This window comes from Phyllostomus discolor, chromosome 2 (genome assembly GCF_004126475.2).
Source record: "Phyllostomus discolor isolate MPI-MPIP mPhyDis1 chromosome 2, mPhyDis1.pri.v3, whole genome shotgun sequence".
Classification (NCBI taxonomy): domain Eukaryota; kingdom Metazoa; phylum Chordata; class Mammalia; order Chiroptera; family Phyllostomidae; genus Phyllostomus; species Phyllostomus discolor.
In genome coordinates, this window is record NC_040904.2 from 88813925 (window position 1) to 88886013 (window position 72089).

Here is a 72089-nt window from a genome sequence, read left to right on the forward strand (position 1 = left end):
TGAGTCTGTGCATCGCCTCATTTTTTATTTTCCTTCAAAGTCTCCTTTTATAATGTACTGGATTCAAGCTTGCCATTCTTCTATAATTAGAGAAAATGAGTGGACAGCATAAGCAAATATGCATACTGGCATACAACACGCAGCAGATACATGAACAGAAATACATGCAAAGCATATGTGTAGATAAAGAGAAAACCTTTATCTGACAATGTTAAAAATACAATGCTACCATTGATATACATAAGAGTTTTTCAGAACATTGTTCAGGACACCTGTATTAAAATAACGAGGGGGTGCCTGGGAAAATACAGGTTCCTGGGCTCCACTCCAAATATTCTGATTTAGAGGATCTCAGGGATATGCATGTTGAATTAGTACCACATAAGATACTTTTGCTCACGAACATTTAAAACTTCTCATTATTGAAACTCCAAGGTGGGGATCTAGAGCTGGAGCTTGCTGCCAAATGGACCTGGATTGATCAGAGGCACCCATGTGGGCTGAGGTGAGGGTTGGCAAGAAGGGAGGCAGGCATCCATTCTCCTAGTGGAACAATGTCAACAAGGTGCCCGACATACAGAGTTTCAGAAAGTGCTAATTCCCTTTCTTCTGTCATGCCTCAAAGAAAACACAACTGACAGCCGAGCACACCTGGGGCTTCTCACTGTTTCCTTCCCAGTTTAGTATAGTTCATTTTATTTCCATGTGAACTCACGAGTGAGGATATTGCTAGATTCTTTCCAGAAAGATTGGAGATCACCTCCTAGTCTAATTTATAATTTGATTTTATTGTTTATTTTTAAAATTAGGTTTACATATTGATAAAAACTCAAAGAGCAGGGTATAGAGTATTGTGGGATTTTTCTCACGTTACACAAAAATTAAAAGCCTACTACTAGTTTCAGATCAAAAGTCTAGAAACCTCCATCACCACATTTCCTGTTTGTAACTGAACAAAGTACACACAAAAGGTTTTAAGAAACAGAAAAGAGAAAAAACTGAGGTAGAGACAAAGACAAGTTTTACTGCCATTCTTCTTCTAACAAAGCAAAATTACTTAGAAACAAAAGTTTGTGGGAGCATTTTTAAAACAGGCATTTGCCTTATGGCTACATAAGGAATTCTTGAGAAAAGAAGTATGCTGGGTAAGTAGAATTTTGAATTTTTTTATTTTGTTCCTATGGCTAAAATTTCACTTAATAACTTTTCGAGTCTCCAGCAAAGACACTTAAGATTTGGAAAGTAGATTAGTTTATACATTATTTTTTAAATGTGAGATGACCTCTAGTATAATTAGAACACATTTTGAAAACTATTAATCAGTATAAATGACTATTTTAAAAGAAAAAAATTGGGAAGTGTTTTACAGTATAAAACTAGTTGAAGCTATTCAGTGTTTTTTCTTTAATCACTATGACATGTAAAGAAATTGTTATTTTTAAAGAAACTTTCATTGACCATACACATTCCTCTTTAGTTTTGTTCAGTTACAAAGCAGGCTAGCACTAACCACATTCTAATTCCTTAGAGTCCGGGAACTATATCATCTCCCGAGGCCAGTGGGGGTTTCATTGCCTATGCAGTGGACTGTGACAGCTGACTCCACATTGATTGGCTGTGTCTCTCCCATGTTGATGGTTCACTCTTCTTTCATTCTTTTATGTACTTTTTATTTCTTTAATGAGTATTTTTTTGTGTGTGGTAAGAGAAAATGCATATTTATTAAGGGTGAGAACTGAGAGATATGTATGAAAAAGGAAAAATTACAGGAGTTCCCATCTCATAATAAAATTCTAGATACATTGTGGGTAAAATTCTATGTACATTGTGTTTCCTCCCAATTTTTGTTTCAATGCATTCTACATTGGTTTGTTTTTCAAAGCTGAAATAATAATGTACACAAAATCATAATCCAACTTTTTATTAACCAACATTAAAACAATTTCATTTTTTATAATAACTCCTGCCTAATTATTTTACATGAATGTACAAAATAATATCTATTGGGTTAAATATAGTTTACTTAGTTACTTGTTTATTGTTGAGCATTTATGTTGTATCTAGTTTTCCTTTTTTATATTTTAAATGACATAAAGATGAGCATCTCTACAGCTCATCTTCTAAGGATTATTTTCTAGGAAAGATTTCTAGAATTGGAATTACTGAGTAAGAGGCTGTGAACATTTTAAGTCTCATTATTACCAAATTGCTCTTCCAAGAGTGATAATAATTCACTCTCTTCCTAGCAGTGTTTCTCCTTAACAGGCTGATCTAATTTTTTAAAAAGAAATCTTTTCTAATAAAAGCGCAATAGGCTAACACATTGTTTACTAGGCATTACTTTGATTATAATGAGGTTGAACATTTTTGCATGGGTTTTTAAACTGTTTATCATTCTATCACTTGTAAATTGTCTGATTACATCTTTTGCTTAATTGTTCTGCTTAGAGGACTTTTCATGTTTATGAGTCTGAGCTATTTATTAAGATATATCTTATGATTTCTGTGAATTTGCATCCAGTATTTTGTTTGCTAGATTTTAAAATCAATTGATTGGGTTAATCACATGGGAGCATAAGCTGACATACACAGTTTTCATGCTGCTCCTCCTTTTCCAGGGTTTCACAGATTAGCAAAGAACAAAAAGAATTGTTCCAGTGTTGCTAGTGTCCTGCAGGATATGAACACAGCAACACTAGGAACAACTGCCATGAGCCAATGGTGATGGGGAACTCAGGAAGGCCAAAGCCAGTGAATATGACATTCAACTCTTTCCAGTATTAATTAATTATAATTTTATAAGGGAAATGGCAAAATCTCTATAGCATTTTGTAATTTAGGTTTTCCCTTCAGGTGTAATAAGAGAACTCCTCCATTGTCAATTAAGACTTTCTACAATTCTACATAAGAGGCAAAAATATAAAGTATTCATCATGAAGCATCATAGATCTTAAAACAAAACAAAAACTTTAATTTGAAATAAGATGACAATCAGATGATAATATTTTTTACATTGAGATAGGTGAAGTAAAAAAGAAAGTGTTTGAACACAACAAAAAAGTGAAATTCCTAGTTAAAACAAAGTATGAAAAGAAAAAACCTAATCTTTCCTTTTCTCCTACCTATGTGCCTTCCAGTCACTGCATCAATAAATGTGCTGGTATCATAATTCCTACTGTGTTTCTGCAGTCACACAAAATCAATATTAGCTGAGCCAAGTGGAGAAAACAACTCCTTTGGGCTACCATTAATTTCATTTAAACAATGACTCCCAGTGTAGTTACATTGCTGTTTTTCTAAAACAGAATTTTCATTGTCTTTATTCAGTTTGCTTTTCCCTTGGGCCTTAATCACCTTTCTGAGAAAAATGAAAGCCTTTCTTTTAGAAAACAGGTAGATAGGACTGATTTATAAATCATCTTTTAAATTCAGATGTTCTTTAAAATAAAGGTAGGTTACAGATCATGTTTGATTATTTAATTTAGATAGTTTGGCAGTGGTTTTAAGGAAAGTTAACTCAGGAAAAATTGTCACTTAAAGGTCACAGCTGAGAAATAAATGTCCATGCATTGCTAGGTAATAATAAATATTGTAGATCACTTTTCCGGGCACTTTAAATTTCATTTAATTTTGTCAGCATTTCTGAATTAAAAAGAAGAGAGAAAAAATTAACAGACCTTCTGAAGACATTAGAAAAACACAGTAGTGAAAGAAATTTGTTAGATGAAAGTTTCCACACACCCATGCCATCATCCGAGGGCCTCACCAAGGTGTTTAACCAATAGGAAACAATAGGTATGGACATAAAATGGACAGCTAAATACGGGTGAAGAGAGATTCATCTAAAGCAGGGATTTTCCCATTACTTTCATTCCAATAGGATTTCTAAAGTTTACCAACTACAGTTAAAGTTTAATTATGAAAGTGACTACAGGAATCACAACATATTGTCTTAAGATCTACCCTGCACTTCACTCACATCCGTATGTTTTCCCCAGTTAAATTTGGTAAGTGTTGGTTAAGGGCATTTGTAATGTGCTTAAAGGAGGGACATTGACATCATGGACAGGGGGATCTGAATCCCCGTTTTAGAAGTGGTTCAGGAGTGAGGTTCAGTGATTGGCAGAATGTCCCACAGTGAGCCTGTGACTACACACACTCCCTTTCTCCAAGCCATTTGAAACAGACACTGCAATGGGCTGTACAGCTATTGTCCCTCTGTCCTTTGTAGCATCTCTTGGACATACACCACTCACTTCTCAAACAGCTCTTTGTTTATAATAGACATTTAAGGTGACAGGTTTTTACTTTCCCATTGAAAACATTATCTTATGTACTTAAAAGCATGGGACTGGATTTGAGAACCCCTCCCAGTGCTCCCACCACTCTAATGCCTTCTAGTGATGAGTGATGGGCCATGGGGGTGGACAGTGGTCATGGACTGTGTGGGCAGTGACAACGTGCCACATTCAGAGAATCATGAATGTGCCTAATTAGGCACCAATCCATCAGCACAGTAAGAAAACTCGTGAGCAGAACTTATGGGGATTGTTATATCTGAACTTTTTCTTTGAATTTTCTGGAGTGCCTAAAATAAATACACATACACATTCATGGAATGCAAGGAAGAGACATTCACGTCTCTGACAGAGTTCATGAGGCAAGAAGAGAAGCCATCACGGAAGGCCGTATCCTGTATACTATAAATGCATATACACTTGTCTCGGTTACAGAAACCCTGAAGGAGAAACAATTAAGGCATTATATTTATTACTTTTCTATTGTTACTTGTTTAAGTAAAGGCTCCTGTAAGAATAAACCTGCAAGCAGAAAGACATTACATTTGCTCAGCTGAGTTTCCTTCCAGAGCACATCTAATTGTGAATTTTAAATACAGTGCCTACCAAGGACTATTGGTTTTAAGGGAGTCAGAGTTCTTATAATTAAACCTATCTCCATTAGCCTCTGGCAGTTGAAAGCTAATACAAACTTAAATCATGGCTTTCCTGGTTGTCATTGCCTCACTAATGACTTCTTGAGGCCTTTAGCTTTTTAACAGTGTAAATAGCTAAATTCACATTATGTGGGAGTTCTTTTTAAATTGATAAAAGCTATACAAATGAAAGTAATTACAGTTAATGAATAAAGATACTAAAGATTGCATTTGTTAGGCAGGAATTTTTTAGTACTTTGCACATTCAGTATTATAACAGGCACTGTCTCTACTGAATAGATACCCACATGGATCTAGAAATATTCATACTGCACATGGGAAATAACTGGGTACGGGAAGGATGAAGTGTGTGTGTGTGCGCGCGTGTGTGTGAACATTTACACAGATCTCCTGTTCAAGTTGAAAATCTTCACCATGTAGCTACTCAGTATCTTCTCATCTCTGTGTGTTTTGCTTTGTTTTCCAAAATGTGGGTATTTATTGTTGGCAATCAAAGATTATGAAAGATATCAAGAACGTCACAAAATACAAAGCTTCTAAATCAAAATCCTCCTATGTAAAACTCAAATCCCATTACAAAGGGAAAAAAATCTTGGGGAAAAAAAGAGTTCAATAGGAATATAGACTCCTAACATCAGAGGAAAACTGGAGACCATGCTAAACCAACTTTACACATTAGAAGTTAGCCTGTGGTTTAAGTTGGTTATGTGAAACAGATTTACTGTTATAGTGAATGATAAAAACCAGCCTGAGAGGAATGTACATTGAGGTCCATGTTTTTGCCTTAGTGTTTCTGACATTTCAAGAAAAGTGTAAGGTTTTTCCTTAAAGCTGTCACATGAAATGTAGGCTCATGAGACTGATTTAGCTGTTTGTTTATAGGTGAGAGGGAAGTTCTCTTCTTGCAGCAGTTGATGAACTAATACAACTTTTTCAGTGTTTCCTTTAATTAAAAAGGTAAAAGAGAAACTTACAATCAAAATATAATTTTGTGCAAATGATAGATAATATATAGCTAAAAAATCATTGTATTTTAAAAATAAGATTAGGGCTTTCTGCTTAGTGCCTTGAAGCATATTTTTTAATACTGTGCTATATTTTATTTACCCAAACCACAACTATTTATTGAGTATATATTAAATACTAGATGTGAAAAATAGAGAAAAAAACACTAAGTAGGAAGAAGTATGATTTTATTAGTTCTCTCAGGAATGATAAATTCTAGAGATTTATTATTACTATTATCTATGTATTTATTTAATCTCTTACCTCTCCTCCAGAAAGAGAGGTATTAGAAATACAGAGAACAGTATAAAGATAACCAAATAAATCATCACAAAGAGAAACTAAGGAGCAAGGGATACAATTAGTTTACAAAAATGAGTATCATATAATTCCTGAGAATTATGGTAGATTGTGTCAAATGATATAGAAATACAGACACGTGACCAACGACAATATGCACATAGACTATAAGTGTAAAAATGTTCCAGGTGTTCAGGAGATCCCAGCTTCTTATACCTAAAATTACCCAACGATGTATCAAACAATATCTTCTAGTTCATAGCATCCCCATAATTAATGAATTCAATGGCAAGTTTCACATACTTGTGTCCTGGCTGGTGTGGCTCAATGGACTGAGTGCTGGCCTAAGAAAAAAAGAGTTGCCAGTTGGATTCCCAGTCAGGGCACATGCCTAGGCTGTGGGCCAGGTCCCAGTAGGGGGCATGTGAGAGGCAACCACACATTGCTGTTTCTCTCCCTCTCTTTCTCCCTCCTTTCTACTCTCTCTAAAAATAAATAGATAAAATCTTAAAAAAAAAAGAAGGCATGTTTCCATATAGTTGGTTCTTTTCCTTAAAACAAGATTTATTTTGCCCTGATAACAAAGGCAGAAAATACAGAAAATGAAAGAAAAAAAAAGAGAAGCAGAGAGTTTTACTTTTTATTTTCTGACTGCAACCCAAAGTTTGGATCTCTGCTACCACTTTAAGAATGATGATCAGCTGAGGTGGAAGAAAGTTTGATATTCTCTTACAACACCTTAGGAATATAACTGGGATGTGTCCCGGTACAGAAAGTCACTGAAGCCCATTCTACCTCTATCCAGAGGTAGATACAGGAAGAAGTTATAGGCAGGGTCAAAATTTCCTTCCAAAATCAGTTTTCCATCTTTTCAGTATTTGTGTGAGTGAATGGTCAAGGTCACAAAGCATATGCCAAAGAGAGTTGATATCATAATTTCAAGACTGGACTATTTCTTAAGCAAGGTTACAAATCACCCAATTTTGCCAAAGGTAAACTATTAAGACATTTATTAAATGTTTAATTTTAAGCAATGCGACTTTCTGGTTAATTCCATAGTAATAAATTAGTTGTGAAATGTGTCCTTAGGTAAGTAATACTACACTGTGCTGTACTATACTATACCATGATTTATAATTACTAGGCTGAAAGGAGATGGACATCTGCCAAAAGCAGCCATTCTTTCCTTAATAATAGCTAGAAAGAACAACTATTTCATGACTGGGTTTATAAAGGTAAAAGCATGTTACCAGCATATAAGAAAAGTCCATTTTTCTGTTCTCATAGTTGAAGGACATACACTTAACAAGTAAAAATAAACATAGTAGGTCCTTAAGGTAAATGTTGAAAAGAAGAGAATGAAAGCACATCCCATTTGAGGCTTCTTAAAGTTATGACATGGTCCACGAGGAGATTCTTTCTGCTCGCCCTGGCACAGGTTATCAGTATCCCATTTTATGCAAACATGTATTTCCTAGGGTTGTGATTGGGCTCATACAGCTTATCTCAACTACTGGTATTTCCTAATTTTCTTTTCCAGAAATTGTGCTCACTCTACTACAACTCCCCAGTGATTTTTAAAAAAGAAAATAAAATCTCTTATTTATAGTGGTAACTACTCCCATAAATGTAGTCAGATGGCGAGCTGTTGGCACCAACATACTTCATACAAAACAAACTAATTCTCAGTAGGTTTTTTTGTCAACACAGATTCATGGAAGAGAGCATTAGGATTTGTTGATGAGAACTTTCACCAGAGCCACAGAGGCCTGATGCATTCCTCTTCTCTCACAGGTTCTATTCCCCAGCTTCTGGGAGGAAGGTCCTTTCTCAATAGCATTGTAGACAAATGTAATAGAATCTTCATCGTGTCTTTCTTTGGTTGTGGATGTTTCTAGACCTCACACTTGGTCAGAACCTTTCTGTTGGCCCATCATTATATTACTCTTCTTTACTCCACTTTTCATTTATTTAGGCAGTTGATACATGTTTAGTAAGCACCTACTTTGGGCTGAACAGGTTGCTAAAATGATGGTAGGAGTCTTACTAGTAGTAAGATAATAATAAAAAGGAAAACAATAGCTAATATCATTGAACATTAAATATCAGTGAGAAACAGTACGCTCCAAATCTCATTACATATTTTAATTCACTTAATTTCCATAAAAATAGGTACAATGAAGAAATGAGTCATGAAGTTGAAGATAAATATGACAATCTTTCTGTCTCTTGGGAACTTAAGAGACTACTGGGGACAGATTTTTGTATATAAATGATTAGGTCAATACTTGTTGAAATATAGAGGGATATATAGGGTGTCACTGGGTAGGGGACAGGCAGCACTGAGTGAATGCTTCAGAGAGAAGGTAGACTTGAAGGATGGTTAGGAATAGATGAGGTAAGAGGTACTTCAGACAAAGGAACAAATGCACAGAGACATAAAGAAACAAAATGGTAAATATGATGTCTATTGAAAATTGCAATGCTTCAGAGTGACTGGAACATGGTGTATTACCGGGTGGGTATAGCAGGCAAGTCCTAAAAGACTTGCAATGTAAAGAAACCTAAAATAACATCTTGTAGAAATAGATCATGGTAAGGAAAGAAAGTGTGATGTCCTGTATATTTAGGGCAGAAATAGGAATAGGCACCTTCTTTTAAAAGACCTACATCATAGACTTCAGAAAGAAGACAAGGAGACAACTTTCTCCAAAAATCACAGAGGAGTGGAATGTATGAGGACAGTGTGTGGAAGGAGAGAGCAAGGTCCTGAGTGGTAGCTGATGTAGTGTGGATTAAAGAAGAGTGATAAATGTAATGCCAGGGCCAATTGAACTAATGTGAAAGAGGGCAGACTGACCTGAAAACAGTTAGCTTGGTACAGTGTTTTAAAACTGTGAACATCAAGATATCAAATTCCTTTAAAATGTGTATATCCTTTGACCCAGCAATTCATCTTCAAGAATTTTTACCTAAAAACCCTAAGATGAATATACAGCTTTAGCTAAAGATATTCATCACAACATTGTTTATATAACTAAAAATTAGAAGCAACTTAAATATCTTACAATAAGGGATTGTTTAAATAAATTATGGAAAACCCATGCAGTGGAATGCAGGACTGCTAAAGGAAATGGAAACATATTTTGGGGGAGGAAAAGAAGCACACTGTGGAAAGTAAATAACAGTATAGTCTGTATAATTGAGTCCTATATCTCCATCTGCAATAATTTCTACACAGAGAATGATAAGTTTGGAAATAAATTAAACAAACTACACAGTGATTGTCTCTGGATAATAAGGTTTGGGTTGATTCTTATTTTTGTGTTTTTGCTTATCTGAGTTTACTAATCGTCATGTAGCATTCAACATAGATGATGTAACAGTTCAAGTTCATTTATTTAAATGTCCCCAAATACAATGACTTTAGAAAGTGAATGAATACAATCTACTTTGGCTTCCTGAATAACCTAAAATACTTTTTCTGTTTTTCAATAGAAAAATATAGTGTGTGCCCTCATGTTGCTTTAAAATGTAAAAGGACTTAGAACTGTACCTAAACTGTGGTTCCATGACATACACAAGAAGAAAAGTCTTTAATAATAAAAATAATTAATTTAATGATAGAAATCAGAAATTAATATTTTTGTAAAATTGTTATATTGTGACAGCAAAGAGGGAAACTGAGACCCATCTGACAAATGTGATAGTTTGCTGGCCCCGTTTTCCACAATTATGTTAAAGCAACCACCTGAGAGGGATTATTACCAATGGGAGTTGGGGATCAATCACTCCCTGAAAGAGAGCTTTAAAAATTCCCTTTGACACAGCAGTTCTATTCTCAGGAACCTCTTCTACAAATAGCTCACATACGCATAAAATGTCCAATGGAGCGTTTTGTATTTTGTTTATAGGAGAAAACATTTTAAAATATCAGAATGTTCCTCTTAAAGAAATGAGTAGATGAATTATACTATAGTAAATACTGTGGAATTCTATGCAAATGCTAAAATTAACATACTAGCATGGTAAATATCCCCCAAATATAGTGGTAATCTTTTTCAAAATCCAATTAGTTTAATATTAGTGTCCCATTTGTGCATTAATAAAGGAAATTACATGTTATTTTATATTCTAGTATTACTGAAATTTTAAATTTACACTCAGAAGTCACTTGTGGCTTTTTCAAAATACATAATTAAACATAAATAGCAAATAAATAATTCTAGGAATATATGCATTATTGTACAATACCTAGGATTATTATATTTAAAAGTTAATAAACATTATGTTATAGAATCCTTATAAATATTTATAGGATTATGTTCTTAGTGAATAAATTAGTCCCCTCCAAACCTTAGTGTTTTTAAACAGATTAACTGGTAGTGCTATTAAGGAAGATAAAAGACTATTCAAGTCAATTCAAGTCATCTCAATTTTCTTTTACTTTATGTAATATAAAAAAAAATTTAAAGAAAAGAAATTCACACATTTTCCTACCATTATCATTTAACTTTTCCTATTTATTAATTCTTGAATTTTTTTTATAAATCACATATTTTATGTCCAGCATCGCAGACTAGAAGGCAGAAATCATCCCATCTTTTGTGCAATGTACAGTATCTTGATCATCTAACTAGCACAGTACAAAATTAGAGAGGAGGTAGCAAACATTAGTAGGCAGTTTTTCTGGTGTTATGAGAGCCACAGAGTAGTTCAAACAAAAGCAATGTATATAAGAATGTGACATGCAAATTATATGCATATGTACATCTATATCATGAATACATAGACATACATTTTGTATTTAATCATCTGTATGCCTAGAGAACAGGTGGACAACAGTGTGGTGATTGCTGAGGTGGAGGAAGGTATAGGAGGGACAAATGGTGATGGACAGAGACTTGACTTGGAGTGGTGAACACAATACAGGCACAGATGATGTGATGCAGAATATGCACCTGAAACCTGTATATATTTGTTAACCAGTGTCACCCCAGTGAACTCAATAAAAATGAAATAAATAAATGAACAAATAAATACCAATAAATAAATAAAGCCAACCAAAATAGGCAGGACCACTAAAGGCAGTTCAGCAACTACAGCAAGGACAACAGGTATTCAAAGAAAATGATTAGCCATTCATTATCACCAAGCCCTTATTATATGAAATGTTAAAGGGATTTATCTAAGAAATTGAAGAAAATAAAAAACTATGAACAATAAAATGACAACAAAGTCACAACTATCAACAACTGAACCTAAAAAACAACAATGAAAACAAATACTACGCAAACAATTAGAACAGGAACAGAATCAGAGAAATGGAGATCACATGGAGGGATTTCAGTGGGGAGGGGCAGAATAGCAGGGGGAAAAGTACAGGAAATAAGAAGCATAATTGGTAGGCATAAAATAGACAGGGAGAGGTTGAGAATGGTATAGGAAAGAGAGAATTCAAAGAACTTGCATGTACAACCCATGAACATGAACTAAGGGGAGGGAATGCTGGAAGGTGGGGGGGGGGTGCAAGGTAGAGGGGGGATAAAGGAGGAACAATTGGGAAAACTATAATAGCATAATTAATAAAAAGGAAAATGATTAGCCACTCAAATGTCAAATTTGAGATAAAGATTATAAGTAAAATAGAGCAGCACAAAGAACATTTGGGTTTAGGTATTCTTTATTGGATGATTTAAAGACAGATTAGGGAAGTAAAATTAATTTTTCTCCTAATAAGGTTTTGCTTGTGCTATTTATTGTGTTTAATGTCAGTATTTGGATTTTTTGAAAGAGCTTAAAATGTTTTGTATTTTGGATAGTCACAGAGAGTTGGGATTGGAAGGTACACAACAATCTCTGTTGTAGCTATTTACATATTGCATTTCATGAGTTTCTAATTATGTGTTTATACATTTTTGCCCTTCCCTGCCCTCAACTAAACAGAGAGTTCCTTGAGAGCAAGATGCTGTTTCCTTTATCTTTGGTTCCTAATACAGGGCATGGCTTCTGTCACAGAAGAGATGTCCAATTAATACTGGTTGAACCCATAAACATAGAGTATTATAGAATCACAAGTTACTTTACACATGGATATATGACTACTAAGACAATTAACCTAATTATATATGTGTATATTGTAATCTAGAAGCTGATTATAATATTAGACCCATATATATTAGGTTAATATATTAGGCTAATATGTAATATATACATATATTTATATATTATATATAATTTTGTATATAGTAAGTTGTATAATTTATGTATAATGTATATAATATATATATAAAATCAAGCTAATTATCTTAGTAGTCACTCATATCTGTATAAAGATTGCCATAAATAATCAATGACAACTAATAGGCCATTATATCCTACAGAAACTCCTTTATGGCTCAGGAATGAAAAAAGAAGCTTTCACAGAAGAGAAAGGGAAACATAATGAATTCTCCATTATACATTCATGGGGATCTAAATAATATGAAAAAAACTCTTTATGGCCAGTGTTAACAAAACTGGGTTTCTATGATTCCAGAATTATTGATTTATCCCAACACACAGTATCTTACACTACTGGGAATAACAGAAGGGAGTAAGTAGTTTTGCACAAATAATGAAGGCAAGTATGATTATAGTTTAAGGATGAAAGAAAGGGTAAAAGTATAGCAAAGTATTATCTAAGTAATTTGGATATTCTTGATTTTGAACCAAAGGTTTTATGATCAGTGGACAGTTGTCAAATTTTAGTAGCCAGACTAAAAATGTTTTCTTTGTCATTAACACTAAGAATGCTTCTTTTGCCCTGGCTGGCGTAGCACAGTGGATTGAGCGCAGACTGCAAACCAAAGCATCACAGGTTCGATTCCCAGTCAGGGCACATGCCTGGGTTGCAGGCCATGGCCCCCAGCAACTGCACATTGATGTTTCTCTCTCTCTCTCTCTCTCTCTCTCTCTCTCTGTCTCTCCCCTTCCTTCCCTTCCTTCCCTCTCTAAAAATAAATAAATAAAATCTTAAACAAAAAGAAGAATGCTTCTTTTTGCCCGTGTTGAATGTAGGGACCTTTGCTAATACCAATTTTGAAATCTATAAGAAGTCTTTGGCTTTCAAGGTTAATTAATTTCTTGGCAGATGATTTATCCTTTTTTGTGAATAAATTCAATAGTTTTAATTGTGTAACCTAGTTCAAAACAAATAGGTAAGCAGCCACTATATACATATTTGATTTGACAGCACATTTTATTTTATTTACTTATTTTAATTTTTCATTTACAGTTGACATTCAGTATTATTTTATATTAATATTATATAAATATATTAAATTTCAGATGTACAGCATAGCAATTAGATCTCTATATGGTTTATGAAGTGTTTCCCCCAATAAGTCCCATACCTGTATTAATGGTATGTTTGTTTTGTTTTGCAGCAAACTCTGGGTGCCAGTTTTATGTGTGGGCAATTCTGGTCTCCTTGGTTTTAGCTTTGGTTGTATCACTGATCTTAAACATTTCCCACTGTCTGGAAAAGCAGCGACAAGGTAAGACATTTTGAGAAATAGTCAGAGGGGGCCTTCTTGAATTGAGACTGATTCACTGGAAAACAACAGCAGACAATTTTATAAAATGTTATCCAACAGGTTATTTTTATCTGTAGAAAATCTATTTGATACATATTCACCATACAAGTTCTCTTAATTTAAGAATATAATCATATTAGAAATATAAAAGATTCCCAGTCTTAACTTTATCTTTGCCTTAAGTGATAGAGTAGGAAGAGATTGTCCTGATAAAACATATCTTTCCTCTTCCAGTGGAACAACCTATAAAATTAGCCTATTCTGGTACAGCCATAAAAATTCTCCCTGATGGGTGATGAGAAAATTGAAGACTAGCTCTTTAAGGTTCCACTCAAGCCTACTCAAACTTCTCAGTATCAGTCAGGGCCCCTAAAATACAGACAGCTCTTTGGGACAAAAAGGAAACTGAAAAAGCAATAGACTGAACCATACACTTGTTTTTAAACACTCCCAGGGGCAAGGAGGGAAAGTCAAGAGGATCTGCCATTGTCTGCTTTTCTTTTCAATAAGCAGGGCAGCATTTTTAACCATGAATTTTACCCTCCTTTGCATTATTGAAATAGTGCAATGCCCAGCAAAAGCATAATCTTTGCACAATGTAGGCATTCAATATATGTGCAATGAATGCATGAATGGATTGGATGGATGAATGGATGGAAAATGAATGATGGATGCATGGATAGAAAAATGAAAGTGCTCTTTAGTAAATGAGTGAGTCAAAAAACTGTGGTACATTTATACAATGGAATACTACACAGAAAGAAATAAGGAACTCCTACCCTTCACATCAGCATGGATGGAACTGGAGAGCATTATGCTAAGTGAAATAAACCAGAAGGTGAAAGACAAATACCATGTGATCTCACCTTTAACTGCAACCTAATCAACAAAACAAACAAGCAAGCAAAATATAACCAGAGACATGGAAATAAAGAACAAATTGACAGTGGCCAAAGGGGAGGGGGGAGGAGGGTTACAGGGTAAAGTAGGGGAAGGGTCAAGTCAAGGAACATATATAAAAGACCCATGGACAAGGACAACAGTGTAGGGACTGACTGAGGGGGAGGGCAGAGTAGGGGAGAGCAATGGGGGAAATTGGGACAACTGTAATAGAACAACAATAAAAGAAAAGTAAAAATGTGAAAGTTCAACAGTTTTGGGGAGGTGTCTTAATATTCTAGAACTCCCCCAAAAATAATAGGGGCAGAACATTTAGGTGATAATAAACAAATAGAAAAGATACATACATTTTCTCTTAACAGATGAAAAGTATTAAAATTAAGTTAACTAAACTAAGTTAAATACAAGTAACCAAGAAAAATTGCATACAGCTAATTTAAAACAATGGTCAGACTCTGGGGTGGGTCCTGGGTTCCCACGAGTGTCTTCTTCAATACTGACAATGCTGACATAAAATATGAAGAAGAAGGCATCATTGCCATGCAGGTTTGCAAACAAATGAGAGGCACTAGAAAAGTGGCATAGCTGAGGTCACACATCTATTTAGTAGCAAAATCATGGATAAGTGCTCGGTTTTTCTAATTGTCCAAAACGGCTTCCACCAGTGCCTGCTGCTTTTGCGTTGTTGACCAAATGTCCACGGCCAGGAACCCAACACTCTTCCAGGATCTCTATTGTCCCATTTCTATGCCTCAGAGAAAAGTTCAGGCAAGCAGCACTTTTTCATTAGTAATGACTTTAGTGATTACTTTTATAATAAAATATTTTTCAAAGTTTATATCAGATGTACAAATGACCCATCATCAGATATCTTCTTTGAAAAGTTTCCTTACTTTGTGGAAAAAAATGAGCTAACAGCAGTACCTTTCTTTATATAATCACTTAAAATGAATATACTTTACATTTTAATGAAAATATTTTATGAAGGCAGATGATATTTTCACCTGAGTTAGAAAGGTCAGTTGAACCACAGAGGTGAAGTAATTTAAGGTGGAAACCAGGACAACAATAAGCATCTGGATAATATTCATTCTTCCTTTGATTCTAGTGATAATCCTGTGGAGATTTATGTGAAGTCAAAAAACAAGTGGGTTTTCCAATTCTCATTTTTGATAGTTTGTATATTGAAATTTACGCATAAACATACCATTTTTCCACCATACAAACTGCTTTGGGGAATTGTTTACTTATAATGAATGGTCAGTTGATCATTGCTAAAAAAACAGTAGCAGGCTTTTATTACTTTTTTTAAGACAGATTTTTTTTTCAATTGTACAAACCCTTACTGCCTCTGGCCTACCATAAATGAACCTATTGCCTAGAGGCAGTATAGAGGGAAATACTTTTTTTTATTGTTCAGCTACAGTTGTCCCAATTTTTTATACATGTTCCTTGATTAGACCTTTTTTAAAAACAGAGAATAACAAATTACATTCATTGATGTATTTTTAAAAATCTATTTTACTTTTTTCAATTGTTTTTAACATCATGGCTTTTTAAGTCAACCCGATATTGAATTAAAACTTTGCTTTTAATATTTACATGGGAGATCTTATACAAGTAGTATAAATTCCCTGAGTTTCAGTTTCCTTGTCTACAAAATGTTATAAATATCATCTAGACTATTGGGTTTGTATATATACCTATATGAACACAGTAGTCCCCCTTAGTAATGGGGGACATGTTCCAGACCCCCGATGGACACCCAAAACTATGGCTAGTACCAAACCCTATACATACTATGTGTTATCGCATATGTATATACCTATGAAAAAGTTTAGTTTTTATATTAAACACTGTAGGAGATTAACAACAGGAACTAATAACAAATTAGAAAAATTACAATAAAATAAGGGTTACTTAAACACAAGCACTGTGACACCATGACAACTGACCCACTAACTGAGAGGGCTACTAAAGTGACCGATGGGCAGGGAGTGTACACAATGTGGATGGGCTGTACAAAGGGGTGATTCACTGATTCATGGCCCAGCAGGACATAGCAGAACAGGTTGAGATTCAATTACGCTACTTAGAATAGCATGCAATTTAAAATGTATGAATTGTTTATTCTGAGTTTTCTATTTAATATTTTTGAACCACAGTTGACCATAGGTAACTGAAACCACAGATAAGGAGGGACTGTGGTAGGGACCTAGTCAGTCAGTCCTGGACAATGTACAGCCCACATTTTCATTCTGGGTGGCCCTGGTGCTTCCTACCCTCATTCCGAAAACATTTGTTAAGAACTCACTATGGCAACGTTATCCCATTTAATTTTAATGTCTATTATTTGAGTGAACATTAGTTCCTCTGGCTTCTTCTCTGCTCCCACCATTCCTATACCCTCCAGGCCCTCTCCAGCTCCCAGCTCATGTCTTGTCCCCATCTATTTCATTAACACAACTGTACAATCACCTGAGTTTTAGTAATAACTGCTGTGTTCATTTAAGTTTCATACAGGTTCATTTTAGAGAGTTTTCTGTAAGCTTTCATGGAATTGGTTCTAAACATTAACCTATTGAAAATTATTTTATTTGAGATGCAATGTATCCTCCTTAGGTGGTGCACACAACACTGGGTCTTGCACTTTTTTAGTGTGCAAACCTAACATTAACCTTGGAGCAATGTTTATTTATCCTGAAAGAATGCCCTTCATTCCTGTCCCCTCCATTTTTTCTGACTGATGTCCCTTCCCACCTCCCCAACATCTCCCTGTATCTTTTCCCAAGTATTAGTAATAACTGCCTTCCTTTCTATTACATATGAGCAAATAGCACTATCTTTCTCAAGCAGAGATTCCAGGTGGATTTGGGGTTAGGTCTGCAAACAGACTTCTTTCCTGTTTCTTGAAGATTCCTCCTTGCTTTGTTTCTGCTAGACAGATAAACTAGAAGAGATTCCACCCTATTAACCAGCTTTGCTTTTCTGCCACTTGGTCTGGGAATGCAGTACCCCTGTATCTGGCCTCATATAACTCTATTTTTGCATCTCTGTGCTATTCGTTGTGGTTAAGAAACTTGCAAGATTTGACTCCACCTTGGCAAACAGTCAGTGGCTAAGCTCTGCTTATGTATTAAACAGCTTACAAAAGACAACCTCTATCCCAGCAACAATGTAATATCTTCACATTCAATCAGATAGACAAGATAAGCCTCTCCTTGATGTTTTCTGTAGCAGTGCTAGGTCGAAGCTTTGAAATGCAGTTCTTCCTTCCCCCTAAAATAAATCTTTCATCTTTTATGTGATTCTTGGTCCAAATCTGTTCTTTAGGAAGGTTATGTTTATTTCTTTTTTTCTGATAGGATTGCATTCATTTTTTCTCCTTTAAAGCTATATATATACACATATATATATGTGTATACATGTATATGTATATGTATGCGTATATGTGTGTGTGCACGCACGTGTGTGTATATGTGTGTGTGTGTGTGTGTACAAATATACTTTACCCAGCCTTTCTTCTCTGTTTTGAGAAGGATAAAACAAGTGTATGACTTGCTCATACATCAAAGTCTTATCAATATCTCTCCTATTCACTAGAAAATTATGGCACATTTTTTCACATTAAAAATGTATCAAATCTTTTTTTATTATGGAGTTTCAGCCATGTGCTGTGGTTTCTTGTTATGTATTGTGCATGGAAGGGCGAACGTGATAAAGGGGAAAACATACAAGCAGCTGTTTGCTCACACCCTCTCAACCATGAACCACAAACAAAGTGTTTGTTTGCACCTGAATCACAGGAGAGGGTTAGGAAAACTCACCGAGCTCTTCTCAGACAGAGTCTTGCAAATATAACTGTTTTACAGCTAAACAAGAACTGCTTTTTTGTTTTACTGATAATCATTGAAATGATAAGGTAGCTTTTAAATCATTCCAGTTATTTGTAAATAAACTCGTAAGCCCTCATGTCAGAGCAAGCTCTTTTCAGGAGCCTGGGCTTGCTGACCTTTCTCCTTAGCTGGAACCTTTACGCTTTTGATTACTACTCTGCTTTTTAAGGAGATCATATTCTATTACACTTCATGTAGGAAGCACTGTAACACTGAAACTACACATGTCCCAAGCATCCAACTTGAGGCAACACATATAAATAGCCCTAAGAGTGTCCTGGAACCGGGCGGTATCCTTGAACTTTTCTTCAGCGTTCCTCTCTTCAGGGCACTTCTTCAAAATGGTTGGTCTTGCAATATAATTTTTTTTTACCTGTTAGTTATTTTTTCTTCACATTGTTTTAGTTCATTTCCTTTTACCTAAGCATTACATTAGTATATGGCATCCTTTACATAATTGCTTCCCCTTTTTTTCCTCACAAAGCTTTTCGGTCTAAAACTCTGTTTTGCTGTTCTCTGGTGACAATACATACAACCACATTTCCATTCTACCGAGCTGTCCTGGCACCCATCACACCAGGGTGCTTTCCAGGCACCAGCATTCACACTCCAACCGCTGCCATGGAAAACATACACTGTTCTTTAAAAATCTTTGTTTGGGGGAATATTTTCACTCCATACTTATTTTTTCTTATTCTAAGTAATGTCACTCTTTATTTTTGTTTTCACTTCTTTATTTTTTATCTTTTCTTTCAATTCAGTATTCAGTTGGTGACAATGCCTCTGCCAAAGGCAAGACTTGGTTATTTCATTCAAAATCAAGCTTTACTTATAAATATTTTATCATCAAAATAGTATTGTACTTATATCCATTGTTTTCAGTTAATCCATTTAATGAAGAAACTTCCCATTTGAAATCAACACAAATTGTGGTTTGTTATGTGATGTGCATTTAAAATGTATAGTGTTAAAAACTAACTTTGTCATTTTCTATGAGGTTTTTACAAAAATTGTTTTATTTATCTTCTACATCTACTTGCCTGATGTAGATATTATTATCTTCACTTATGGGTAAACTGAGAACAGAGTTTTGAAGTGATTTGCATGTTGTCATATGGCAAATAAATACATCAAAGAACTAATGCTTAAATCCAAAGTCTTATTTCTCACCCTGAATTTGTTCCATGATGCATCAGGCTATTCTTGTATATGATATGCACTTTAATGCTAGACAAATATGAATAATTATTGATTACCTGAGTATAAACATTTCTGCCATAGCAAAAAAATACCCCACATATTTTCTATTTTCCAGTTTACAATTTTTTTTGTCTGTATTAACTAATTTTTATTCTTATGCTTATTGAAGTTGTTTACATTTCTTACTCTTCCATTAGCCAGTGGCTTTGTGCAGCAGCAGACATCTCTCTGCTTCTCCCTATGTCAATGTGCTTTCATATTCACAGGACTAATCTGAAGGTAGTTGAAAACAACTGCATTTTTATTATGCAGCTCTTGCTACATACGGCATTTCCTGTTGGCTGGCAGAAGAGGATTTTAGATATACCCCCAGTGGATTACATTCATCATTTTTGGTCCCATAGCTGCTCTGTGTGTATGTTTTGCAAAAACTTCCTGCATTTGATCCTTCACAGAATTATTCCAAACATGTTGACATGTGACATGCCCCTTGCATCCTCCGACGTGATGATTTTGAAGTTGTTCCACTAATGCTTCTCTAACGATTAATGACCTCTCTGGAGACAAACTTAATTTTGTTGCACATAAATCTACCTAAAAACAATCTTTGTAGTTGTTTGATAATTCATTCAATTATTTGGAAATGTCTGTGCTAGTTCCTTACCAGCATGCAGAGTTTTCCACATGTTAAGGCTGAAAGACCTCTGTTTGGTCCTTATTGTGTCTGAGTCATTGTCAGGGACTTTAATAATACTGGGCTTTGCTTTTATAAAAGTAACTTCTGCAAAATTTTGGCTTTATTTTAATGCCAGGTTAAATAATATCTAATCGAAATAAAATAAATATAATATTATATACATCCATCCACTTCAACATCAAAGAAAATTTATTGATGAACAGATAAGACACACTTCTTCATAATATTGGTCTTATTAAAGCTGTATTCTGAATTTGCCTTAATGTCCCTCAATAATTTCTTATACATCTATTGTCTTTCACGTACAAAGGTCTGGGAGCTATTTTTTTCCATTTTGAATACATATATTAATTTAAAGTAAAAATATTTCCTTTCATTTGCCTTTGAGCCACCACCTGGGTTACCTTCTTTGGATTGGCACTCGATTTGCTCACGGTTTTACAGCCCTGCATCCACTCCCTGCAGTGCCCCAGACTGTTTCTTTTAAAAGCTGTTTTGCTGTTTTTTCCAAACATTAAATTTATTGAGGTGACAGTAGTTAATAAGGTCATATTAGTTTCAAGTTTATTCCTACATATTCTATTCTTTTAGATGCAATTACAAAAGAAATTTTTTCATTTCTTTTTCTGAAGTTTAAGTGTTAGTATGTAGGAAAGGAGTGCATTTTTGTTCACTGATTTGGTATTGTGAAACTTGACTCTATTTGTTTATTGTTTCTAGTAACAATAAACAAATAGATTTTTGGTGGGGTCTTTAGGAATGTGTCATCTGCAAAAAAGTGACACTTTTGCTTCTTCATCATAATTGGGATGCCTCTTATTTCTTTCTCTTGCCTGACTGGTCTGGCCAGGACTTCCAGAAGTGTGTTAAATAAGTGCAGTAAGAGTGGACATTCTTATATGTTTTTAGAGAAAAAGCTTCCAGTTTTTTGACATTGAATATATTAGCTGAGGGTTTGTCATATATGGCCTCTATTATGGTGAGGTATTTTTTCTATACCCATTTTATTGAGTGTTTTAATCATAAATTAATGTTTTATCTTATCAAATGTTTTTTCTGCACCTTCAAATGATAAGGTCATATGATTTTAACCTTTGTTTTAATGTGGTGTGTTATATTGATTGATTTATGCTTGTTGAACCCTCCTTGTGCTCCTGGAATGAACCTCAGTTGGTCATGATGTATTATTTTATTTTTTTAATGTATTGTTGTATTTGATTTGCTAGTATTTTTTAGGATTTTTGCTATATTAACAAGAGATATTGGTCTGTAGTCTATGTGAGTGTGTATGTGTGTGTCATCCTTGCCAGGTTTTGGTATCAGGGTTATGTTGGCCTAATAAAATGTGTTAGAAAGTATTGCCTTTTCTTCAAATTTTTGGAAGGGTTCGAGAAGGTTGGGTATCAAATCTTCTTTGAATGTTTGGTAGGATTCGCTAGTGAAGCCATCTGGTCCTGGACTTTTACTTTTAGGGAGGTTTTTGATGGTTATTTCAATTTCCTCATTGTTGATTGGTCTATTTAGATTTTCCAGTTCTTCAAGATTCATTCTAGGAAGGTTATACTTCTAGGAACTTCTCCATTTCTTCTGGGCTTTTTAATTTATTGGTGTATAGTCTTTCATAGTATTTTAGCATGATCCTTTGTATTATCTGTAATATGTGTGGTAACTTCTCATTTTTCATTTCTGATTTTGTTTATATGAATATTTTCTCTTTTCTTTAGTGATTCTAACCAGGGATTTGTCAGTTTTTAATCTTTTCAAAAAGCCAGCTCTTTGTTGTATTAATTTTTGTATAGTATTTTTGTTCTCTGTTTCATTGAATTCTGCTCTAATTTTTATTATTTCCTTCCTTATGCTGCCCTGTGTTTCACTCCCACATTGCCAAGAGACCACATGGGCTATGATTGGCCCAAATTAGAGACAATCATTATCTCTAGTTCAAATAGTGGTGACCAAATGGTTTGATTAAAGATGTTAACTGACATTGAGTCTAAGTTCCCCTCACAACCCTCTCTAGGAGATTTAACAAATATGTCAAAACTTCTTTTAATTTGTCCATTTTTAATATCTTTCAGGTAAAATATACAGGTACTCTGAAGACTACATTCCCAGGTATATAGAAAATGAGTTATGTTTTGTGATTCCCAATTAATAAGAGAAAGTAACAACAATGTTGTTGATAGGTTTGGCTCAGGGATATTGTATTTGGGTTAAAAATTACATGAAAAGTGAATTTAATTACTTTTACTCCCATGTGGAAATTAAAAACTATAGCATTATTTTCTGCCCTAGTTACTTACTCCTTCTGAGTAAGTGAGAGAGCTGGGTGAAGAACAGAATGGGACTCCCACCTATTATCTCTAGAATTATCGTCAATTTCAAGAGAAAATATCCTAGATTATGTTTCAGATTATATTGAACAATGCATTCATATATATATGAATTATATGTATATATGAATTATATATATATTTTTATAAATAAATATATATATATAATTATGTGGCCCTTAAGAATGGAGGATGAAAAGAAATCTAGCAATACCTAATAAAATTTAAGATATGTTTACATGCATGTAAATTACATGATTAGGAAGCTTTGTGGTATGTTGTTTCTAAGGATAATGTCAACCACTAGAAATGTAGTAAATCAACTCTAAAATAATATGCAGTTATAGGTATAACTTATTCTCTTTAATACTTATTGATCTAGTTACAGAGAAATTGTATAGTGTGATACTGCTTCTTCTTCTTCTTTTTTAACAAAAGGTTTATGGTGTGAATCACAGAAATGAGTTTCATTTTCTTAGACAGTATATTCTGACCCAAATGTTTCATTAGAATGGAGATTTCTCTTTTGGATAAAATGATCTAAATACAGAGAATTACACTGAGGACTCTTCAAGACCCTCCTGAAATGGTAGACTGATAGACTTAAAGGTCTTTCGAAAACACAGAGCTTTCTCAGTCAGTAGGATAAGATTTATTTTTTGAAATTTATGATGTAGATTAATTTATTTAATTTTCTTTTTTTGTTGTTGTCAGTCAGTAGGATAAAATTATAAGTCTCTGAAAGGTCTGTTGTTTTTTTCTTCTGCATGTGGGCATGTCTCTGGCAGATCCCAGATCTGGGCTGCAGGCAGTCACACACACATGCACACATTCAACTTGTTTTTATGAGTGCTCTTCACCTTGGATTCTGTAACATAATTTTCAAGTCATTTGCTCAAATCAAGAGTAATTTGCTGACTTTGTAACAAAGAAAATCCTGCATAATTATGTATAAATTAAGCTGATGATTGATTTGATACTTGCCATTTGAAGGGCAATTAAGATGCAAAGTGAGGCCCTGGCTGGTGTAGCTCAGTGGATTGAGCGCAGGCCTGTGAACCAAAGCATCGCTGGTTTGATCCCCAGTCAGGGCACATGCCTGGGTTGCAGGCCATATCCACAGTATGGGGTGTGCTAGAGGCAACCACACACTGATGTTTCACTCCCTCTCTTTCTCCCTCCCTTCCCCATCTCTCTAAAATAAATAAACAAAATCTTAAAAAAAAGATGTGAAGTGATAGAAAGTCTCACGATTGATCATTTTGCTAAAGACTGGATTGGTAGTTTGGGAATGAAGATGGTAAGAATCAGAAGGGAAAATTGATAAAATACCCATCTCAAAGCAAACAGTCTCTTAGCTGTAGGGCAAATGCAGAAAAGAGGTTGGTTCTTTTATAACATTTAATATAATTAATTCAACAAATAAGAACTTCACTGAACAGTAGAGATGGAAAGATGCAGATTCCCTCAAGGGTTTAATAATAAATCTATTGTAATGAATCTCCATGTAGGCAAAAATTGATTATACAATGCAGGTTTTATCTATAAAAAGTGGTTGGGATGTTAATTCACATATTTATATATATATTTCACAACTTGTTTATTTCTGATTATGTGCTTTGAGAGCCAAAAGTAGCCATGGCTTTAAATAACAGTTATACACTTGTGGAGCCCAAATATATATTTGCTGATTCACAGAAATGTCTATTAAGCAAATCACATTAACACCCAAACCAACTTCTAATAGACCCTCAGCTTGCTCTTTTTGCCCTATGACAACTTTCTAGTCCTTTAAAATGCCTTTATTTAGTTTTGTAGAAATATCTTTCATTTTTATTTGGATATTATAATGTTACAGTTATATAATACAATTTGGGAACTGAAAAGAATAATAGGAGTTAAATAGTTTAACATCCTTGATTTATGAATAAGAAATGTAACTCAGAGAATTTATGCCCAAAGTCACCCAGGCAGAAGTAATGGCTTTTTAAAAATTGAATTTAATTATTTAATCTACTTAGATAATAAAGTATTAAGACATTTTTCTAAAAAGGACTTCACAATAAAATAATAGTAAAATATAAATAACAACTTTAAAATATAAACTAGAGAAAATATATGTAAAAGTAGAAAATATGGACCCTAGTAAAAGACAATATTATTTTAAATTGTGGAGAGTCATAAAATGTGCTTATTGGTTAGAGGACTATTTTAGACATTTTTCTGAGCAATAGAGAATCTGATCTGGCCCCAAACTCAGAAGTGCACTGGCCCCTGGGACCTAAGCTTATTTATGAATTTATTTTTAATAGTAATTAATTTTCCATGTAAAAACATTGCCAAATATTTGTGCTTGAAGTATTAAATATTTACAATAGGCTGAAGCTATTTGGCATTGTTGAATATATATATACACACACACACACACACAAATTTGTTGAATATATATAAAATTATTGAATATATATATATGAATTAGTTAGGTAACATATATATTACCTAATATATATAACAAATATATAACAAACATATATATGTATAGAAATTTGTTAGTTAGATAACTGCTTCTGAATAATATTTTATTTGAGATGATTAATCATTTGAGACCTGCCTGTAGACACAGGGCACTGCATTATAAATGACATCTTATTTTCATTCATAACAAATGAAATGATGTTCATTTTTTAAACATGATTTATCATTTGCAGATTGTATCTGCTATCTGTGTGGGCTAGGAAAATAGATGGATTGTCTTATTAAAAATTCTTTACCTTTTGCTATTATATTCTCTGCATAGCCAGAGGAAAACCATGAGCAGGGTCCCTTCTGCATACCAATATTAAGCTATGTTGAAATATGGATAGAAAGAAGGGTTATGTATGAGTTCTTTTGTTATAAGATAAGCAAAATACATGCCAGCATCTGGACTTTTCAAACCATTTTACCCAGGTATCATTTGATCTGTAATTTTTTAAGGACATCTACTTGCTATTTACATTTACTGTCTCCTTTCAGAAGCACCACTAGTAATATAGGTGTTAAGCCTTGAGATAACAGTTCTTTTTTCTTTTGTTGCAATTTCCTCCAGCTCTCTTGGTGATGTATAATATCAAAGTTAAAGCAGTGTTATAAAACCTCCCTCTCTCAGCCTGACGGGTCTCTGTTCCCAGACTGCTGTTGTGAAAGCTGGTCACCAGGGTCATGTGACAATGCTGGGATGGCTGCTGAAACCCTTATAGGATTACTGAGAGGAGGCTGTAAGGAAACTTAATCAAACATCAAGAGCAAATAAGATTCAGGGCTTTAAGACCAGACTTGCATCACAATCCTAGCACTGCCAGCTACTGTCTATGTGTCTTTGGAGAATTTACCTCTGTGAACTGCAGATTCCTTTTATGCACAGTGGGGATAACAAAATACATCTGAGGGTTAAATGAGCATGGACATAAAGAAAAGCTTTAGTAATTGGTAGTGATTGCTGATATTATACATAAGGTTGGGCAAAATACGTTAATCTATCTATCTGAATCTCAGACTTCTCATATGGAAAGTGGGGAGTGATAATAGGATTTTGGTAGAATTTTGCTGGATCTTTGATATAATGTATGTAACACAGCACAACATCTGGGTATAATAGGCAATCAATCACTTTATTGCATCTGCCAATATTTCCTTGTCCTTTTATTTTCTAAGCATCCCTGTCAATTAATATTTACTTAGTAAACATAGTTTTAGGGGATTGTTCAGAGTGAAAGTCTGGGCAAGTAAACAGATAGCACAATATATCATTATGAGCACAGGTAACCTAGGTTCTAATCCCAGTTCTGCCCTTTACTACCCTCATGACCTTCAGAAAATAAATGCCCTCTCTGTGCCTCAGATTCCCTGCCTTTAAAATAGGGGTGCTATAGTGCTTATTTGGTCAGATTGTTGTAAGAATTGAATAAATGAATATATAAAATTCACTTCAAGTAGCATCTGACAAGCAGTTAAGTACTAAGTAAGTACTTGCTATCATTATTTCAGGAAGGAAGTTCCAAAAAATAACTCTTCAAATTTATACACACATGGGTGCACGCATGCTTTCGTACTTGGATTCACTCAATCACGGATAAATGTATCTACCTTAAGTGGCCAAGGCTGCACAAGAACAATTTAATCAATATGGAATTTAACTGAGAAATTAGTTAAGAACTATGTGTAAAGTGGATTCTAATAATTTCTTTTTCCTTATTATAGGGAAGATGAGTATTATATTGAAGATACACCAATATATGGTAACTTAGATAATGTGGTGGTCCCAGGTAAGTATCATTTATTCAGAAATTAACTTACCTATAAATTAATACATCCCCCTCCTACTCAATTCCACAAAGAATTTGAGGTAGCTTAGTTTTTGTCACAATCATATTTAAATACTCCAATGATAACCATACATTTGAATATGTTTAACATATTATTTCATATGCATTTCCAAAACCACACATTGTAAATGCATCACAACATTAGGTGTAAATTAATGTTCTGTTCCCACATGCCCTCCACTTGACTGTAGCAGAAATGAGAATGCAGGAAGGCTCTGTTACATAAATTTTGACACATGCAGAATTCTCTGAAATACTATTTCTAGAACAGAAAATAACCCACCCAGAGAAACAGTGCTTTATGAACCATATACAAAAGCAAATCTACAATGAAATATCTGAAGTAATGAATACATCTTCTGGTTTTCCTTATTTTAACTCATTCTCTGTAAGTACAGAACCTAGGGCAATTTCGACAGCAAGTGGGGAGAGACCTAAATCATTACTGAGTGGGTGATGTATGTTTGTTCTTAGGTGACAGGTACTCATCAATTCCCAACATGTTATTACTTGAAACATCCCAACCACCCAAAAAGAAAACACCACAAATTCCTCAAAACAGACAACTGTGATCTGATCCCAGAGCTCTGATGAGAGAAGCCAGGAGGGTGATGCCAGTGTTTAAGCCTGCCCTTGCCTTGCACAAACTTCACTTAATTCCCAGCAGGAGAACTGGGGCCGAGTTCCTGTGGATCTCTGTCTCCAACACAGATTTCCAGGAATGGACTAAATTGATCGGACTCTCTATATACCAAAACAATGTGGAATTCTCCTAGAGTTAGGATGTGAGAGTTTTATGGGATTCTAGAATTTATATAATTGTAGTCTTTCTTCCATTGTCAAGTACCCTCTAATCCCTGCACTTTGAAGAATCAGGAACTGCTTTTCAGGAATGAACTAGTAAAATGAATGTTCCCTCCTGTTTCACCTTGCAGAATCATGGTGCTCACCTATATAATATTTGAGGACTTCATTTCCTATGTATTCTGGTGGCTTGAAGCCCACCATACCTATAATTATCTCCACATCTAAGTGAGCACACAGGTCACTCCGACAGGTTCTGATTTAGCAGGCAGGATAGGCCTAGGAGTCTGCTATTTATCAAACCTTCCAGCTGATTCTAATGCATGTATTCCATGGACTATGCTTCAAGAAACATTATGCTGTGAACTCTTTCATGTTGCTTTCAGAAAAGGTTGAATAATGATGAGATATCTTCTTTTATAGTAAATATAATTTTTTTAATGGGATCAAATTGGGGCAGTCCACATTTCTGCCAGGTGACTGGCCATCCTACCAGTTGCTCTCTTTCCTTTCCCTTTAAAATAGATGACTCTGGGGTAAGAAAGGCATGAATTATTCAATAAAAGTATCGTCACTGGCTGAAACAAGTGTCCATCTGCTGGCTGGTGGACACTGCACAAGATCTCCAAGTTCTTAGAGTCAGCATTAGAGAGCTTCAGAACAGACTGTCTAATGTGTCCTGTCACTGATTTATGGAATAAAAATTATAATCTAAACCCTGTTTTTCAATAATAGGATTTAAGGTTCAGAACACTTCAGTAAAACTCATGGAATAACATTACCAAATTGTAATCATCAGTGCAGGTACACTGCATTATGCCACTATGCATCACTTGCAATCATACTTAAAGAGAAGAGAACATAGGCAAAAATTTAATTCATGGGATCTCTATAACATCTAAATGGTAGTTTGAGATTGTCCTGGCCTACAAATGACTGGGATCTAGTCCTTATCCAAGTGACTTCCTCTTGACTTGTTAACATTGTGAGACAAGACTTCACCATCTCATCTGACCTGCAGAGAACAGTTAGTGTTTTCTTACCTCTTTGTATCATCATGAAAAAAGACAAGTTAAATGATTCTTGTGGGTTTTACATTTATAGCTAAACATTGTTTGGGTCATGTAGTTTTACTTGTGCCAGCATATTCTGTTTTTCCATTGTGAATCACAATCTTTTCAACTCCTAAGAACCAACGGATGAAAACTGCTATGAACAAATGAAAGCCCGACCAGAGAGATCTGTGAATGAACTGCAGGAAGCCACCCCACCTGCACAGGTGAGTTCTGTTTTTTGTATCAGGGGTCAAGTTTAGTATAGAGCACAGCACAGCTTCAGGTTTTAAGAGCAGAAAAGCAATGCATTCTGATGTACAACTAAAGCAACTGTTAGAAATGTTGCAGTCTGAATGCGTCCAGTTCTGGGACCTGAGCTCCAAAGGGAAACTCAAAGGCAAGTAAACAGTACTCAGACCCACATTCAAAGAGTCAAAATTGTGTGCAATCACAAAAGCAATCGATTTAAATGGAAAAGCTGATTTTCTTTTTTTTTTTTTTTGATTTTCTTTTTAAGTAATCAATTAAGCTTTTTACTTTCAGATTGAAAAAATTGTGCCACAGAGATAAATATAAAAGTTGACACGTCAAAGACCGAGATGTTAGTAATTTATGGGGAAAGGGGAATGGGGGAGGGAGGGGGAGGAAGAGAGAGAAAGAGAGAGAGAGAGAGAGAGAGAGAGAACTTTAGTTAAAAGGTAAGTTAGTTGGATATAAAAGATCATACTTCTATTTTACAAGGCAAATGAGTATAAATTTTCAGACAAGTCCTATGTCTTTGGTCTTGCAACAAGAGATTGACACACAGTAAGTGGCAATAGCCAAGGCAATAGTTTACACAAAAATGTATAAAAACCTTAGAAGACATGAATGGCTTCTTTTTCTACCACAATCAGCTCAACCTTCTTAGACTGACTTCATCAAAAGCCATTCATAATTCTTAGCCTACCTGTTTCTACAGTGTACATTTAGTTAAAATAATTCTTATTAATTCTTCTCTCAGATTTTGTTCCTTCAATGATGTACACTCTTGGGGCTGTCTAGAAAGAGCCATGGGGCCAGTATTTCCAACACAGTTGTATGTGTGAGGCCTTGTATTATGTCTTTATATGCCTTATCTTCTCAGATTTCTATGAGGGAGCCAGCATTATTATTTCCCTTTTCAACAGTCTTGAAAAGGATGAAAAATTTGCCCCAGAGCCCTCAGGTCCTAGGTGGGGAGACAGAATCTAAACTTAGTCCTGTCTAACAGAAAAATATTCCCCTTCCTGAAATGGCTCACATCTTGAAACTTCTCAATAATGTAGAATTTTTCTATTTTCCTCTCTACAAATTCCCTACACAATCAAAATTCTTGAAATTTTTATTAAGAAAGCAAGATGTGGTGAGGTTTAAGCAAATGTAAAGTTGCTGTATAATGGGCAAATCTGTCATCTATGTCCAATTAATTGTAAAATGTCATTTTAGATAGAAGGTATGAAAAAAACATGTTATAATATGACCAGCTAAATCCATGAAAACAAAAGGAAAACCTCTAAAATAGGGTTAAGATATAACCACACCATCTAAAATGTAGAGAGATTCATAGCATCTTAGCTGTAAAAAAAACTGAGAATTCAGAATAGAAGTTACTTTTAATACATATATATTAAACAGGCCAGCTTTATTTGAGTTGCATCGGGTTTTTACTAAAGTGGAAATTGTTTAAAGCCTTAAAATATCCTTAAATGCCTGCTATTTTATAAATTATAAAATTAAAGATACTCTAAGGAGATTCATTTTTATTCTATTACACCCTTCTCACAAATTTAGTTCCACAAATTAGAAGTAATTTCTTTATATTTGCTCGATTCCATTTTATTAGAATGATGATTATCTTTAAAACACTGCCCAGTTTGCTACTATAATGCTTACTTTGTTACTATAGTCCATTACAAAAGCATAAGTAATCTGCAAATTATGCATAAAACTCGATGGATGAAGTGTTTGTTGGAAAAATGGAAACAAGTTTCTTGCCCTTCAAAAATAATATATACAGTTCAGAACTTGTAATTTCAGTATTTTAATCTTCTTTTAACTAGGCAGAGTTTATCAGCAAACCTAATAATAAAATGAGTCCTCAAAAATTCTCATATCCTAAAATATTTGAGAGACACAAGTGTGAACTTGCTCTGCTTCTCTTATCGTCATGTCAAAATCTCTCCTCAATCTCTTTCCCTCCTGTGTGAGAAGCACACTTTCTCCTTTCCAAAGCCAGTACTACTCCTTATGCTCTTGACCATTTCTCCTGTTTCTGTCAAGATCTTAAACATTCAATTATTTGTCTCCATTTTTCACTTTTTAAAACCATTTTGCCCTGGCTGGGTGGCTCAGTTGGTTGGAGTGTCATTCTGTACACTAAAGGGTTGCAGGTTTGATTCTCGGTAAGGTCACATACGTTGGTTAGAAGGCTTGATCCCTGGTTGGGGGCATACAGGAGGAAGCCCATCAATGTTTCTCTCTCACATCATTTTTTCTTTCTCTCTCTCTCAAATCAATTTTTTAAACAAACTATTTGTATTTACCTACCAATATGCACACCAATATTTAAAAACAAAATAAAACTTGACTTCAACTTGTTTATCTCTCTAACTCCTAAACTGATTTTACTCCCCTCTACTATTTTCATTTCTTTCCATGGATATCCATTCTTTTACCCATGGCTCCATATTTTCCACCCATGCACTCAACTGAAGTAACACTTGGGAAATCACAGTGACTATGCCAGGTACAATTTTTGGTTCTTTCCCTGGGTCACAATTTTTGAACTCTATAGCACTTGATAAAGTTGTCCAGTTGTTGATCAGACATACATTATTGGAATGCTTTAAGCTATAAGTGCAGAAACTTAATTCAAACCACTTTAGCATAAGAAGAACATCACTGGTCACATGACAGTACGCTGTAAGTGTGTGCTTTGGTTTTGAGATGACTGATTACAAGGGCTCTCTTTGTTTCTCTTCCCTCCCTGCTTCCCTTTGTTACTGACTTCATTCTCTTCTATTACCACAGACTCTTCCACTAAGGTTGCATAAGCTACTGCAAGTCCCAGGTTTTCTTTCTCTCAGCTCTAGGAAACAACACATGTTCTATTCCTGCACCTGTACATTAATCCCAAACATGCCATATAATTGGTTCTCCTGAAATCACATGTCATCTGTTCTTGGGCCAACTCCTGTTGCCAGGGGGATGGATGGTGTGATTGGTTCCAGCCCACATCATATGCTTAGTCCTGTGCTGGCCCTGGGGTACAGTACTTTAATCTAGGACCAGGTAAGGGAGAGGACTTTCCCAAAGGAAAACGAAGTATTTATTAAAAAAAAAGAATAGAACAAAGTGCTGGACAGATACAATAGATATCTATTCCTTCATAATACTGAGTGCCTTCTGGTTATTTCTGGACATCAGTGACATCCCCTTCTCTTTCTGTCTGGGCAAAGACAAAGGAGCTAAATGTACAGGGGAGCAATTGAATTGTTCCATTTGCCTAAAACACAGAGTTCATGCAGCAGGAGTCAAGGTATGGAAAACCTTGAATGTGAGGATATAAAATTCAAACTTTAGTATATAGGCTAAAATTTTGGAGACAGGATGGTAAAAATATGAAAGTTGTGCCTTAGGAAGATAATTTGAATATACAAGCTAACTGGCAGAGGGAAGAGACTAGAGCAAAGATGCCTGTTAGGCAGCTATTGCAATTTTCCAGAAATGATTATTTTAGGAATAAAAAGTCAGACAAAATTACCAGAGAAGTTGTAAGTAGGACCATCTTTTCTGCCTGGTAGAAAATATAATACATTTTTTAGAGGTTTAATTAATCCAATGTTGCTTCTTTACCCCTGCCCTCACAAATTGTTATAATTTGGCCTAATGATGAAAGTAAATCTTTAATACAGAAATTTTTGGTTTACTCAATAGCTGTCCTAAAGTTTTAGCCTGTAAGTTCTTATAAGTATAATCCCACACCTTACCGTTGGACAATGGTTATAGCTTCCATATATATTATCTTCCTTTACTCAGAACACTGTAATTTAGGTACTTTCATTTTATAAGTAAGAAAATTGAGGCTCAGAATGGTTTTTTTAAACAGCCCAAGATGCCATGAATAGCACATTACAGAGCCAGAATTCAATCTTCAAATTTCCATCACCAAATTCAAGGTCTTGCTTTTCAGCCTATTGCTTCCCCAAGTTCCCCCAGTCTTTAGTTCTTCCTGTTCTGGTGCTGACCCAGCTCTAGACCAGAGAACTACCAGACCTTCTTAGATGTAAATAAATATCTCCAAGGCCAACCCAAAATAATGTTTATTATTATATAAATCAATACTGTTAATTTTATATTTCTGAATCTCAAAAATGTAGAATAATTGGGGACTTTTGTGGATGCCATTAAGTGACCAATTATTAAGTTACTTGGTAAGAGCAACATAGGGCAAGTGCTCCCTAAGGTAAAGGCAGAAGAGAGGCAGGTAAGAGTCTATCTAAATGTACATATATATTTTAAGTATAAGAAAGATATAAAACTACACAAACAAAAAGTTTATGTAAGCACTGTTTTTCACTAAAGAATCTTGAGTTGACTATTACTTTTTATCATCATTCTGACAAATCTCTCATAACTAGGTAGCTGAAATTCAGAAAACAAGCTTCTTGCCTTTCCCAGAAGTCATCAAAGTGCAAGAATGGACCAACAATGAAAAACTAATATGCCTTTCTTTTTAGGCAATTGATGAAGCACAGATGTTTTACGCCCAACTGAATCACAACGGTGAGGGGAAGCGCAGAAAGCCCAAGAAAAAAAATACTTGTTTGTCAGAGAAGAATGAAGATGAACTGCTACACGAAACAAACACCAGCCCTTCTAAGACCAGTCTGGTGGACAGTTTCCCACCCGACAGTCAGGAAGTAGAGGAAAACATTCATGATGACCCTGTTAGACTGTTTGGATTGATTCGTGCAAACAGAGAACCTGTAAACTAGCTGGACTATGATTCGGCTCTCATTGAAGAAGATTGTGAGGAAAAACAAAATCTCTACATATGACACAGTATGATTTGATGGAGTGACAATCTGATTATTTGTTGGTGGTGTGGTGGCATACCTGCTCTCCAGGGCTTACGTTCTTGGACACTGAATGTAATGTCATGAAAATTAGTTATTTGAATTAGTTATTTGCATTCACTTTAAAAATGTCTAATAGTAAAACATAAAATAAAATTAAGTTTGTAAATTGAGCTTGCTGGCATTGTAACTTCACCAATAATACTTAGTGAAATTTTTAAAAAATATTTCAAGCATTAAGTGTGTTCTGGAACATATCGAAAGAGGAATAAAAGTCAATTTTTAAAAACAATTTCACTTTTCTAATCAAGGTGAAACACCCTAAAATTGGAAGAATTTTTTTACTTTTTAGTTTTTATTGAATTTATTGGGGTGACATTAGTTAATAAAAGTATATAGGTTTCAGGTGTACAACTCTATAATGCATCATCTGTATATAGTATTGGATTCATCACACCAAGTCAAGTCTCCTTTCATCTGCATTTATCCCCTCTTTACCCTCTTCTACCTCCCCCTACCAACCTTTCCCTCTGGTGAACACCATACTGTTGTCTGTGTCTGTGAGGGTTGTTTTAATCCCTTCACTTTTTTTACCTTGCCCCCAAACCCCTACCCCTCAAACAGCTCTCAGTCTGTTTTCTGTCTCTGTGAGTCTGTTTATATTTTGTTCATTAGATTCCACATATGAGTGAAATCATATACTATTTGTCTTTCTCTGACTAGCTTATTTAACTTAGCATAATACTCTCCAGGCCCATCCATGTTGTCACAAAAGGTAAGATTTCCTTCTGTTTTTACAGCTCAGTGGTATTTCACTGTGTAAATGTATTACATCTTTTTTATTTTCTCATCTGCTGATGGGCACTGGGGCTGCTTCAAAATCTTGACTATTGTAAATAATGTTGCAATGGACATAGGGATGTATTACTCTATTGAATCGGCATTTGGGGTTTCTTCAGGTACATTCCCAGAAGTGGAACAGTGGGTCATAAGGTAAAAGAAATTTCTGATTGAAAGGCATGGGAGACATTCAAGTATATTCCTAAGAGAAGTGGGGTAATCTTCTTAAGAAGTATTTTTTTTCCAAATAGAAATATATTTATTAGTTTTAAAAATTATTATAAAATTAGTGCATGCTTCTTGTAACAATAAACAATTACCTTAAAAAATTTAGAAACTCCACTAGCCAGAAATAATCACTATGATCAACATCCTAAATATCCTTCTAAATATTTTTCTGAGCATACCCATGTGAATTTATCAATTATTTTTTTAAAAAGGGGAGTGATTACTATATACATGTTATTTCACTTAATAATATATTGTAAAATAGACAACTATAACTGAACAACAATAAAATAATTAAAATATATATAGTAAATTTATTTTCACTTATTTTTAACTATAGCTTAATACAGTTATATATTTTAATTTTAATGCTTGCATAGCATCTCATTGATGAATATATCAGAATTTATTTAAATAATTTTGAAGTACATTTAGCTAATTTCCAACTTCTGTTTTTTGCTTTTACAAATGACATTGTAATGAGAATGCATCTCCACATGTTTGGTTGTCTGACTTCTTGCATAGGAAAGGAATTGCTGCTTTGAAAGGTGTGCATATTGTGAATCTCTGTAGAATACATTACTGAAAGGTCAACAGTTTGGTCAAAGTATATGTCCAACTTAAATTCTGATAAATGCTCCCAAATATCCCTCCAAAAAGTTATTTAATTTTTTTTCTGTTATCTTTCTCCATTTGGAATAGGAGTTTAATTGGGTCTCAAATCATCACTGAACAAGATAATTGGGCCCTCAGTCCTGCCCTCTGGCGAGAGCTTAGTGGATTTTATCCATTCTTTCTTCAGTTCTTTACTGAGCTCTCACTGTAACTTAGGCAAGAAGTTAGATACTGGTATACAACGATGAGGGAAATAGATAGAGACCTTGCCCCCATGGAACTTATAGGCTAGTAGAATAGATGAGTATCAGGTTAACAAAAAAAGTGTAACTACTAGTAGTAAAAATACTATTAAGAAAATAGATGAGAAATAATAAAGGGAAAAAGACACCTCTGAAGAGGAAAATTTAACTTTGAGAACTGAGGAATGAAAAGGAGTCACCCATGTAAAGTGAGGAAGGAAGGGTATGCTGTGTAAGAATTCTATCCACATTTGGAAATGCCTACTTTGGTCAATAATTATTTCTATTATGAATCTGTATAAAATTAAATGCTAATAATTCAAAGTAAAATATTTGAAGTTGTCCACTATGTCATAGGAAATACAAAATATAATAATATTTAAGGGCAGAAGAAAAGGAATCATGTTTCTGATTCCAGGGAAAAACCAAAAACACCACAAGAAATAGAATTAATAATTAATTAATAATTACTTATTGACTTTAAGTTTTACTTTCAAATTAAAACAAAATCTTTGTTGTCATATGTTTATATTAATTTACATTTCTATATATACCATGGTTCAGTGAAAATAAAGTTTGATTGTATTTTTGGCAGTTGTTTTTTCCTATAACTGTTTTACATCATTCACTTACATTATTTACCCAGCCTCCAAAGATACTTAAACTTTTTGCTTCTGGTTTATGTCATTTAAATTCCACTCAATAACAGTTTAAGTTTTATGCATTAAGTATATCTAGTGAGTGATAATTAGGAAGGTTTTTAACTACAAATCTAAATTCTATAATAGATATAAGGCTATTCAAGTTATCTATTTCCTTTAGAGTAAACTTTAGTACTTTGTGACTTTCAAAGAATTTGTCTCTCTCACTTAAGTTGATCAATTTATTGGTATAAAGTTGTTCAAAATATTTTCATTTTATCCTTTAAATATCTGTAGAATCTGTAGTGACTTCAACTCTTTGATACTAGCAATTTACTTATGTTTCCCGATCTATTCAGTTTTATCAATTGTATTGATTTCCTCAAAGAACCAGTTATTGTTCACATGATTTGTCTATTGCTTTTATATTTTGCTTCATTGAATTGTCCTCTGATCAACATCATATTTTTCTTCTGCTTACTGTTTTTCTTTTTTAAATTTTTTTAGCTTCTTAAGCTAGGAGCTGAGGTCATTAATATGAGACTTTTCTTCTTGTCTAAAATAATTTAACTTCATAAATTTCCCTTTTTAAAACTATTGTTCGAATTTTCCAAGATGGCCAAGGAGTAAGTGGAAGCTACACTAACCTCCTTCCAGGATTAATCTAGAATTACAACTAAATTACAGAAAAACCATCCTGAACAACCAAGACAAAAAAAGTCACTTCGTCAGAACAGGAATGGTAGGGGAGACAGAGGAGGTGTGAGAGGGCTGGCCAGGTGTCCACAATCAGCAGCTGAAGTTCCAGAAGGATATTTCAGATGCCCAGGGGTCCCTACTGATTCTGGACCATGGGGTCTGTACCCCAACTTGGGCTCCCCAGCCTACAGCACCAGAGCCAGAATGGAACCCAGATAATATCTAGCTGTGAAAAGCAGCTGGGTTTCTCTTTGCCAGAGAGAGATGGCTGGAGATGCAGAGAGCCTATTAAAGGGCCAAAGCACAAAATTTTGTTTGTAGCCACTGACCCTGGTCTCCAGGAGAGGGAGGGCAGAATGGATTAGGTATGCTTGAGGACAGTCTGGAGTTGGTAGCTCTGGGAAAAGAACGGGAGGAGTAGCCACCAGGATCCCTGTGCTGAGTCATTCCACATGCCGCAGAAGTTATCTTTCTTAGGCAGAGCCCTCCTCTCCAAGTGGCTGCTGCCTTAGAGGAAACAATAAGGCTGCCCACAGGAGTTAGTCTGCTCCATCTGCCCCACCCTGTGAAGCTTAAATTGTGCTGCTAATCACAGCCTGATCAGTTTAACAGCTAATCAGCTTAACAGCCAATTAGTTTAACAACTAAGGTGGAAAATACAAAGAAGCAGCCAAAATGGGAAGACACAAAAAACAGGTGAAAGATGAAAGAACAAGAGAATTCTTCAGAACTAGATGAAATGGGGGCAATCAATTTATCAGAGAGTTTAGGGTAATAATTATAAGATTACTCAACAACATGAAAAAAGACATAGAAACCATAAAAAAGGACCAGTCAGAAATAAAGAATACAATATCTGAAATAATATACTGGAAGGAATAAGCAGGTTAGATGAAGCAGAGGACTGAATCAGTACCAATGTAATAGTACTTATATCTGTTGAAATAGACTTTAAAACCAAGGCTATACTAAGAGACAAAGAACACTATGTAATTATAAAGGGAACAATCCAATAAGAGGATATAACCCTAGTAAACATTTATGCACCAAACATAGGAGCACCTAAATATGTAAAGCTAATCTCAATGGACATAAGGGAAGAGACTGACAGAAATACAGTCATAGTCAGGCTTTTCAACACCCCATTGACTTCAATGAATAGATCTTCCAGGAAGATAATCAACCAGGAGACCCAGGACTTAAATGACCCACTAGATCAAATGGGTTTAACTGATATCTTAAGAACATTTCAGCCCAAAGGAGCAGAATATACATACTTTTCAAATGCATATGGAAAGCTTTCTAGGCTAAACTATATGCTAGGATACAAAACAAGTCTCTATAAATTTAAGAATATTGAAATCATATCAGGCATCTTCTCTGACCACAATGCTATGAAACTCAAAATCAATCACAGGAAGAATATTGAAAAACACACACAGACATGGAAGCTAAATAACATGCTATTAAACAATGAATGGATCAACAATAAGATCAAGGAAGAAATCAAAAGATACCTTGAAACAAATGAAAAGAGGATACAAAAATCTGAAATCTGTGGTAAAATAGGAAAGCAATCCTAAAAAGGAAATTTACATCATTACAGACCTATATCGAAAAAAAACAAAAACAAGGAAAAGCTGAAATAAACAATGTAACTTTACACTTAAAGGAAATTGAAAAAGAACAACAAATAAAGCACAAAATGAGTAGAAGGAAAGAAGTAATACAGATCAGAGCAGAAATAAATGAAATAGAGTAAAAAAAAACAATAAAAAAGAACAATGAATCCAAGAGCTGGTTCTCAGAAAAGGTAAACAGATTGGCAAATATGTAACTGGATTCATCAAGAAAAAAAGGTAAAGTACACTAAAAAATAAAATGAGACAAGAATGAAGTAAAATAAGAACTGACACCAGAGAAATACAAAATATTGTAACAAAATATTATGAACAACTATATGGCAACAAACTGGACAAACTGGATGAAACTGATAAATTCCTAGAAACACACAATCTTCAAAAGCTAAATCAGGAATAATCAGAGAATCTGAATAGATAGATTACACCTAGTGAAATTAAAGCAATAATCAAAAAAACTCCCAAGAAACAAAAGCCCTGGACCAGATGGCTTTACAAGTGAATTTTACCAAACATTCCAAGAACTAACATCTCTCCTTCTCAAACTATTTTAGAAAATCCAAGAAGAGGGAAGTCTTCCAAACTCATTTTACAAGGTCAGCATTATCCTAATTCCAAAACCATACAAAGCCACTACAAAGAAAGAAAATTATAGGCCGATATCTCTGATGAACATAGATGCTAAAGTCCTCAACAAAATATTAGCAAACAGAATACAGAAATGCATCAAAAAGACCAGATCAGGTGGGATTCATTCTAGGAATACAATGTTGGTACAAATTTCTCAAATCAATAAATGTGATTCACCACATAAACAAAATGAAGGATAAAAAGCACATGATCAAATAAATAGGTGCAGTGAAAGCTTTTGTTAAAATCCAGCACCCATTTATGACAAAAACTCTCAGAAAAGTGGAAAAAGAGGGAACACACCTAAACATAATAAAGGCCATATATGACAAACCCACTGCCAGCATCATACTCAACAAGCAAAAACTACAAGTGTTCCTCATAAGATCAGGAACAAGACAGGTATGTCTGCTTTCACCTCTCTTATTCAACATAGTACTGGAAGTCCTAAACATAGCAATCAGACAAGAAGAAGAAATGAAGTCATTCAAATTGGAAAAGAAGAACACTGTCTTTATTTAAGATGACATGATACAGTACATTGAGAATCCCAAAGATTCTACCAAGAAACCACTAGAACTGATAAATGAATTCAGCAAAGTAGCAGGATACAAAAATTACATCCAGAAATCAGTTGCATTCTTATATGCCAGTAATGAACTAACAGAAAGGGAAATTAAGAAAACAATCTCATTCACAATTGCTTCAAAAAGAATAAAATACCTAGGAATAAACTTAACCAAGGATGTAAAATACTTTTACTTAGAAAATTATAACATGTGAAAAAATTGAAGAAGATACAAGAGTGGAAGCACATACCACTCTTGTTCATGAATAGGGAGAATTAACATAATCAAAATGTTCATACTACCCAAAGCAATAAAAAAATTCAATGCAATTCCTATCAAGATTCCAATGACATCTTTCACAGAACTAGAACAAATATTTCAAAAACTTATATGGAACCACAAAAGGCCCAACATAGCAACAGAGATTCTGAGAAAGAAGAACAAAACTGGAGGAATCATGCTAGCTAATATCAAACTATACTATAAGGCCATAGTAATCAAAACAGCATGTTACTTGCATAAAAAAGACATAGATTAATGGAATAGAATAGAGAGCCCAGAAATAAACCCACGACTTTGTAGTCAATTAATATTTGACAGAAGAAGCAAACACATAAAATGGGCTAAAGACAGTTTATTGAATAAATGGTGTTGGGAAAATTGGACAGATACATTCAGAAAAATGAAACTAAACTACCTCTTTACACAAGAATGAATTCTAAATGGATCAAAGATTTAAATGTTAGACCCCAAATTATAAAAGCCCTAGAAGAAAACATAGACAACAAAATCTTGGACACTGTTTGTAGAAATTTTTTATTGTATATATCTCCCCAGGCAAGGAAAACAAAAGAAAAAATTAAAAAATGGGACTACATCAAACTAAAAATTTTTGCACAGCAATGAAAATCATCAACAAAATAAAAAGACAACCCACAGAATGGAAAAACATATTCACTGATACATCTGCTAAACAATTAGTATCCAAAATTTATAAAGTACTTACAAAACACAACACACACACACAAACCAAACAACCCAATTGAAAAATGAGCAAAGGACCTGAATAGACACTTCTCTGAAGAGAGCATACAGATGGCTAGTGGGCATATGAAAAGATGCTCAAGATCACTAATCATCAGAGAAATGCAAATGAAAACCACAATGAGATAACATCTCACACCTGTCAGAGTGACTGTCATCAATAAATCAACAAACAAGTGCTAGCAAGGATGTGGAGAAAGGGAAACCCTTTTGCACTATTGGTGGGAACACAGACTAGTAAAGCCACTGTGGAAGGCAGCATAGAGATAGCTCAAGAAAATTAAAAGTGGATCTGCCTTTTGGCCTAGCAATCCCACTTCTGGGAATATATCTGAAGGAATCCAAAACACTAATTTGAAAGAATATAAGCACCCCTATGTTCATTGCAGTGTTAATTACCATTACAAGATATGGAAGCAACCCAAGTGTCCATCAATAGATGAATGGATAAAACAGCTATGGAACATTTACACAATAGAATTCTACTCAACCATAAAAAAGAGGAAAATTTTACCCTTTGCAACAGTATGGATGGAACTGGAGAACATTATGGTAAGTGAAATAAGCCAGTCAGATAAAGACAAATACCACGATTTCACTCATATGTGGAATCTACTGTACAAACTGAACTAACACGCAAAAGAGAGACAGAGTTATAGATAGAAAGCAGATGATAGCTAGTGGGAGGGGGAGGGATTGGGCAAAAAGGAAAAAGGACTCATGGACAATAGTGTGGTGATTGCTGGGGGGAGGGGTATAAGGGGACTAAATGGTAATGGAAAACTACAATAAAGATTAAATTAAAGAGTAAATTGTAAAAAAATAAGAATAAAATAAAATAAATTGCATTGAAAGTTTTTTAGAATATAAAAAGATAACAGAACCATTCATGACTTCTAATGAAATCCCAAGCCAAAACCCAGTTTGAGTCCTCCTACATACTTCAGCACAGGAGGCCCTGATGTCCCTGAATTTGGGTGCTCTGAGCCCTACAGCTGGGTTCTGAAACACTTTTTAATAATCTTTTGGCTATTAGTAGCAAGATTTTAAATCAATGAATTTAAGATGTTTGCATTAAAAATCCAGTTATAAAACAATATTTAGGACTATCTGTACTATCAATCAATTGCTCCATAAGAAGAAAAATACAATGAAAGGACAAGTAATGTATCATGAAAGGGTTTCCTTTAGCTTTCCTTTTACTATCACATTTAAGGTCTCTGAGAATCAGCTGTGGTGTTTGTCTTTTTGAGGACTTTATCAGGGAGCACAGCCTCTCTGTCTGACAATACTGGAAAACCTGTGTTCATGGTAAATGTTCTTGATTACGTGTTGTCATATTTTAACATGTCTTTTGGAATTCAGAGAGTCTGGTAAATATTATCTCAGAATCCTATCAATCCCTTTCAGGTAGTTTCACATAAATTATCTTCTTATTTTTATAGAGAAGTTTCTCAAGGTAAGGTGTGGTTGAGAAATATTATAAGTACCTTATTTACTGGCAGATTTGGGAATGGAACTTGAAATTTTTAAAATTTTCAGTCTGTGGTCTAGACTCTTTGGCTTTATGTAATTGTCTCAACTGAATTCAATAATGAAATTCTTAGTAACCGTGATGCCTGACACAAAGAAAGTACTCACTAAATAGTAGTTTAAAGAATGTCTTTTATAGCCAGTTCCAATTTTGATTTTACTGAAACAGTTCGTAATCGCAAAGACTCAAAGCCATGTTATAAAGACATGCCTGGGGACGAGAGAGATGCTGAGGACCAACCCACGTGCCTGCTCTGAAGTCTCAGTCTTCCTCTCTCTTGCTTAAGCTGTTATATAGTCTGTGTGCCACAAATCCTTCAAGAGAAACATGTACTGAAATGCTTTCTACAGGCTTCATGTTATAGAAAGGAGTGAAAATACATTATAATGAAGGGTCCACCCACCCCATGTGCTTCACCTCAGGGTCACCTGAGAACAAGCTTTGCCTCTTAGAACATAGATAATAATTTGACAGTAATTATTTACTTACTTTAAAATACTTAATTCAAATCAAATTCTATCATTTTTTTACAGCCTAACTACAATAATAACAATTTCAGGCACAGTAAATGACATTATCAACCAGTCACTACCAATCCTAGGAATAACTGTAAGTTGCCTGCAAGACCATTTTTCGTTAAAAAAGTAACTTTGATTTTTGAAATGTATGTGTGTTTATACACTTCCCATCTTAAGACAGCTGATTATTGTAGATATAGAAGTCATACCTTATCCCTCTAAGTTTAAAAATTAAAGGCAGCAAAGCTATATTATTTGCCTATACATAGGTGCTATTCGTATAGTCTCATTTTTAGTCACATGTGAATTAAAAGTTTTAGCATAAAGATACTGGGCTATAATTTTAGAATTATGTAACAACATATATTTTTACTAGTATATATACTTGTATACATATACAATTTTCATAAGATTCCAAATCAGAGATTCTAACCTTCTCTATTGAACGGTTCTTTCTGAATTTTCTCTCCTGATTCCTCCCTGGTTATTAGCCCAGGCCTCAATGTCAGTATGATGAATTCTACATGACATGTTTTATTGTAAATTTTGGCATAAAGACTTTTTGGCTAGATGCCACATCTCTCAATGCACATCCTGGGAATGAGATGGCTAGTGTCTCTTGGGAATTCTAATAGGAGACAGGTTCTGAATAAAACTATGGATCTGGGGGCACTGTGTTCGGGTAGACTTTCGCTTTGAAGTGTCTGTCCCTGTGTGTTTTGGTGGCACTACTGTGAGTTGTTGAAATTATTTTGGTGGAAAAGATGGGTGCAGTTCAGGAGGAGTTTGAATAAGGGAAAAGAGAGGGAGAGTGCAGATGGACAAACCTGCAGGAATCACTGTGCAGCACTGCTCCTTCTACAGGCTCTAACTAATGGCTTGCTGTTATGACACGGCATGGTTATGAGATTTGCATTGAAGCTGTGTCTCACCCAACGATATATCTGGGCCCTTTTAAAATGCAAGGCAACCAGAATTTGGCATAAGGCAATCAATGATTGATGTGCTAGTGGACTTAAATAATATATCTAAAATAAAATAGAATTCATATGCACTGAGTAAAGCAGCCCTCTGCATTTATTTCTAACCTACATGAGACACATGCCCTGAATAAAAACTAAACCTTGGAAGACAGTGAGTAGTTTTTGGGGTGAGGTTAGCAAGATTGCTTCATGATATAGCTCATTTTATTTCATGTTCATGACTTTGCTTAAAGTGATCAATCTCACCAGACAGAAAAATTTTTCTCTTTTAATGATGAACTGGGGTTATTTGGCACATAAATATATATATACACGCACACATGTACACACTCCCAAACACCAGGTACATAGCTGAGGACAAAGTGCCCCCAGGCACTTCATTTTTTTCTTTGTTTATCAGTGTTGACATCTTTGTGAAAGTCGATTGCAATAAAGTGAAAAAATCAAATACATTCTTGAATATATTTATATTAACAAACTATGTTAATGTAGACAAAAAATGGAGATGACACTTTTAGGCTTAGGACATCCTCCTGCTGCATGGTGGCTCTAAGAAATGCCACTGACTCCGTAGCAGTGTTTTAAGTGCGTTTTTTAACTGCTGTCCATTCTCAATTGCAGGCTCACTCCTGGTCATCCTGGAAATTTGCTTGTGTTTTACTGCTGTCATGGAAGCTTTTTTTCTTTTTTTGGCCTTAAAAGATGGAAGTTGCTGTGAGTCTTGTTCTGAACAAAGCCCGGACACTGCATCCATGGTAGTTGAAGGGGAAACACAAGAGCTCCCATGTTACATTAACTAGTAAATCAGAAAGGGAAGGCAGGGGTTTTTCATTCTGTTCTTAAACACAAAATCCAGAGCACAAGGTCTTTGGGAATTCCATGGGGAGGAAGTAATTTAAAGCATGAAGATGCCAAAGAAATCACTTGGCTGCAGCTCCCTATGATGTCAGGGCATTTCCCCACCATGTACATATTATTTTGCACTTTCTTTACTGTTCCTGGGACCAGGCCCCCCTGATCACTGCCTGGTAGAACCCCCTGACAGGGGGCAGTGGGGCAGGAAGCAGGGCAAGCTGGCACAGGGTCTAGAGTAGGCCTGCAGATGAAATGCCCTGAAGGCAATGAAACACTGGGTATGAGAGAATAGCAATTCTTGATAGATTTAGTCCCATTATTTGAAAAATATTAACCGTCAATATTGACTAATGTATTTGCTTTTATCTTTGTCAATCTGGGTAACAGAGGGGTAAGCATTTAAAAATAAATGTTAGGCTCAGAGGGGTCAAGTAATTCATCTAAGCTGTACAGATCTAGTTGTTGTCAAGGCAGAAACTAGAAAACCCAAAATAATCTCAGATGGAGAACCAAAGTCAATGTTGTACAATGCACTGACAGATTTGTGCCTTCCAAGCAAAGCAACAGGCTTCAACATTTTTTTCTGTTTACTTCTTAAACACTTCTGCTTGGGCAGCTGCCTTCTATAGGGTCTCTCCCTCAACAGAGCCCGTGATGTTTACTCAGCAGGCACGGCCTTCTTTATCCAGAAGCCTCAGGAGAGCAGCACACCAGGGTGGTATCCATGCTTGTGGTAAGCTGGGTTTGATCACACCACCACCCTTGGCTTAAATCTACATGTGCATTTTTCTCTGTATAGCTCATGAACACCCATATGGCTTTACACAGAGCCATGTTCCAGCAGAGGTCTCCTGCCTTAGGTAGCCCAGAACTCCAATTCTCCTTCCATCCTGGGGTCCCCAGAGCTGCAAAGCCAGTTCCTCCTGAAGCCCACACCGGTCAGCCCAGTCAGGATGGGTCTATGTGTAGAAATCTGGAGTCCACTCCACCTCACATTCTCTTCCTTGAAAGCCACACTCCTCTCAAGTCACCATTAATTACATCATTAGCTGAGTCTATTCAACTTTACAACTCAAATATCTCCCGTGGATTTGATTTATATTTCAAGTGCTTATGCATTAAGTCTTACCCTCAGGCAAATAAAAATCTATTTATCCTAACAGTAGGTGTCCAGAAAAAGACCCAGCATTTGGCCCGTGTTATCTCAAGTTGAACCCTCAGTGTTAACATTTATTGAGTGTCCTTCATCCCTCCAAGTATGATACTAGATGTAGGGATTTTTTTTTCTAGAGATGAAGAGGCAGGTCATGTAGGTTCATGCTAGTTTTGACCATGTCTTTCTCAGCAGCTTTGGGAGGAGCTTCAATTAACATCACCCCACTTCACACATCTAAAAGTGAAGCCTCCTAGAAGTATGTACCATGCCCAAGGTCACATGACAAATGATTTGAAAAATTGGTTTCAAATCCATGAGTTCCTGACTCCAACCCTACAACCCTCTATCCTGTGAGTAGAAGATAGGAAGATGCAGCAAAGGAAATGAAAGAGAGATGGGAAGGGAACGTAACCAGAAAAGGAAAGGGATTGTGAGCCTGATTTTAAAGAAAAAGGTGTCTCTGGTTACTTCACAGGGAGTAAAGAAGTGGGAATCATCATTTAAATTGTTTCAGTGTATGAAAGGAGAATGGATTATTGGTTAGAAAATATATTGAGACACCAAAAGAAAAATCTAACTCTTCGCTAGGTCCTGAACTCCAGCACTGACCCCTCACTTACCCAGGTCTGGCTGTCAAGAGGGGAGCTTGTGTTCTGGGCCTGTGGATACTAAATGCCATAAACTATTTTTTCCCTATAGAAAATGCTTTTCTTTATCAACCCATCTTCAGAAATCAGCCAATATGGACTCATGCAGAATCCTAAAGGACAAACTAAATTCTGGATACAAAGTGAAACTAGACAGTAAGTCTATGCTTGTGGTAGCATCTATCTTAAAGGTATGGAATATTCTATAATCATCCACACACAACAACATAACTCTGAAACTAAAAGACTGGCTTCCTTCACCATGACTGCCCAAGAACCAAAATAGGCATAACAGGGTAAGAATCTGAAATACTGAAAAACACTTCACCAAGTCAAAATTTCAGAAATCCCCTTTGATGTAAAAAGACCCATTTATTAGATACACTTTCCTCTGTTACACACACCATACACCACTCTTCACTCCTAAACACTCCCTGGAAAATAATAATAACAATAACAACAATATTAATAATAATAAAAATTTAAAATACACACACATACAGAATGTCTAACAAAATATCCTGTTTTAAATGAAATCCCCCTCATCATCCTAATGAAGGCAAAGGTTCCAAAAGAAAATGCACATTAAATGTTTGAAAGTAGTCACAGGAGTTTACCATAGTTAGCAAGCATTTGTCTTATGATGAATCAAAAAACTCACAGTGAGGCCGCTGGAAGCCCTTCTCACCCCATCATAGTCAGTGGCCATCTCTCAGCTTCATCAGCTGGAAAGCCATGTGGGCGTGAGGCCACCCCTGCAGCCTGCTTTCCTCTTTCCCAAGCGGACCTCCTTTCTCAGCAGTTTTGAGACTTCACCCACCACCCACGATTATAGTCACATGGTAACCAGCTCCCACTACATGCCTCTTATAACTTGTGAGTCTGACTTTTAAAAAGTTGGTGAAGCAAAGTGCAGCAACCAAAATTAGTTTAGAATTCTGAAAATTCAGTAAATTTATACCAAAAAAGATAAATTGTGAAATGATACTATGAAATCACAAGCATCCAGTTACATTTCCATAAGGGGAATAATAGACTAGAGAGAATTTAGTCAGTCCCTGTTGGTACTTGTGAAGGCACTGCACAACAATATGGTAATGTAGAAATGACTACAAACAGGTTTTTAAACTCATCTTAGACTCTGGGTTACAAGAGTCTTTCCTTGTGCCCCTGTGCACTGGGACCACAGTGAGGTACACTAGGTATGCAAACAGGCTAGGTGCTACCCTCTGGAAGTTGAATACATGGAATAGCCTTTCCAGTGAGCAGCGGACCCCATCTGCAGACTCCTGCCTATTTCTGTGCTAGAAGTACAGACTTAGCGAGAGGGCAGCCTCCTGTGGGTACAGTTCTAGACATTATGACTTTTCCTAAAGCTGACTGTTCTTGGTGGGGTCACACTTTTCAAGCTTGGCCTTCAATGGTATGTCAAACTAACAAAAGAGCTGTGCTAAAACCAGAGAGAAATATTTTATCAGGACCACACTGAGTCTGCCATTGAGTAGTCTGTAACTGATGTCCAACAGTGAATACCCTTGGCATATTCCACTTGAGTCATGTTTTGGCATCACCACACTCAGCCACACCAGTGGACTCTGCAGCACAGGGTCCAGGAATCAGAGAGGAGACATGTGCCCCGAGAGCAGGCAGTTTAGTCACATCAGGCGCAGGCACTCCTAAACCTGCCCTGACCTCTGGAAGTCAGCCAGAGCTGGGTGCTTCCTCCCTGCGTAAGCATTGGGACCACTCAATAGGAAACAGCGACAAACCCAAACTCCCATGGGTGGGTATCATACATGTAAGGTAGAAAAGGACTGGAACTTTGTCTACTTGCTTCCCTGCTCTGTCCCCAGTCCTCAAAACAGTGCCTGCTACAAACAGCAGCTCAGCAAGTATTAGGAGTGCACCATCACTGGGTTGTAATCATGATAGCTGCCCAGAGGATTTCCTGACCAGCTACTATTAAGAGAAGTCTTGGGCTATTTAGTGAGACCAGTGGAAGCAAGGTATGACTTTGAAGCTAGTAAGGCCATGTGACTACTTCCCCTCAGTCTTAGACAAAAAAAAATTAAAGCTTCATAAATGTTCAGAGGCCCAATTCTACGGTTTTAACACTTGTTCTTCAGCTATTTACAGTGACCAAGTTTCCTGGCCTCCACTTAGGAAGCTGACTTTTGTTTCTCTCTACGTGGGATATTCACGCACCTGAAGCTGTGATCTACCTAAATTTTGATTGTTTCTCTCCAGGGAGGATATATTTGTTCCACTCAAGGGGTTGCCAGGGCTAACAGGTTGTTACCCAACTCCCACTCCTGCTGCTTCCAAGTCCACAGAACTGAACATTCATGTTCACTGAAACAAAAGGAAGAATGAAGCTACCTTGATAGTAGTTTTCTCCCAAGAAGTACCTACACCTCAAGTCAAAAGGCCCGGCTCTCTCCTCCTGTGAGCACTAACACATGGCTGTGTGTGTTATTTCAGAACATCTCTTGCTAGGAAATAAGAGTGAGTATTGTGTCTAACTAACCTGCAAAAACATAATGGGGATGGGTATTTCTTTTCAATAAACTAATAGGATTCAGACAACTTATCACCAGACCCAGTGAGTCTATAGCAGCTTGCTAATATGTACGCAGAGAGGAAGAGCCAGATGATAGAATGGGGCTTCACCTTCATTCCCACCACAGCCCAGACTCCGAGTCTGAGCTCATAAGTTTAGCTGGAGCTATCCCAGCACCTGCACCTGGGTGGGTGTATTAGTGGGGAGCTGGACTTGAGATCTTCGGGGAATCACAGTTGGAGGGGCTATGAAGGAAGTGGGGACTGAAACTGAGTTTTTCAACAGAATGTTTTCTCTGTACTCTCTCCAATACACATGTGCCATCACAATACTATGACTGTTTATCTGTGTAAGGATTTCCTTTGAAATATTCAAGGATGTATATTTTCATGGGGTACCTATGATAAATGGCTTGGTGTCACTAACAAAGAGAACAAGGAGGAGGAAATCACTGTATCCCAGAGGTAAGGAGGCAGTGGTGACTGTGCTGGATCCTACTTCCAAACACAGCCAAGATACCCGTAGGAAATTACTATCTTAGAGTTTATAGCCCTGACTGCTAAAATGATGGCCAGTGCCACCAGGTTCTTATCATCACCCCCAGGGATGCCAGTTTAATCACAGATGCATATCTACTGCTGTTATTGAATTCTTGGTTTTTTCCTAATCTTATTAATACAGAATCCGTGACTGTCTTATACCTTCTGCATACATGACACTCACAGGAGATGAAATCCACTGGTCCAAGAGAGGCTAGAGGGACCACTCTGCCAGTGGTGTGCTCTTAGCCCTGTCAGACACTTACCGAAGCAGGGAAGTTTTTATCTGGTCCAGTGACTGAACTCAGCGAAACATGGTTGTGTGCATTCATACCTGGAACTCTGCTAGCCTCTTAGATCATAAGTAATGATCAGGCTCTTACCATGACATGGCTTGCCCACATTGCTGCCTTAAAAATAAAGGAGCCTGTATTATTTAGTTGTGGTTTCATTTAATCAATAAGCTATTACTCGCTTTAGTTGAGCACATTCTAAAATGTTTAGGAGTTTTCAAATATATTTATATCAAGTTAGATATTTATCAGTTTTGCCCCACCCCCAAATAAAACACATTACAGGAGTCTCGGGGAAATATTTTAGACAGTATTTTCATAAGACATATTTCTACATTAGTTTGCCTTTTCACTGGGCTTTGTACATAGTATACAAAGTCTTTGTTTCCAACTTCTAAAGTGACATGGTCTGTGAAAGGTGTGTTTTCCTGTCCTTAGGCTCCTGGAGCAGCTGCCCAGAGCCAACGCTGCTCTCCTACAACACTTCGTTGGACTGCTGCACAACCTCCAGCAACACTCTTTGACCAATCACATCAGCTAACAACCTGTCCATGTGTCTGGCCGCCAGCATTCTTTGTCTGCCCAATTCCTGTAGCTCAGAATTAGAAATGGACTTTAAAAAGCTTGGAACACTAAATTTGTACATTAACTCTGAAGGACTAGCTCTTTGAAATGCACACTTAAATCACAAGCCTCTGAGTGGCAGACCCATTTAGCCTACCCCCAAGGGGTAAGGTAAGGGGGAGGTTTAGGGGCAAATTGACAGCCCTTGAGTGCCTTCTCCATTCCCACCCAGAAGACACAACACTAGATGACTGAACAACAAAGAGATTAGATTGTTGTGGCATCACAGAAAGTACATGGGCTTTGGAGTTTGACAAGCCGGTTTAACTCTCAGCACAGTCACTGAGGGATATGTAAACTGGAACACAATTTCCAAGCACTGGTTTCATCATTATACAGTAATGACACTACCAGTTTCTCTGGTTCTTTCCAGGCAGATTTTCAGTGGCTTGGGAGATGTGAGCACCCATGGTTCCACCCACATGGGACTTCTAGCCAGTGTGCCCCATTGAGAAAAATACTTAGCTACCATTTTTTCTCTGCTCTGGGTGAGGAAACTAGTGTAAGAGTCAGAGCACCTCATAGAACCACAACAGGCCTGACAAGATCACAGCTCTTCCCCAACCTCACCCTCAAGCAAGTGTGAGGCAGGCAATGCATGAAGACCTGCCACAGGAAGAAAAATGGACATTCTTTTCCCCAGATGCTTGCTTCTTTCACAAAAATACCACAGAAATCTCTGCTTCCCAAGTTTCAGATAGTTCTTCCCTTAGGAAGTGGATTTCACAAGTTTTATCCATTGGATGCTTTCTTTTTTTTTTTTTTAGATTGATTGATTGATTGATTGATTGATTTTTAGAGAGGGAAGGGGGAGAGAGAGAGAGAGAGAGAGAGAGACATCAATGTGCAGTTGCTGGGGGCCATGGCCTACAACCCAGGCATGTGCCCTGACTGGGAATCAAACCTGCAATGCCTGGTTCGCAGCCCACGTTCAATCCGCTGAGCTACACCAGCCAGGGCAGGATGCTTTCTTTATAAATTTTAATAAGATGTCATATGTTATTTATACTTCAATAAAGCTGGAAAAAAATTAAAAGTATAAAAATAAAAATAAATAAATTCAAGTCAATAAGAGAGCATATATCTTCACTCCAAATATTTTATGTGGGTTACTTGAAAAATTATCTTAGTTTTAAAGATATAACCTTTGATATAAAATATTAGTTATTGAGCTAGGCCATAAATTATAACTTTAGGCTACTGATTAATAGTATTTTAAAATGTGTTCCCAAAGTACTCTTAAAAGTTATTTCTTTGAGAAAACTGGTTTAAATATTTTTTATCCAACTCTGAATTTTTCTCAGAAATCCTCCCCATTTTGTTAGATCCAGGATTCATATATGTTATTTATATGTGATTAATGTAGTACCCGTTTTGCCCTTGGGGTTCCAGATTGCTCTTGGATAATTTCTCATTGAAAATGGCCTCAAGGTCCTTGGAGGAGACATCTCTTTCCTCTGTGGTCGGAGCCCCATGAGTCATGACAAGAGCAAGGATGCTGCATGTCCTGTGAATGATGGAATTGGCACTGGGGAGAAACAGGCTCCAAGGCTGCCCTGGGGTAAGAGAGATGCTCAGATGACACTGCTGGGGGCCTACGGCACAGCCCTAGAGCACTGGCTCCGAAGGTTGGTGCACTGGTCAAGGAGGTTTCGCACTGTCCTGAGACTGAAGGGAAAAATGACATGAGGAGATAGGTGAGGCAGGTCAGTTAGCATAGGGAACAGAGAAATATTCTTCCAGAATGGTTGAATTTGGATGAAATCTTCCAGTCTTGTCTAGAGATAAGTGAATTTTTCTGCAGAAGAATGAATACAAGGCACCCTAAGCTAAGCCCCTGATATCATTTGTTTTCAGTTGGAACATTGCATAAAAAGGAAGCAAACTTCCAAGGTTCCAGCTCATCCCACTTGAGTTTCTCTCTTCCTTGACCCCATTTATCTGTTTTTGAGGAAATCTTCCTGTACTATGTACTTCTATTTTTCCCTTCCTACCATTCATTGTGTGTGTGTGTGTGTATATATAAAATTGTAAATTACAGTCAATTATATATATATAATTATAAATGTTTATTTTATATTGATGCAATAAAACCCTTCCATAATTTGGTGGCTAAGACAACCAGTTTACCTGCTCACAATTCACACTCACACTTTGGTAGATGCTCCTTTGGGCAGCTCTGGTCTCAACTGAGATCACATGGGCAACTGCAGTCAGCTGGCAACTCAACTGGAGTGCCCCAATGTGTCTGTCAGCTGGTGCTGGCTCTGGGTCAGTCCTGATTTTAGAAACAAGCTGTTTCTAAAATCTGATGTCTAAAATACCATCAAATTGTTAAAGACAATATTACTTACTGCATTTTTAATTACAAAGTTGATATTAGTCTGACTGAATTCACTCAACCTAGCCATCCCGGGAAGACTAGATTCCAGCAAAGATGTTTATCAAGTAGCCTGTAGAGTTCAACTCTGATACAGGTCAGAGCAAAGGAATGGAGAAGTGCAATGGTCAGTATCTGACCAGGAGATAGGTCTGCAGACTCTTGTAAGAGACTTAAGAGAACAAACAAACTTGCTCCTCTGGACAGGAGTGTCTCAGTTTCCCCTGCTCTATAATGTTTTAAACTTTTGATTACCTTAAGAAAGGAATACCTTTGCTGGCTGGTGTCTGCTGACACCTTTTTGTCAATTCCACCATTCTTGTATTTTTTGCATTCAACGAGAAACAGCACATTTCTCATTTGTAAAATCAGAATGTGGAAGATTAATGCTACCTGTACCTTCTTTCAGTATTAATAAATAAATCTCATTCATTTTTTATTCCATTTCTGCAAATAAAAATGAAGTCTTAGATCTGCTGTTTTTTATAAGTAATAAAATTAACAGTTTTTAACCTTTTTTAAAAAGTACATTTTTTGTAATTAACAAAAACAGTCTAAAAGAGATATCCACTCTCCCCCAAAGTTACAGAGATAGAGCTTTCTGTACCATAAAACACATTCAGATAGTCTGATTTGATAAAGTATTAAATTGAGAACATTCTCAAGAATATCAATCTTGTTACACCTACAACAAGGGGACTTGTGTGAATATTCATAACTGTTACCAGCTTGTACTGTTCTATTAATATAAATTTGTCCTTGGAAGTATCATTTGAAAAAAAAAAGATTCTTTTAAGACTTTAAAGAGTTTAGAGATTGTTGCTAGGCTCTGTAACAATAACCAAAAGAAACGTTCAATTCTGATTTTTCATTGTACTTGGCCTGGTAATATTTCTGTATCTCAGTGTTTCTAAACAATATTTGAGTAAATATCTGTAAGATTTGTAGGTCATATCAGAAAAGAATCACTGGCATTTTCTTCTTGTCTGACACGCATGATGGAAGAAAAATTAAAGCCTATGACTACAACTTTTCTTGTTTTAACGAGAGAGATTGAGTCTACCAACTTTTCAGGAATAGTATTTCATAAATATCATGAACAGGGAGGAACAATCCACCCACATAAAAGTAACATACCTAAAACATAAAGATATAAAAGTTGAAAATAAAAAGATAAAAATACATAATAAGCAAGTAACGTAAGATAAAGCTGACATAGTTATATTAATTTTAAGCAAAATAAAAATGAAAACAAAAAGCAATACAATGGTAGCTTATTAATTGGAGTAAGTTGAGTAAACACTAGGGATATATAACAATTCCAATTTGTATGTACTTAATACCATATATAAAGCCAAAATTTGCTGAACTACAAAGAGAAAGTATGAAAATAAGAGATTCAAAATAGCTTTTTCTATAATTCATAGATTAATAATTTAAAAAGTAGTTGGAAGATTTGGAAAATGTTGCTAATATTAACCCAATGCAAAACTTATGCTTTGGCAAAGTATTATAGATGAAGGGTCTCAAGTTGGCCCAGATCCTAATTTCCTTTCTCCTAGGGATAGACAGTGGGCTGGGGGTCTTGAGCCTTACAGATTAGTCTAGACTAACCTCAACAAACTCATTCATTTACCACAGTAAAACATAATATGAAAATATTTGAGAACCGAGATAATTGACTTGTACAGAAGACTGTATTCAGTAAGTGGACATTATTTTCAAGAATACATGGAGTGACTTGAGGAACCAAGATGGCAGTGGAGTAGGTGAAAGTTACAATAACCTTCTCCTAGTACCAAATTGGAATTACAACTAAATTATAGACAAATAATCCTGAATAACCAACTGAACACTAGCTGGAGAGAAGTCTTATAACCAAGGACTAATGGAAGAACCACATCAAGACTGGCAGGAAGTAGGAAGCAGGAGAGGGCTGACTGGGCTCATGTAGGTGGCAACTAAAGTTCTGGGGGAATATTTCAGCAACTAGGGCATTCCCCCCTGAGAACTGAAGGGTCTAAACTCCAAGCTGGGCTCCCCAGCTGAGAGCACTAGGAAAGGAACCCAAATACCATCTGGCTGTGAAAACTAGTGTGGTTTTCATCCACCAGGGAGAGATGGGTAAAGATGCAGAGAGCCTCTTAAAGGACCAGTACATAAAATTTCATTTGTAGCCACTTACTCTGGGTTCCAGGAGAGGGAGGACAGTGTAGGCTGAAAATATATAAGCAGAGACTGGGGTTAGTGGTTCTGGATAGAGAACTGAAGGGTCAGCCACCAGGATCCCTGTGTTGAGACATTCCCCATACTGCAGAAGAAATATTTCTTGGGTAGAACACTCCCCCACAAATGGCATCAGCCTGAGGGAAAGCAATAGCTCCACCCACAAGAATCCAGTACACCCCACACTGTAGAACTTAAGCCAGGTTACTGAGTACAGCTGGAGGTTCTTTCAGTGATTAAGTCTAACAGCTAAAGCAGATCACTGGGAGCTCTAAGACTTCAGCTGACTCTCCCCCAGGCTTGGTGCTGGTAAAAGCCAGCCTAGATGCACAGCTTGGTTCTTTCTGCACACATTTAGGCCCAACAGAAGAAGCCACAGCTATGGATCACTGATAGCTCCAAACAGGTTGCCCAGGGCCAGTCACAGGCAGTGCTTGATATCCTTATGCACCAGACTCTTTTTGGATCTACCTAATGCATAGAAACAAACACAGAAAGGCAGCCAATATGAGAATACAAAGAAACAACCCCCAAATGAAAGAACAAGAGAACTCTCCAGAAGAACTAAATAAAATGGAGGTGGGCAATTTATCAGATATAGAGTTTAGAGTAATGATTATAAGGATACTTAACAGTGTGAAAAAGACATAGAAACAATAAAAAAAGAGACCAGTCAGAAGTAAAGAATGCAATATATGAAATAAATAATATACTGGAAGGAAAAAACAGTAGGTTAGATGGAGCAGAGAATTGAATCAGCAATTTGGAAGACGAAGTAGAATAAAACACCCAAGCAGAGGAGTAAAAAAAGAATTTTAAAAATGAGGAGAGTTTCAGAAACCTTGGAACAACATGAAATGTAACAATTTCTGCATCATGGGAATACATGAAGGAGAAGAGAGTGAAAATGGATCCAGAACCTATTTGAAGAAATAGTAACCCAAAACTTCCCTACCCTGGTGACAGAAAGAGACACACAAGTATAGGAAGCATAAAGAGTCCCAAACAAGGTGAACCCAAAAAGGCCTGCACCAAGACACATCATAATTAACATGGTAGGCTTTAAGAAATACACAAATCATTTATAAATATTATTGACCATATTCTAAATCATAAATAGGTCTCAACATATATATATCAAGGATCACAATTACATAGACATATTTCATAACAATTAAAGGAAGTTAGAAAGCTTTTAAAAAATAAGTCAAAAATTTATAAATTTAGAAGTTATAAAAATATATTTTCAAACTGAAACCCATGAGTAAAAGAAGAAATAATTAAAGTTAAAACTGAAAGTTAGCCCTGGCTGGCGTAGCTCAGTGGATTGAGCGCAGGCTGGGAACCAAAGTGTCCCAGGTTCGATTCCCAGCCAGGGTACATGCCTGGGTTGCAGGCCAGAACCCCCAGCAACCACACATTGATGTTTCTCTCTTCTTCTCTATCTCCCTCCCTTCCCTCTCTAAAAATAAATAAATAAAAATTAAAAAAAAAACAAACAAAAAACTGAAAGTTAAAACCAAACTATAATTCTGCCCACTTATGAAATGTAGTTAAGTGATATTTAGAAATAAATATATAGCCTCAAATAATTGTTAGAAAAAAAGGGTGAAAGCTAAAGCATTAAATATCAATCATAAAAGGATGGAAACATTAAACACTAATAACATTAATAACACTAAATAGAGAAAGAAAAGAAATATAAGAGCAGCAATTAAGTAGAAAAAGAAAAATAGAATTAACAAAACCAAAGTTCATTGTTCAAAAAAGGTCTAATACGACCAAACTTCTAGATTAGTTGTTCTCAACTGAGAGCAATTCTGCTTCCCTCTCCCCAACCTTTACCAAGGGATATTTGGCAATATCTGTAGATATATTGTGATTGGAAATACAAACTGGTATGGGAGTGATGCTGGCATGTAGTAGGCAGAGGCCAAGATGCTGCTAAACATCCTACAGTGCCCAGGACAGTCTTCCCCCAACAAAGGATCATCTGACCCAAAATGTCAGGGTCGAGAAGCCCTAACTAGACAGATGGATTAAGAATTGACAGAAGCTATTAATAAACAATATCAGGAATTAAAAAAGGGTCACATCTGAAAAAACACAGATTAAATAGAGAAAGAACAAATATATGCAAAAATGTGTAGACATTTAGACAAAATGCATAAATGGCTAGAGGTGTAAATTACCAGACCTAACTCAAGAAAAAAAAACAAAAAACAGAAAAACTAAGAGGTTCTATAACTGCTACAAAAATCTGGCTCAATAGTTTACAGTTTTCCTACTGAAGACTGGCACTCCCACATTGCTGGTAAATGTGCAATATTGGGTAATTTGGCAGCATTTATAAAATTTACAAATTCAATTGCAGTTTGACACAGCACTCCCATTTTTAAGAATTTATTCTGTAGATAAATTAGAATGCATGAAATGAAATATTTACACAGAATATATTGCAGCATTATTTGCAATAACAAAAGTGTGTAAATAATAGGAATTTGGATCAATACATTCGGGTACAATTATTAAATGGAATACTACAAGTCTACAAAGAGAAACGAGGACATTAATGTGGAAAGATCTCAGGAGATACGTTAAATTTTTTTTTCAGTTTTTAAAAATTATTGTTCAAGTAAAGTTGTCTCCATTTCCCCCCCACCACTGCCACGCATCCCAGTCATCCCCACATCTCACCTCGATCCTACCCTACTTTGGCTTTGTCTATGTGTCCTTTATACATGTTCTAGACAACCCTTCCCATTTCCCCCCCATTATCCCCTCTCCTCTCCCCTCTGGTTACTGTCAGTTTGTTTTTAATTTCAATGTCTCTGGTTCTATTTTGCTTGCTTGTTTGTTTGGTTGATTAGGTTCCACTTATAGGTGAGATCATATGGTATTTGTCTTTCACCACCTAGTTTATTTCACTTAACATAATGCTCTCCAGTTCCATCCATGCTGTCATGAAGGGCAGGAGCTCCTTCTTTCTGCTGTGTAGTAGTCCATCATGTAAATGTAAAGTTTTTTGATCCACTCATTTGCTGATGGACACTGAGGTTGCTTCTAGCACTTGGCTATTGTAAGCTGAGCTGCTATGAACATTGGGGTGCATAGGTTCTTTTGAATTGGTGTTTCAGGATTGTTAGGGTATAATCCCAGCAGTGGAATTGCCAGGTCACATTATGTCACTAGAATTTATACTATAGTTTATTTCTCTCCTTTCTTGTAATAGCCTTAATCTCTAGGTTAAATTTTTTTTAAAGACACAATGTGTAACAGTGTGTAATGTATGTGACCTTTTGTGTAAGAAAATCAGAGATGGAAGAATAATAAGATATATATATTTGTATTAATATAACCACTCTCTCTGAGGTGGTGGAGGGACCCCCAAAATACTTACATTGAAATTCACACAACCTTGACCAGTGAAGACATAAAGCCAGAATTAATTTTATTTGCACACAAAGCAATGTACCATTTCTTTGTCTCAGAGTGTTGTGAAACTATTGCACACCTTCTGTACTATATTGATTTTACATGATCTTATTTAAAAACCATGTCTCCTTTGGAGCATGCAGATAAAAAACATAAGATTGAGAGAGGTTCTTATTTTATTAAGGGTCATGTAGTTGTTAGCAGTTGCTGCTTACAAATACCCATATTTAGATCAATTGATCTACTCAAAAACATCAGCTCAAATGTGAAACATTTCTCATGCACTTTCTCACCAATGCTGTATTTTCTGCCCCTCCTACTTTATATTAGAGAATTGATATAAAGCCTTTCTTAATGGAGGAAAAATGTCAGAAGAAAAGACTATTACACTGTAAATTGAGAACTAGATTTCATTCATACATGTACGTGCTTTTGCCAGAATTTGTTCACCTACAATATGGCAGGTACAGTTATGATGAGGGACGAATCATACATTCTCTACCCTCCAGAAGCTCTGGATGCAGCTGAGTACCATCTATGTCTAAGAAGACTGGAGTCCTTCATTAGCAGAAATTGGCAGAACTGGAGTCTTTCATTCTGTCTGCTGGGCAACTTGGTGTTTCGTTTTTCAGGAATTTATAGCCTTGCAGTGTTGTTAGAGCAAGGGGGAAAGGCAAAAATGTGGAGCATGGCCTCTTTCAAGCATATGTTTAATGGTTGCCTCAGATTGCCTTTGCCTCAGTGGATGCCTCTGGTAGTAAGTGCACTAATCATGAACAAAGCAATATAATAAAAGTGACTTTTTAAATGTTGGCAATGTGGTGTCCTGATTATTTTATTTAGCTGCTGTTTATCGATATAAGCTGTGCTAAAATGATACAAAGTTCATTTTGCCTTGAAAATTTTATTGGCCTCATGTTCTATTGAGGATAATTAAACAAGTAAGGGTAATTGGGCAAATTATAGATGAAACAAGGATGGTAATCACTTGTCATTCTATGCTCATCAGCAGAAAATTCACCTAGCGTAGACATGCTACTATTTAATCTACCTCCTTTCAATTTGGATAGTGTCACATTCTAATCAGGGGAATCGAGAACTTACTTGGTTATAAAGGAAAATTTCACAAGGTGGGAGAACAGAAAAAAAGCCGAACCATCTCTGTGCATTTTGCTTAATAGCACCTGCTTCTGTATCACCAACAAAGGGCAAACTCTGGCTCTACTTCTGGAGGTGTTCAATGAAAAGTAAATAAATGTTTGCTTAATAAACAATTACTTGTATTCAATAAGGAAAAGGAAATAATTCTGAAGAAAAGGGAAAACAAAAGGCTCTGTTGAAATTTAAAATTGGTTCAATTTCTCTGTAATTAAATATACTCAAATTAGATCATTCCACTGGTTCTATGAGCTTTGAAAGTTTTATCATGATTTATCAATAGTAGCTTTATCCTTTTATTTCTGGGCATGGGGACAGGGGAAGCCCACCAAACAATATAAGACCAAAGAGGTGTTAGATGTGACAGACATTCCTAGGGAAGAATATATGCTTAAAATTATTTTTTCTTACTTTTTTGTTATGTTTTATAATGTATTTGTAAATATATTTATAATGTATTTATCATGTTACATTTAAAGTGAGAGATTATGCAATGAACTTAATTGTGCCCTGTATGTGAGAAACAGTTTTTCCTTGAGTGAGGTTCCCTCAACAAAATCCCTCCCAAAACCCCCAAATCCAAATTTACATTGACTCCAAACTGCTGTCTCTACCAGTCATGCTATGAAGCAGTTGGTTCTGACATTTTTCGTTTGTTTTTGAACACGTCCAAGAGAGCTCAGAAAAGCACTCTAGTGGGACCACATAAGAGACACCGGACCCCTCCTACCCTCAAGAACTCTCAAAGGTTTTATGAGTCCCTTCCTGAATCAGCTGTAAAGCAAAGGAGTTTGTCACTTTTCTGACAATGTATATAGTGAAAAAAGTCTTTCTGCCTACTCTGTACTGAAATTTCATTTCATTTCAAAATGAAATTCGAGATAAATCAAACTTTTTGCAATTTAATGCATAGATTCTTAATGTCTTCAAAATGCTAAGTCTTCTACTGGGCAGAATGTCAAAAAGGTCAGGGATCCCTTTAAATAAAACTGAATAAAAACTGAATCATGATTTTGTTTCCATTTTTCTAAAATGTGGGCAGGGTATCTTGTCTACAAAATGAACAGTCAAAAGTAAGATTTGAGGATTTTATTTTTAAATGTATGAAAATCCTCATAAATCTACGGAGTTGCCTACCATATTAGAGAAGAATCTACTCCTCTCTGGACCTCCACCTTGTCTACTTGTTGCTTGTGAGAAAAGTGTCCCAGGCAGTTTGTCCAGCAGTGGTGGTCACATGCTGTACCACCTGACCTATGGCTGACCCAGTGGTACTTCATGTCTGCTGGCCTATCATGTGATCGATCTGTTGTAGGATTTTTGCCAAACCAAGGCATGGTGACAGTTCACTGAGCCAATCTTGTTATTTTTTTTTAGGCTAGAGATTATTGAGAGAAATATGCAATTGGTAGTGTCTAGAATGGGAAAGGCAGAAAGAAGCAGAGGGAGAAAGAATATGTAAGAAATATGGTAGCATAATACCAGAACAGGAATCCATGTATAAATGTCCCTGAAAAAATATCTACTAAAGTTCATCTGTGACAACAGAGCTGCTATCAGACAACCAGAGCTATTATTGTATCATGAAGATATTTGCCTCAATGAAGCCTCAAAATGTAAGTCATTTATTCATTTAACAGATATTTATTGAGCACTTAGTATATGCCAGACACTGTTCTTTACGTTGACAACACAACAGTGACACAGCAGACAAGATACTATGTCCACCATGGTGCTTATATTTTAAAGAGGGGAAGTAGAAAATAAACAAAACAAATTAGTAAACTGTATTGTATATGAGGAGGGGATGGAAATTGCTATGGAGAAAATAAAGCAAGAAGGGAGACTGTGATGGGAGAGGGTAATAGAGAATTGCAGTTTTAAATATAGTAGTCATGGAAGGCCTGAGAAGGTAACATTAGAGGAAAGATCTGCAGAAGGTGAGAGCTACCCATGAGGATATCTGGGCCAAAAACATTCTGAACAAAGGGAGGAGCAAGCGGGAATATGCTCAATGGGAGAAGAACAGTATGGAGACCAATATGGCTGCATCAGAGCAAGTTAGGGGAGAATGGGGAAAAATGCAGTCAAAAGGTAAGAGGGAAGACTTCTGGCCAAGATGGAGGCATAGGTAGACACACTGTGCCTCCTTGCACAACCAAAATAAGGTCAGCAACAATTTAGAAACAAGATAACAACCAGATCTGACAGAAAACTGGACTGTATGGAAGTCAGACAACCAAGGAGTTAAAATATACACATTCATCCAGACAGGTAGGAAGGGTGGAGTTGGGCAGCCAGGTGGAAAGGTATTGCAGCACAAAAAGCAGTGGCATCCGGGACGCAAGACCACAGCGGGTGGACCCTGGGCACGCAGGCAGCTGGCAGACCCAGCGAGATGGCAACTGTGAAGCAAGGCACTGTGAGCAAGATGCCTGCCTGTCCAGGGATCCAACATTTGCTTGCAGATAAACTAGGTGAAATTGGGCAGTGAGATAGACTGCATAACCCCAGGTTCCAGTGCAGGGAAATAAAGCCTCAAAACACCAATTGAAAACACCTGTGGGGCTTGAGGTGCCGGGAGAGATTCTCAGCCTCACAGGAGAGTTTGTTGGAGAGACCCACAGGGTCTCAGGGTGTACACAAAGCCACCCACACTGGAATCAGCACCAGAAGGGCCCAGTTTGCTTGGGGGAAGTGGTGGAAAGGACTGAAATCTGACAGAGTGGAGCAAGAGCCATTGTTCTCTCTCAGAACCCTGGCCCACATACAGTGTCACAACCCAGCAACGTGGGTTGACCCACCCTGGTGAACACGTAAGGCTCCACCCCTCATACGTAACAGGCACGACAAGAAAAAAAATGGCCCGAACAGAAGAACAGATCAAAGCTCCACAGCAAATACAACCAAGTGACTAAGAATTAGCCAACCTATCAGATGCACAGTTCAAAGCACTGGTGATCAGGATGCTCACAGAATTGGTTGATTTTGGTCACAAATTAGATGAAAAAATGAAGGTTACACTAAGTGAAATGAAGGAAAATGTACAGGGAACCAATAGTGATGGGAAGAAAACTGGGACTCAAATCAACGGAGAGGACCAGAAGGAAGAAAGAAACAATCAAACAGGAAAGAATGGAGAAATAAGAATCGAAAAAGATGAGGAGAGGCTTAGGAACCTCCAGGACATCTTGAAACATTCCAACATCTGAATTATAGGGGTACCAGAAGGGGAAGAGGAAGAGCAACAGATTGAAAATGTATTTGAACAAATAATAAAGGAGAACTTCCCCAATCTGGCAAAGGAAATAGACATCCAGGAAGTCCAGGAAGCTCAGGGAGTCCCAAAGAAGCTGGACCCAAGAAGAAACACACCAAGGCACATCATAATTACATTAGCCAAGGTAAAAATGAAGGAGAGAATCCTAGAAGCAGCAAGAGGTAAGGGGACAGTCACCTACAAAGGAGTTCCCATCAGACTGTCAGCTGATTTCTCAAAAGAGACCTTACAGGCAAGAAGGGGCTGGAAAGAGGTATTCCAAGTCATGAAGGACAAGGACCTATATCCCGGATTGCTCTGTCCAGCGAAGCTTTCATTTAGAATAGAAGGGCAGATAAAGTGCTTCTCAGATAAGGTCAAGTTAAAGGAGTTCATCATCATCAAGCCCTTATTTTATGAAATGTTAAAGGGACTTATCTAAGAAAAGAAGATTAAAAAAAACACGTGTAGCAAAAGGACAGCAAACTCACAATTATTAACAACCACACCTAAAGCCAAACCAAAAGAAACTAAGCAAACAACTAGAACAGGAACAGAACCACAGAAATGGAGATCACATGGAGGGTTAGCAACAGGGTAGTGGGAGGAGGAGAGAGAAGGAAAAGGTACAGAGAATAAGTAGCATAGATTGTAGGTAGAAAGTAGACAGGGGGAGAGTAGGAATAGCATGAGAAATGTAGAAGCTAAAGAACTTATAAGTATGACACATGGACATGAACTAAAGGGGGGAATGTGGATGGGAGAGGGTGTACAGGGTGGAGGGGAGTGAAGGGGGGAAATGGGACAACTGTAATAGAGTCAACACTAAAAATAAAGGGGAAAAAAGACTGTATGATATTAGAAGAAAGATGAGTATATATCAATGGAATAGAACAAGGAACCTAAAAATAGATTCACAAATATGCCCCAATGTCCTTTGACAAAGTTGCAAAAACAATTCAATGAAAGAAATAAAGCCCTTTCAACTAAAGGCTCTTCACAAACAAACAAACCAACAAACTTGACCTAAGCCTCATATCTTATATAAAAATTAACTCAAAATATACCACAGACAAATTAAAATGTAAAACTATAGAACACTTAGAAAAAATATAGGAAAAAGTCTTGGAATCTAAGGATAGTCAAACAGTCCTCAGATGACACCAAAATCACTGTTCATAAAAGAAAAAATTTGATCAACTAGATTTCAATAGATAAAAACTTTGTGAAAGACCCTAATTAAAAGAATGAAAAATTAAGCTAGAGGCAGATAGAAAGTATTTTCAAAACATATGTCTGAAAAAAGGCTAGTATCTAGAATATATAAATAATCCTCACATTGCAACTGTTTAAAACAATCTAATTGGAAAATGGGCTAAAGACATTTCACTAACCAGGATGTGCAAATGGCAAAAAAGTACATGAAAACATGTTCAATTATAAGCTATTACAGAAATGCAAATGAAAAGCATCACTGCATACCTATCAGAATGGCTTAAGTAAAAAAAATAATAGCAACACCAAATGCTGCTGAGGAAATGGAAAAAACAGATGACTCACACATTGTTGGTGGGAATGTAAATATTATGGCTACTCTGTAAACAGCAATTCCTTTAAAAATTAAACGTGCATTTACCATGTAACTCAGCAATTGCTTTATCCCAGACCTGTGAATGAACCTTTAGAGCTAGAAGCTTATTCATAATTACCAAAGACCATTAACAGCTCACCTGTCCTTCAGTGGGTGACTGGATAAGCAAACTGTGGTACATCCATGCAAGGAATATCTAGTGATAAAAAGGAACCAACTATTAATACAATAACCTGAGTGCATCTCTAGAGAATTGTGTAGAGTTTAAAAAGTCAGTTGAAAAGGTTACATATTATATGGTTCTATTCACATACAATATTCTTAAAATGCCAAAATTGATAGAAATGGAGAACAGGTTAACGGTAGACAAAGGTTAAGGAGGGCGTAGCAGATGCAGGGGGAGGGGGCTGTCAAAAGACAGCATGAGGGATCCTGAGGTGGTGAAAATATTCTGTAGCTTTGCTATATCAATGCCAATGTCTGGTTGTGATATTGTACTCTAGTTTTGAAAGATGTTACCACTGGGAAAACTGGGTAAGGGAAACACAGAATCTCTTGGTATTGTTCTACAACTTCATGGGAATTTACAATGATCTCAAAATAAAAAAAAATTAACAAAAAGCATGTGCTATGTGAAAAATCAACTGGGAGAAAGAAATTAAGGGCTAGTACCCAATCTGATTCCAATGTTTGAGAAGTTGTGCTGTGCCAAACATTAGTAAGTAATTGTAATTAATTAAAATAAAATTAAAATATTTTTCCAAAAAAATCCTTTTTTCTTCCAGATAATAGCAAATCTACATAATTCCAACTCCTTGTGCTTTTGCAGCAATTCAACCCTTCCGGCCAAGATGGAGGCGTAGGTAGACACCCTGTGCCTCCCCACACAACCAAAAGAAAGACAGCTACAAATTTAAAAACAAAAAAACAACTAGGACAGCTAGAAGAGTGAATTGTATGGAAGTCTAACAACCAAAGAGTTAAAGAAACATTCATCCAGACTGATAGGAGGGGTGGAGACGGGCAGGTGGGGTGAAGAGGACGTGCAGCAAGGTGGAAGCTGGAGGACTAGGGAAGGTGAGGCAGTGGCTAGCAGACCAGGTGAGCCAGCCACTGGCAGACCAGGCGGTCCTACATTTGTGTGCGGATAAACAGAGAGGAACCACTAGGAAGTGAGACAGACCTTTCAACCCAGGATTCCAGTGCAGGGAAATAAAGCCTCAAAACCTCTGACTGAAAAAACCTGTGGGGATTGTGGCAGCAGGACAAACTCCATGCCTCACAGAAGTGTTCACTGGAGAGACCCACAGGGTCCTAGAATGTACACAAACCCACCCACCCAGGAATCAGCACCAGAAGGGCCCAATTTGGGTAGCTGAGGAAGTGACTGAAAACTGGCCAAGAGTGTCGGCATTGTTCCCTCTGGGACCCCTCCCCCATATACAGTGCTGCACAGCATCGACATGGGTTGCCCTGCCCTGGCCAATACCTAAGGTCCCACCCCTTACTACATAACAGGTACACTGAGACAAAAAAAAAAATGGCACAAATGAAAGAACAGATCAAAGCTCCATAAAAAATACAACTAAGCAATAAAGAGATAGCCAACCTATGAGATGCATGGTTCAAAACACTGGTAATCAGGATTCTCACAGAAATGGTTGAGTATGTTCACAAAAGAGAGGAAAAGGTGAATGCTATAAAAAAGGACATAAAGAAAAATGTAAAGGGAACCAAAAGTGATGGGCAGGAAACCAAAACTCAAATCAATGGTTCAGACCAGAAGAAAGAAATAAACATTAAACCAGAACAGAATGAAGAAACAAGATTTCAAAAAAATGAGGAAAGGCTGAGGAACCCCTGGGATAACTTTAAACATTCCAACATCCAAATCACAGGGGTGCCAGAATGAGAAAAAGAAGAGCAAGAAATTGAACATTTATTTGAACAAATAATGAAGGAGAACTTCCCCAATCTGGCAAAGGAAATAGACTTCCAGGAAGTCCAGGAAGCTCAGAAAGTCTCAAAAAGTTGGACCCAAGGAAGCACACATCAAGGTACATCATAATTACATTACCCAAGATTAAAGAGAAGGAGAAGATGGCGTCAGAGTAGGAAGGAGCAGATTTGGCTTTCCTCTGCTCAGGGGAGAGAGTCCTGACCAATCTTTGGAGTACAAAGGCAAGCGACCAGCATATTTCAGCATTTTTGAGAACGGAGGACCAAGGATTGTGGCAGAACCGAAAGAACAAAGAACGGATCCTAGGCGGAGTGCTGCTTCGAGAAGAACCAGCCTCAACACAACCTGCCCTCACCAGCACAACAAAATACAGAAGGTGGTGGACAGAGTGACCCACATTTAACCAGCTGGCAGGAAGGAACCACCAAAGAAAGACTCAACAACAATCAAAACCCAAAGGCAAACACAAAGCCAACTTAAACAACAGCCCAAGACCAGCGAGCGCGGGGGGTCAAGGAAACAGCACCACTGAAACTCACTGCTACTCTACTAAAGAAGTTCACATCATAAACCGAGGGAGCCAGAACAGATCAATATAAGAAGCTGAGGTGAACAAGAAGAGTCTCACAAACAATGGGAAGACAAAGAAATACTCCCCAAATGAAAGGAAAGGAGGAAGCCTCAAAAAGAATGCTAAATGAAACAGAGGCAATTCAACTATCAGATATTGAATTCAAAGCAGTGATTGTCAGGAAGCTCAATGAGCTCACAATGAGCTACGAGAAACTACAGGGAAGCTACAATGAACTCAATGAAAACTACATCAGCATAAAAAAGGAAATAGAAACTCTCAACAAGGGCCAAGAGGAAATGAAGAATACAATCTCTGAAATGAAGAACACAGTAGAAGGAATGAAAAGCAGGATCGATGAAGCAGAAGATCGGATCAGCGAGCTAGAGGACAAAATAGAAGAAAACACCCAGAAAGAGCAAGAAAGGGAAAAGAGGCTCAGAAAGAATGAAGAGGGATTAAGAGAAATGCAAGACAATATGAAACGTAATAATATCCGTATAATAGGGATACCAGAAGGAGAAGAAGAAGAACAAGGGATAGAAAACCTAGTTGAACAAGTGATGATGGAAAACTTCCCTAATTTGATGAGACAAAAAGTCACACAAATACAGGAAACACAGAGAGTCCCAATCAAGAGGAACCCAAGGAGGCCCACCTCAAGACACATCATAATTAAAATGGCAAAATTTCAAGACAAAGAGAGAATCTTAAAGGCAGCAAGGGAGAAGAAGGAAGTAACATACAAGGGGGCCCCAATAAGGCTAACAGCTGACTTCTCAATGGAAACACTCCAAGCCAGAAGAGAATGGCAAGAAATAATCCAAGTAATGAGAACCAGAGGCCTGCAACCACGACTACTTTACCCAGCAAGGCTCTCAATTAAGATAGAAGGCCAAATAAGAAGCTTCTCAGACAAAAGAAGTCTAAAAGAATACACCTCCACTAAACCAGCTCTGCAAGAGATGCTGAAGGGACTGCTTTAAGGAAAGAAAGGAAAAGAGAGAGTGAGAGAGGATCACACGTACATAAAAGGCAATGAATAAGTACCTATCAATAATAACCTTAAACGTAAATGGACTAAATGCTCCAATCAAAAGACATAGAATAGCTGATTGGATAAGAAAACATGACCCACACATATGCTGTCTACAAGAGACCACCTCAGGATAAAAGATCTGCACAGGTTGAAAGTGAAGGGCTGGAAACAAATTTTCCAAGCAAATGGACAGGAGAAAAAAGCCGGGGTAGCAATACTCATATCTGACAAAATAGACTTCCAAAGAAGATCCATAAAGAGAGACCCAGAAGGTCATTTCATAATACTCAAGGGAAGAATTCACCAAGAAGACATAAACATAGTAAATATATATGCACCCAACATAGGAGCACCTAAATACATAAAGAAAATCTTAGAGGACTTCAAGAAAGATATGGACAGCAACACAATTATTGTGGGGGATTTTAACACCCCTCTATCAAAAATGGACAGATCTTCCAAACAAAACATCAACAAAGATATTGTGGCATTGAACAATACCCTAGACGAACTGGGCTTTACTGATATTTACAGAACCCTCCATCCCAAAGAAGCTAAATACACATTTTTTTCAAATGTACATGGAACATTTTCAAAGATTGACCACATGATAGGACACAAAACAAGCCTCAACAATTTCAAAAAAATTGAAATCATACCAAGCAATTTCTCAGATCACAAGGGACTGAAACTAGAAACCAACCACAAGGAAAAAAACCCAAAACACTCAAATTCATGGAGATTAAACAGCATGCTATTAAACAATGAATGGGTCAAGAATGATATTAGGGAAGAAATCAAACGGTTTTTGGAAACAAATGAAAACGAGCTCACAACAACCCAAAACTTGTGGGACACAGCCAAGGCAGTCCTGAGAGGGAAGATCATAGCAATACAGGCCCACCTAAAAAAGTTAGAAACATTTCAAACAAACAACCTAACCCTACGTCTACAAGAACTCGAGGAACAACAACAAAGACAGCCCAGAGCAAGCAGAAGGAAGGAAATAGCCAAGATCAGAGCAGAATTAAATGACATAGAGACTAAAAGCACAATTCTAAAGATCAATGAATCCAAGAGTTGGTTCTTTGAAAAGATAAACAAAATCGACAAGCCTTTAAGCAGACTCATCAAGAAAAAAAGAGAGAAAACCCAAATAAACACAATCAAAAATGAAAGAGGAGAGATTACAACAGATACCACAGAAATACAAAGGATTGTAACAAATTACTACAAAGAGCTGTATGCCAAGAAATTTGAAAACCTAGATGAAATGGACAAATTTCTAGAAAAATATAACCTTCCAAAACTCAATAAAATGGAAGTAGAAAGCCTGAACAAACCAATAACAGCAAAAGAAATTGAAGCAGTAATCAAAAAACTCCCAACACACAAAAGCCCTGGACCAGATGGTTTCACAGGAGAATTCTACAAAGCATTTAAGGAAGAACTAACACCTATCCTTCACAGACTATTTCAAAAAATCCAAAAAGATGGAAGACTACCAAACTCTTTTTATGAGGCCACCATCATCTTAATCCCAAAACCAGATAAAGACACAACAAAGAAAGAAAACTACAGGCCAATATCGCTGATGAACATTGACGCTAAAATCCTCAACAAGATACTGGCAAACCGCATCCAACAGTACATTAAGAAGATCATACACCATGACCAAGTTGGATTCATTCCAGGGATGCAAGGATGGTACAATATATGCAAATCAGTAAATGTAATACATCACATCAACAAAAGCAAAGACAAAAACCACATGATCATATCAATAGATGCAGAAAAAGTATTTGATAAGGTACAGCACCCATTTATGATAAAAACACTCAGTAAAGTGGGAATAGAGGGAGCATTCCTCAACATAATAAAGGCCATATATGAGAAACCTACAGCCAACATTATACTCAATGGGCAAAAATTAAAATCTTTTCCACTAAGAACAGGAACAAGACAAGGATGTCCACTTTCACCACTTCTATTCAATATAGTACTGGAAGTTCTAGCCACAGCAATCAGACAAGAAAAAGAAATAAAAGGAATCCAAATTGGAAAGGAGGAAACAAAACTGTCACTGTTTGCAGATGACATGATAGTGTACATAGAAAATCCTATAGACTCCACCAAAAAACTGCTTGACCTAATAAATGAATTTGGTAAAACAGCGGGATACAAAGTCAATATCCAGAAATCAAAGGCATTTCTGTACACCAACAATGAAACAGCAGAAGCAGAAATCAAAAAAAAATCCCATTTGAAATAGCAAAAAGGAAAATAAAATACCTAGGAATAAACCTAACCAAAGAGGTAAAAGACCTGTATTCAGGAAACTACATAACACTGAGGAGAGAAATCAAGGAAGACACAAACAAATGGAAACATATACCGTGTTCATGGATTGGAAGAATTAATATCATCAAAATGTCCATACTGCCAAAAGCAATTTACACATTCAATGCAATACCTATTAAAGTACCAATGGCATATTTCACAGACATAGAACAAACACTTCAACAATTTATATGGAACCATAAACGACCCCGAATAGCTGCTGCAATTTTGAGAAAGAAGACTAAAGTAGGAGGAATCACAATACCTGACACTAAACTATACTACAAGGCCACTGTAATCAAAACAGCCTGGTACTGGCATAAAAACAGGCACATAGACCAATGGAACAGAACAGAGAGCCCAGAAATAAACCCAAGCCTCTATGGTCAATTAATATTTGACAAAGGAAGCAGCAACATAAAATGGAATAAAAATAGCCTCTTCAACAAATGGTGTTGGGAGAACTGGACAGCTACATGCAAAAAAATGAAACTCGAGCACCAACTTACACCTTATACAAAAATAGATTCAAGGTGGATAAAAGACTTAAATATAAAGCGTGACACCACTAAAGTCCTAGAAGAGAACGTAGGTAGGAAAATCTCAGATATTTTACGCAGAAACTTTTTCACTGACTTGTCTCCTAGAGCAAGGGACATAAAGGAAAGAATAAACAAATGGGACCTCATCAAAATTAAAAGCTTTTGCACAGCTAAGGAAAACAGTATCAAAATAAAAAGAGAACCAACTGTATGGGAAAACATATTTGCTAATGATACCTCAGACAAGGGTTTAATCTCCAAAATATATAAAGAACTTACACGACTCCACTCTAAGAAGACAAGTAACCCAATTAAAAAATGGGCAAAAGACTTGAAGAGACACTTCTCCAAGGAGGACATACAGAAAATCCAAAGACACATGAAGCGATGCTCAATATCTCTAGCCATCAGAGAGATGCAGATTAAAACCACAATGAGATACCACTTCACACCAGTCAGAATGGCCATCATAAACAAAGCAACAAACAACAAGTGTTGGAGAGGATGTGGAGAAACGGGGTCCCTAGTGCACTGTTGGTGGGACTGC

The 72089-nt window shown here is 36.4% G+C and overlaps 1 protein-coding gene across 1 annotated transcript; it reads left to right on the plus strand.

Moving 5' to 3' along the window:
- Window positions 1-826: 826 nt before the first annotated feature.
- LOC114488623 (T-cell receptor-associated transmembrane adapter 1) lies at window positions 827-34357 on the plus strand. The gene is made up of 6 exons (XM_036018057.1): window positions 827-1145; window positions 13687-13797; window positions 22608-22644; window positions 27102-27166; window positions 29221-29309; window positions 33846-34357. The coding sequence occupies exons 1-6, from the start codon at window positions 1139-1141 to the stop codon at window positions 34101-34103; spliced, it is 567 nt and encodes a 188-aa protein (XP_035873950.1). The 5' UTR covers window positions 827-1138; the 3' UTR covers window positions 34104-34357.
- Window positions 34358-72089: the final 37732 nt, after the last annotated feature.

Excerpts from the sequence above, each read along its gene's own strand:
- LOC114488623 (XM_036018057.1), top strand. Across the intron at positions 22,645-27,101 it reads TCTGAAGACTACATTCCCAG|GGAAGATGAGTATTATATTG; the intron begins GTATATAGAAAA and ends TCCTTATTATAG. Across the intron at positions 29,310-33,845 it reads AAGCCACCCCACCTGCACAG|GCAATTGATGAAGCACAGAT; the intron begins GTGAGTTCTGTT and ends CTTTCTTTTTAG.